General features: G+C 42.3%; 1 protein-coding gene across 1 annotated transcript; it reads right to left on the bottom strand.

Annotated features, from left to right (window-relative positions):
• Positions 1–721: 721 nt before the first annotated feature.
• On the bottom strand, positions 722–27,303 carry polr3e (polymerase (RNA) III (DNA directed) polypeptide E). Its single transcript, XM_080455360.1, has 21 exons — positions 27,170–27,303; positions 25,810–25,913; positions 25,089–25,139; positions 24,838–24,915; positions 23,305–23,420; positions 22,751–22,833; positions 21,721–21,825; positions 21,174–21,223; positions 20,933–21,052; positions 20,053–20,138; positions 19,289–19,333; positions 18,976–19,067; positions 18,514–18,634; positions 17,821–17,902; positions 17,639–17,698; positions 16,718–16,875; positions 15,299–15,363; positions 13,860–14,341; positions 5,627–5,704; positions 4,911–5,036; positions 722–3,313 (listed from the first exon to the last, which is right to left on the bottom strand). The coding sequence occupies exons 2-21, from the start codon at positions 25,846–25,848 to the stop codon at positions 3,257–3,259; spliced, it is 2,094 nt and encodes a 697-aa protein (XP_080311486.1). The 5' UTR covers positions 25,849–25,913; positions 27,170–27,303; the 3' UTR covers positions 722–3,256.
• Between the last annotated feature and the right edge of the window lie 33,645 nt (positions 27,304–60,948).

Here is a 60,948-nt window from a genome sequence, read left to right as displayed (position 1 = left end):
TTTTTTAATTGTTAGAGATTGTTATAGTAATTAATTAATTATAAGAGACACAAACTAAGCAGTTTTTTTTTTTAAAGTTCCCACTTCCCCGTTTACTGAACCACGAAAATAACAGCTTTTAAGGTTTAATGTAACCTCGTCTGACCAGGCTTTCCACAGTATCTGTGAAAGCTTGTTTTCTTTTCAGAATTAACCAGTTCTGAAATGCACTCAAGACCCAGACCTTATCAGCAATATGCTAAACGAACCCAGTGTATGCTTGCTTAATGTGATCAAGACCTGTAGTTACTCTTTAAAGTACAGAAAAGAGGACATGCTGGGACAGTGACAAGATATCATCAAAATGACGTCTTCCAGAAGTCCTGTGCCCAATCGACTCGATAGGACCAAAATGTTATGATTTCATCGTTTTTTGCGATTGTACTCTTTATCAATTAAATACATATCAAAATCGTCATACTATTTAGTACACGCACTGTATAGTATGATGTTAAGTGCTGACCACACTGAAACACTAGACAACCACCAGTAGTCTCCAAGGCTGTCCTTCTCAATATTCAATATTCACCCAAACGATGAGCTACAGAGTCCTTCTGCACCCCCCCCCCGGACAGTTTTCTTGGCTGTACCGTTTTGAATGTGTAAAAATATGACAATAGTCTCTCTTCAGCATTAAAGATTGTATGGATTACATTATAGACGCATTTGTTTTTTTTTTATTTCAAATAGGTTTTTATTGACCGTCAATGAATCTGTCAATCACATTCAGACACAGCAAGCAATCCTACAAAGATTACCCAATATAATTCACATTGTCATGTTTCACCCAGGTATTATCAAACATTACACATCCAACTGAATGTGATCCATCTCCACATTTGGTTAACAGTTACAGGGATGTTTGGAATCAGCAGCGAGATAGAGGGATACTTTTATGATTGCCATCAACTTTAGTTCACTCAGCTATTAAAATACATCAACTGCATTTCCATAAATTGTCAGTCAGAGAAGCGCTTAGAAAATTGGCATCAATAACATTATAACCAAGTGGGTTTCAATCATGTTCAGTTATGTGCCATGAAGCTCTCTCTCTGTTTTCAGGTTTTATTTCCAAATCCGGTGCAGTATTGAGTTGGAATGAAAACTAGGGATGCAACTATGGATTATTCCATCGATTACAAATAATCAAATAATGACATTTTTTTAAAAATATATAATGTTATACATCAATGAATTGATTTTTTTCTTTTAAAGAAATCCAATAGATAAAAGAAAATAAATAATAATAGACTCAATTTATATATCTGATTAACCACTTAATCCCCATTTTATAATTTGTGCTACAGCAGTGTTGCGCGAAAATATAATCTGTTAAATTGATTAATTTGTTTAATTGTTGCATCCCTAAAGAAAACCTTAAACCTGAGCACATGCAGCCCTCCATGGCACATCACTGAATAACCTTTTCCTCATACTTCAGCAGCATAATCAGACATTTAACAATATCTGTCTTTCCTACATGGAACCAAATATATTTTCTTTTCAACACACAACTTAACAGGCTTGTTAAGCCTTTTATATATCTCAAATATATGGCCATTGTGTAAATGCATTCAACCTTATGAACCGGCAATTTCTTTGCGTGGTGACGAGGGGTGGTGTAGACATACAGTATCATAACCTTATTTAACCCTTTTAGACCTGGAACGCATCTGTGTCATTTTAGATGTCTTTGGCTATTCAAAAATAGCAGATATACAAGCTCATAGCGCGGCACTCGGTGCCGCGCTATGAGCTTGTATATCTGCTATTTTTAAATAGCCAAAGATCTGCTATTTTTGAAAAATCTTGAACATTTGAGCAAATCATTGAATACTTGTTTTTTTAACGAGAATTTTTTTTACTCAAATCTTTGCTTTTGGGGGTCCCTGGAACAACATATTTTGAGATGGGCATCCGCGGCCAAATACATTTAATTTTGGGGGTCCTTGACATGAACACGTTTGAGACCCGAAGGAAAAAAAACTGTTAGGATTTAGAAGATATTTGTAGAACCCCCCAGAAGAAAAGATTTTAGTTAAAAATGTTTGCTTTAAAAATATATATATTCAAAGATTTGCACAAATTTTCACGATTTTTCAAAAACAGCAGATCTGCAGATCTTGTAGATCTGCTTGTAGATCTGCTCTGATTCTTAGCCAAATAAATCAAAAATTGACACAGACGCGTTCCCGGTCTTAATGGGTTAAATGAAAACTTTACCACCCCCAAAAAAGTAAATTAAGTTGGCTTCTTTTGTAACGTGCTTTATCCGTAAGGCCTCGATCGATGTGACATATGGATGACAGAATGCATTCAAATGAAATGTATGCGTTATTCGTTCAAAAGGCCACAAATTAGGCAAAAAAATCTAATTACTCTTAACCTTGAATACTGAACACTGGCGTCAGTTTAACGAAATTTTGTAAAAAAGAAAAAAGAAAACACGGTATTTGAGGTCACAGATTCAAACGCAAACCATTTACATAAGTGGTTCTCAAAGTGGGGTCCAGGGACCCTCAGGGTTCCTTGAGGGGGTTCCAAATGGACCCTTACAGGTCTGTAACTCTGAGAGTGTACAAATAACTCTGAGAGTGTACAAACGGAACCAAATGGACCCGTGTAAGGGTGCAGTCACACCGAACTTAGATTCTGCTTGTGTGGCGGATTCTGCCAATGCTTTTCAATGGGAATGGAGCGGTTGGCAACAAATCTTATATAATAATATATAAATCGAAAATAATCGGAAATAATCGGAAATACTATTAATGTTTATTTTTAAGTATTCCCATTGAAAAGCATTGGCAGAATCCACCACATAGGCAGAATCAAAGTTCGGTGTGTGACCGTACCCTAAGGGTCCATTTAGTTCCATTTGTACACTCTCACAGCTATGGGGGTCCTTGAAATTAAATAAATTGAGAAAAAAACTAAACAAAACTGTGTTTTCTCAGGGGTTTTCGTCCCCATCCACCATGCTCCACGTCAGAACACGTGTCTTCTGTGCACAGCAGATGGCTGACATCTTTGTCCTCCAAGTCCGTCCCCGAGAGAGCTGGGGGGGAGAGGCTGTGATTGGCTCGTCTCCGGCCGCATTGTCCCTGCCACGCAGAGCCCTCCCGCTTCGACTGGAAGGAAAAGTGTTTTGGATCGGGTCGACGATGTGCGACCGCAGAGATGGGGTAGGTTGGGGTGGGAGGAGCGTGGTCTCTCAGTGTCAGGACTGCATCGTTCCTTTCAGGTACCACATTCCTCCAGTAACAGTGCAGCACTCCTGGGAGGAAAACAGGACCGCATGGTTAGAAGGTGCAGAAACAGGACCGCAAGGCATGTTAGAATGGTGCAGAAACAGGACCGCATGGCATGGTTAGAATGGTGCAGAAACAGGACTGCATGGCATGGTTAGAATGGTGCAGAAACAGGACTGCATGGCATGGTTAGAATGGTGAAACAAACTGGTCGCCTATTGTGAAGACTAAGTTGCATATTGTTGCTGTCCGGCAGGAACCAGCTAACTCCATTTTGATGCTTTTGCATTTTTTTCCATAAATCAGGGCCATAGAACACCCTTTACGTCTGTGTGTTGGTAAAAAAAATATTGAACCAATGAAAATCATTAAAAAGTGCTTCTAACAAAACCAGCTAACTCCATTGGATCCTCAAATTTTCTGCTAAACCAGCGAAGTCCACCGGAGTTAGCTGGTTTTGCTGACTCCAGGCTCCACCCCCTTTTGACCTCCAACCTCCTTGTGAGCTTGGAGGTCCATTCAGCTGTTCTTATCAATGATGAACAAAACCTCCTAACTCCACTTTTTGGGATTTAGCTGGTTCCTGCCGGACAGCAGAGATATACAGTATGTCAGTGGTTCTCAAACCTTTTACTTTCAAGGACCCCCAAGTTTGCCCCAGCATTAGGCCACGGACCCCTATAACTCAGAGTTATAGACCTGCAAGGGTCCATTTGGTTCCCAAGTACCAATCATTTCACTGGGGGTCCCGGGAGCCCACTTTTGAGAACCACTGCCGTACATGATTGTTTGGTTGCCAATAAATACAGCAAAGACAGTGTTATGGAATTAATCATATACTATGCGGTGATATGCAAGATACATATTTTACACTGTATGTATTTGAGTAAATAAACACATGTTTTAGTTGTCAGACTAGTAGATTATATTAAGAGTGATGAAACATGACACATATGATATCTGGACAAGTCACAATGACCAGCCAATGACCCTTGTGTCTAAAGGTCTGTGATTCAAATAGAGATGAGAGAACAGACACATGCACATATTAGGTCTGCAGCATCAATTTTGATGATGGATGCAAGATGCTAATATTGAAACACCTTGTGATAAGAATAGATTTCACTGTCTGCCTGTGAGTATAAAAGCACCGAGCAGGAACTACATGGGATTGATTGATGCTACCTGCTTCTTCTTCTGCGTGCTAGATTAAACCTAGGATGTTGTAATGTATACTTCGTGCTGAATAAATCGTGAACATGCAGACTGGTCTGTCATCCTTGCTTGGGGTGCCTTGCTCCTCGTGATATTCCACTTCAACATATATCAAATATCTACTTTTAGCTGGTTAATCTTCCTTGCTTTACAATTGTTCGAACAAATCACCTACACATCAGTGGGTCCCAACTCAGGGCCTAGTGGACTAAATGGTGCCGGATGTCTACGCTAGTTACTAGCATTCACCTGCAGTCCCAGGTCTATCTAGTCCCTTACTAGACCTTTAAAAAGGCAAGAATGCATTGCCATATGAATCAACTCCCTGGTAAGATAGAAATCCAGCATGACCCATGGACATTTGAATTCAGGCATAGTCCATCTGTGACGGTGCTCGTCTTGTCTCACCTTGAGCAATCGGTCTATGTCTGCCTTTGTGACATCTTCTCCAAACTCCTGGGACAGTCTGTTTTGGACCACGTTCCTCCTGACCCGGTGGGTTTTGGAGAACAGTTCGTAGAGCAGCCGCCGGTGCTGAAGAAGGAAACAAAACTTTTTGAAGACGACAGAACAGATATTCATGCATTTTGGTGCCTAATAATTCTATATAATGTTTTTTAAGGTTTAAAGACAAAATACCATTAGAAGAAATACATTGTTTTATGTTATATTATAATTAGTGTTTAGCCAGTTATTTGGGGGCCCACTTGCAATATCCTCACGGCCCACCGGTGGGCCCCGGCCCACAGTTTGAGAATCACTGTTATAGGTGACAGCTTTCACTGTGTGCATAACTAACCCATTCAATCTGGGAACTGTGTCATTTTAGATTAGTTTTAGCTATAACCATTATTTTATACTTTGGGCTATTCAAAAATAGCAGATCTACAAGCTCCAAGTGCCGCGCAATGAGCTTGAAAAATCATGAAAAAAAAGCAGAATTGAGTTACAAATGTTTGCTTTCAAGGATTTGCACAACTTTTCATGATTTTTCAAAAAATAGAAGATCTACAAGCTCATATGAGCTTGTAGATCTGCAATTTTTTAATAGCCCAAATAAATCTTAAAATGACACAGATGCATTCCCGGATTGAACAGGTTATGTATCATTCCGCGGTGCTTACCTTATCGAAGGTCTCTCCACTCTCCCACAGAGCAAACACTTTCTGCTCATCAGGGGCGAGAGATGTCTGAGCAGGAAACTGGAAGGAGAAATAGATTAAAAAAAATAAACAAAAAGGTTAGAACACAAGAACTTGACAGTTAGAACATTTAATCCCTTGACCCACCTGCGGAAATCCACATGGGAAAAGTAATCGGGTTGGGGATTTGGAACCGGATCCAACATTGAGGAATCATCAAATTTTTGGAAACCGTTTAACGAAACCGGTTTTTATCACACTGTCAGAGCTGGTATGTGGACTTCACGTCTGCTATACAATTACAATACCAGTGGTTCTAAAACTTTTTAACTTCAAGGACCACCATAACTCCGAGAGGGTATAAATGGAGCCATTCCATTTGTACACTTTCAGACGTTCCAGATTTGGAACCCCCCCCCCCCATTAACCACTTGAACCCTAAAGCATCCTATTCGGTTGTTCAGACGTGACGTTGCACCCCGCTAGAATAACTTCCGGGTCCCAGTGTGTATTTTCCCAATATGCGCAGTGCTGTGTCCCTCGCTGTTTTAACAGATCTGAGACTAAAATAACGACTAAAGTGTCATTCTACCGCTTTCCTGGCAACGACAAAAAGAAGAGGAAATCGTTTTAAAAATGTACATCTATATATAAATATATATATATATAAATAAATATAAAAAATATATATTATAATGTTAATAATAATAATAAATAAATACAAATATAAATATATATATTAGCCTACTTTTTACTGTCTATGATATTAGCATTAAAACCCTTATTAACCCTCAATGGTTCATTTCTGAAAAAGGAGGTTATTGTAAAAAGATTTATGGGTTCCAACATGTTTGTTTACAATGAAGAGTGGACGGCGCTGGTGCCTTTTGGACCCGGACGTGACGTCGGACTACAAAATGACGTCAGCCGAATTTCTGAGGAGAACTTTAGCCAAAAATAGCAGATCTACAAGCTCACAACGCCTCGCAGCTTGTAGATCGGCTATTTTTGGCAAAGAGGTTTAGGTATAGAGGGAAAAAAGAGCAGACAAGTAAAAAAAGAATAGTTTAATCTGAACCACAATTTTATACAATATGTAGTGGGGAACCTTGCTTCATCTCTCTCTCAGCTAGGGGGTCCTTAGCCTGAAAAACGTTGAAGACCCCTGTCCTAGGGACAAGTGAATGACTTATTTTGTTCTACTCGCAATAAGTAGCGTAGCAAACCCTAACAGGGAGCTTAACGCAGTATAGTCTACATTAGAAGAAACAGGTTGTACTGGGCCAGTGATTGACTAATACATTAATATGAAACAGGAGGTAGGTATAAAAGAGAAGGCTCTCATTCTCACAAGGCTAAAAACACTATTATCTCTATTATCAAATTACAGCGTATTAGACTGGCTATCCTGGGCAGCTTTCACTTAACTCAGTCAATCTGGGAACGCGTGTCATTTTAGATCTTTTTTTACAAGCTGTGCCACGCTACAAGCTTGTAGATCTGCTATTTAAAAAAAATCTTGAACATTATTTAGTGCAAATCTTTGAATTCATATATTCTTTTGAAAAAAAATTAACTCAAATCTTTGCTTCTGGGGGGTCCCTGGAACAACATATTTTGATGGGGATCGACGGACAAAAACATAATAAATGTTTGTGTCTGTTTACACATTATCCTTTCTATTATTAGGTCAGATTCATGTTAAAGTGTATTTTCAGATATTTAACCACATAAACCCTCAATACTTTTGTCTCTGTACTTTGATTGCTCTTTTTTCACTCTACATCTCACACAGAACAGTTGAAGACCCATGCACTACACTGACTCCACACCAGCCTTACACGTTACAGAGACATACACAGTGGATAGACACTGATCTATGGACAGATGGGCATCATCACCCTTCACATAGATAGTAAGTGTTAAGCTTAAGTCGTGGTACTACTGGGTAGTACCTAAGCTGATTCGACAACCGTTTATAAACCTCCTCAAGCGTAACATTTTGTCTGCTCAGCCAATAAGTTAAGGTGCTGCATAATGGCATCAGGTCAAACCCCCCCCCCCTTGGCCTTTTAACATCCTATAGCTTCCAGGACACAGACAGACGGTGGTAAGAGCTAATAAGACACATGACTAAGACTTGAAGCTCCGCACTGCAGCAGACCTGCTTGCTTTAGGAAAACAGGAGGGTGTGTTCACACAGAGCACAGTGTAACCCAGGCCCACACACACACACTACTGCATGTACAGCAGTGGTTACTTAAGTTGGTATAATAATGTACTTAAAAGTAGCGAAAGTAGAAAGTACTCATTATGCAGAATGTGTCATTTCACAAGTTTTCAAATGTATAAATTCTATGAAAGATATTTGGAAAATAGCAGATCTACAAGCTCACAATGCGTTGCATTGTGAGCTTGTAGATTTTCAAAGGGCCGAAATGTATATAGGGTTGAAGTGGTTAATGTGTGTTTCGTAATAATAAAAAAAAAAACTACAAAGTAACTAGTAACTAAAGTTTTCAAATAATTGTAGTGGAGTGAAAGTACAATATTTGCCTCTGAGATGTAGTGGAGTAGAAAGTCAAAGTACTGAAAACGTGAAATACTCCAGTAAAGTTAAAATATCTCAAAATTGTACTCAAGCATAGCACTTGAGTAAATGTACTTAGTAACTTTACACCACTGATGTACAGTACACACCGTTGTCCCTAAAACATCTTCCAGGACTGGTTGCAAACCATGCCTTTCATCAAGTTTTATTTCACTTCACTTCTGCCTGCATCCGGCAACACTGCGTTTTGCATCCCTGCTCAGAAATGCACCAGCACAGGCACCACCTGTGAGTTTCTTGTGGTTTGGCAATCTAGTGCAGAGTTTGCACACAGTGATGGTTGTGAAAGTACCGCGGTAATTTCAGGGAGAATATTACTGTTCCATATAAAGACAAATATGCTGTCGAGTTTGACCACACTGTCGTGTTTCCTGTTTTTTAAAGAGCGCTTGAAAAGCCTTATCGACGACCCCCTCACAGCGTGGTAAATGTCTCAACGCTAAAGCTATCGGCGAGGTTGTGCTATGCATGACTAGAAATAACACCTCTCCTTTAGCCCATTAAATCTGGGAACGCTTCTGTGTCATTTTAAGATTTCTTTGGCTATTCAAAAATAGCAGATATACAAGCTCATATCGGATCTGCTATTTTTGTGTACATTTGGGCAAATCTTTGAATATATATATATATATTTTAAAGCGAACATTTGTAACTCTTTTTTTCTATAATATATATATATATAAATATATATTCAAAGATTTGCACACATTTCCATGATTTTTCTAAAGAAATAGCAGATCTACAAGCCCATATCGCAGCACTCGGTGCCGTGCTATGAGCTTGTATATCTGCTATTTTTTTAATAGCCAAAGAAATCTTAAAATGACACATATGTGTTCCCGGTCTAAATGGGTTAACACTGCACCACTGTTAACTGATTCACTGCCAATCACGTAGATCTACGCGAACCGATTTAAAGCCGCCACGTGCCAATCGCGTAGATCTACGTAAAGTTACAAAAATATATATATATATATATATATATATATATATATATATTTTATTTTTTTTCCAATTTGACCCAAAGACCAAGGAGATATGATTGTTCAAAGATCTAGACTCCTATCCACTTCCTTGTTAACTTAAAAATTATTTATCTCGGCTCCTGAGTACTTTTTTTTTTCAATGAAAAATCTCTGGCACTGGCTAAAAAAATATGAAAATACCTCTGGCAGTTAATGGGTTAAAGGAGGAGTTCACCCAAAACATTACATATTTTCTATCAATTACCGGTACACCCCACGAAGCCTTGATTTCATGGATTTATTTTAGTTTTTGTGGCATTCCTAAGACAATAATTTGATGACCGTGTGTATTTCCGGTAGGAGACACAAATAATCTACTTTGTGTCTCCTACCGGATATATTAGCCGGTAGGAGACGGGAATCAAATTATTAGCTTAGGAATGCGACAAAAACAAAAAATAATCCATGGATTCAAGGCTTCATAGGGTGTGCAATTGATAGAAAATAAGTCATTTTTTGGGTGAACCTTTCATGTGTCCCGAGGAAATAAACACAGGTTTGAAAATTTTCCACGCAGAGAACACGTGTCTGGAATCAAGGAAAACATGCACCTGACAAAGCTAGGTGCAGACTGATGGCAGACTAAGACCCTGCCATCCAATCAAGAGAGCACAACCAGGTACGCCGCCGCCCACACGGTCTGACATAATACATTAACCCATTAAGACTTGGAACGCATCTGTGTCACTTTAGATTTCTTTGGCTATTCAAAAATAGCAGATATACAAGCTCATAGTGCCGCGCTATGAGCTTGTAAGAGCTGCTATTTTTGAAAAATCGTGAAAAAATGTTTTAAATATTTTTTTCAAAAAACTGTTAGGATTTGGCATTGCCTGGCAAAAAAAAAAAAAAAAAAAAAAAAAAAAAAATTATATATATATATATATATATATATATAAAATTATTCTGTATTTTTGGGGGTTTTCCATTTTTCCGTTCGTCACAAAGAACCAGGAGTTTTTCCAAAAAGTTGCTTCTCCATTCACTTCAATGTTAAAAAATAAACAGACAAAAAAATTTACATTTTCCTACGTACTCACAGACTGCCAGCAGTCTGTGAGTACTATTTTTGAAAAACCCTGGCAGTTTAAGAGTTAAGAATCGCCTCAGGTCTTAATGGGTTAACACAGCAGGCAGCGCCGGATTCGAAACCCGAGAATACCATGTCTGGTCTGCACTGCCTCGTTGCACCTGAAGCCTGGGTTTCACTTAAGTTTCGTGCAGGTGTCGCGTCACCAAGAACTGCCGTGGAATTCCGGATCAATCGAGAGGAGATCGAGACAATATTCTAGGTGGTGATGATGATGGTGGTTATGTTTTAATGTACAATAACACTCATGTCGGTGGTACTGTAGTTCTGCCAACGAGCACAGGGATCAGACCATAGTTATACTGGCTGTCTGCTATAAGGACACGCTGAACCTAGCCCTGTCACAATGATTACATAATCGTCTAATGAATCGCAATTATTTGAGATAGTCGCAATTATTTTGCATTATTTTTTGCATAATCGTCATGATCGTTCCCATGTTGAAAGATTTCCACACATTTTCAAATATTTAAAAAAAACAGAATATTTCTGCTTTTTTTACATGTATAAAAATGATCAAATATGTCAATTTTATGTCCAAATTTATTTTTATATTTCAGTTTGTCAAATCTGCCCCAAGTGCAATTTTTTTATTAGGAAGGCTAAAAGGCTTCATATGTCCCAATGTTCAATGCCGAACACACAATTAAATTAAGATAATCGCATTTCTTTTAGTGACAATTAATCGTCAACTTAAATTTGTAAGCGTGACAGCCCTAGCTGAACCAAAACAAGACATGCTGTACCAAAACAATAGCTATCAGGCCTAAATTCTTCCTCAGTGCGACACCAGTGCGCAACTAAGTGTAACTCGGGCTTTACTGCTTGCCAAGGAGTATAGCCATCACAAAGCCAAGAGACCGTTAATGTCGTTATTCTGTTTGTGAAAGCCGATAGTTAGGGACGGGTTCAAGGCTGGCTTGCCCCGCAGCAGAGAGAGAGAGAGATAACATCCCCCCGTCGTTGAAGGTAATTTCAGCTGGACGGGAGACGACCAGGGTCCTCGAATTCAAACAAAAGGCCACTGTTATCAATACCACTCTCATTCACTGAAACAGAAGAACATTCCATTCAATGTGTTTCCAAAGAGAAGGCCCGTTTATCTGAATCTATATTAACCCGTTGAGACCCGAGGCCGTCCTAAACCTAAATCCTAATAGTTTTCTGAAAAACGTATGTTGCTATATCGGTGGTGCTCAAACTTTATCATATCAAGGAACCCCAAAATGATATGCATTTGGCCGCGGACCCCCATCTCAAAATATTTTGTTCCAGGGACCCCCAGAAGCAAAGATTTTAGTTAAAACAAATATATATTCAAAGATTTGTACACATTTTCACGATAAAAAAAGAAAAGTAGCAGATCTACATGCTTGTAGCGCCGCACAACAAGCTTGTATATCTCACTACGAGCTTTGAATGGCCAAAGAATAAAATAATGGTTAAAGCGGTTACACAGACGCTTTCCCGGTTTGAATGGGTTAAGTGAAGGTCCAAGATAAAGTTACTACTGTATCGTACCATGAGGCCCGGATATCTAATTACAGCTGAAGCATGTGAAGTGCCACAATAGTATTACATGCCAACAGGTGATATGTCCTATCATAAAACAGCAGGAGCCCTCCGGACACCACGCCACAATCAATGGCTTTTCACAAGTTCTTCCATTACAAGGGAAAGCACAAATTGCACAACACTTAAATAAAACAGCGGCCACCAGAACAGGGAGGAGTGTGGGATCTAGGCCGGTCACAAATATTACATAATCGCCTAATCGCAATTATTTGAGACTAGACCATACCCGTAGGGGGATATGAGCACCCAAGCCCGGCGAAGGGCGCAGGCGAAAGTACAGACCTTGCTGCCTGTTTCTCGCGCGAAACCTGGCAACGTTATCTCCCATTGTTTGACACATAATGGCTAATAAAAAGCTGAGAAACGGGCTTCGCAGTTAAGTTCAGATGGTAATGGGCAATGGCTGTGTGCAAAATCAGAGCAATTGCTTCAGCCAGTGAGGAGAACCGGGCAGCTTCACCGACGACTACAGACGCGACTACAGAGGTTTGTCAAATTATAGGAGGATAATTGCAATTATTTAGCATAATCATCATAATCGTTTCCATGTTGAAAAATGTTCAGTGTAAAATTATTAAATATCTGCCCTGTGCAATATTTGATTACAAAGCCTAAAAGACAAGATAATGTTCAATGTCAAAACACAATTAAATCGCAATTATTTGTGTGACTTTAATTAATAGTCAATTTTTAATCGTGACATCCCTAAGAGAATCCACTGCAACCTTAACATGTTATGTACAAAAGAAAAAAACTAGAGTTTGGTGAACCCTGGTGAATTTGCCAGCTAAAGTCTCAAACACATGACATCTGCAGATTAAACTCCCAGTTTGGGACCAATTTAGGGCATTTACAATTTAAGACATTTAGAGGAAGCTCTAATGACAGACGCATGAACCTGAGTCACTCAGCCAACATCTGGGGAAGTGGTCAAGTAAACAAGAGTGCTAAGAAAACAAGTATGTGCTAGGAAGGTAAACATCATGATCATACCTAGCTTGTGTCGCACACAAGTAGTGAAAATACAAGCTACAAACTCACCACACGGCGCGGCAATGCAACACGTCGTGAGCTTGTACATCTGCTATTTTCACTATAAAAGGAACGGTTTTGGACATGCAAGTTTCCACCCGACAGCGTGACTAAGTGAACATAAATCTATCTGAACCACATAAATGCCATCCACCTAAATAGGTAAATAAGTACAGACACAATGAAACAAGGAGTGCTGGTGGGACGAGGTGGAGAGACTTAATCCTCTAAAGTCGGCCGGGACGCCCATGACCCAGGACACATTCAAATTGCATTATAAAACAAAATGTGAGACGCCAGAGGGGTTTGAGGTGGTTGAGTTTTCAGACTGCAGTGCGAGATGGGGCGAGACTTTTGTCATTTCTCCCAGTCATGCATTGTCATCTCTCCACTGGTTGACAACAGCCTGAAGATTATAAGTACAATATATACCCATGACAAGTGGGGATTGACACCTGAATGAGCGGTAGAAAATGATTTGTGGGTCAGACATAAAGAATTTGCAGCTAAGCCCATCTGTTTTTTTTTTGTACTTTTATACTTCATACTACTGTCATGCGGCAAAGATAGCACAACGCATCGCATCGCTATTTTTGGAAATGTTGGCCCATAATGACATGCCCAAAATAGGGACGCCAGGTTGAAAGTGTGCCAGCACAGTCTCATATGTCCAAAACTGTTTCTTTTCAGGATTCAAATTGAAAAGAAGCAGATCTACAACCAGATCTGCAAGCTCAAAACGTGTCGCTTCGCGGCGCGTTTCGAGCTTGCAGATGTGCTACTTTTGATACTTTAGCGTGACACTGTAGTATCAAGTAGGGCATCAATTTACGAAAGAACACAAAAATATGATATGATGTTATATATGTTATATACACTCACAGGCACCAGGATCTGTCGGCACTGGCTGAGCAGCACGGTGTCCTGCAGCAGCCGGTCGGAGACGGAGTGGAACTGGCTGTGTCCCGGCTGCATGGAGGCCAGGTGCAGGTTGAACAGCCTCTTCAGCTCGCACAGCGTCAGCACCACGTGCTTCCTAAAAGTCTTGGACACAAAGTCCAGCAGTTCGGGGGGCGGGGAGGTGATGGGGCTCCCCCCGTTCCCGTTAGTGCGGTCGAAGGAGGCGGGCGAGATGGAGCTGGGGTAACCGTTGAGCGCTCCTCCGTTGAGGAAGGAGGAGGAGGAGGCGGAGGAAGGGGAGGGGGAGGTGTCCATGCGTTCGCCCTCGCCGTCACTGACCGGTTCCTGTTTGACGTGGACTTCGCCTCTTTTGGCGTTTAGGTCCTTTTGGAGGGACGGCTGGTTTTCCCGTGCACGCTCGTGGGCCGCCTTCAGACGCTGCTCCCCACTGATGTATAAAGGATCTGTGAGGGGGGATACAAAACAGACGTAGGCTTCAGAGTTCCTGCAAGGTCAATATTTTTGTTAAAAGGGATAATTCACCCCGAAAATTACTTTTTTTCCTATCGATTAGTCACCCCATGGAGACTTGAATTCATGGATATTTTTTTAGTTTTTGTCGCATTCCTAAGCCAATAATTTGATGACCTATCACTCTACTCTGAATGCTATCACTCTACTTGGAGGAGAATCTGAACTCTGCAAAATGAGTTCCAGTTCCGGCCTCAAGTGGGTGACAGCTTAATGATCAAGCTCCCTGACAGCTTTGTAAAATAGCCCCTAAAACTTGTTCAGTCTGTCCTATTGACTATCTCTCTTAATAATGGAGAAAGGAGTTACTACTAGAAGTAAGACAAAGCACGGGCGTGATAGAAAATAATTCTGAATAAAGGGCAGGCAGACAAAAGCAACTGTCCGAGCACACGACCACATGGTGAAGATGGCGACGTTAGCCTGCAAAAGTATTGTCAAGAAACAACAGGGTATATAATAGCTCTACGACATTAAGAAAGAACTTAAGAGAGCATATGACAGATTAGACGTGGCAGAGGGGAGAGTTGATGAAATGGGAGATTGCATTCTAATCAACATCAACTATAGTCAAGCAGCTAACGCAGCACTAAGCTAATCTGGAAGCCAGGTTAATAAGACCAAGAGAGTCGAGCACAAAGATTAAGGATTTACAGAATACAAGAAGACAAAGTGGGAACTGATATGGTAGGTTTCCTGAATAACTTGTTGAAAAGTGTGCTCGACTATCCTAGTGACATGGAGCTCAGAATTGAGCGGGCACATTATAGAGCACTGGCAGCAAAGCCTAACAGCCTGAAGGCAAAACCCTGTTCAATAGAGGTTTTTACAGAATTTCTGGCAGCCTACATTAAAAATGCACCGGTCACAAGTTATGGCTCAATTTATACCTGGCTGTGGTGCAGCATGCTTTGGCATGAAGTCCTCTTTAGAGATATTGAAGACCTTTTCCAACCTGAGGAGAGAGAAAATAATTAACATTAGAGATTAATGTTGCTCGTTCCCCACGTACAAATTTGACATTTACTGTAGCAGACTAGAGCGACTTACAAGAGCAAGATCAGAGTAAATGGCATGAATCCTAGTCAACAAGGGACAGGGTAAAGTCACAAGTCAAGTAGAGTGCAAAGAAAAACGATTTAGTGCTTCGAAGAAACTCGGATACCAGATAAACATTAAAGGTTTAATGACATTCACTTTTACACCACATTCAAAGTCTTTGTCCTGGTCCTTCAAAAGTGTACAAAAAGTTTTAGGTGAAAATTCCATTCCAGTGATCCATGGCAGGTGTTTTTCTCTCACATTTCTAAAGCCTTTTCAACTGCAATGAAAAAAGAAATCTTTGCCTGCGGGTGTCGCTGGTGAGGGATTTTGCCTGTCAATCATCGCCTCTGCTCCGCCCCCCCAAAGGAAAGGATAGGGGAGGGGAGGGGCGAGGAGGAGAGTGGGCGGGATTAATCGACTGTGACCTCACTGTCGAAGGGCCAAGCTCAGATTACTTTTCAGCCTAATTATTCAGAAAACCCCAGACCACAGAAAATCCACTGAATGTTCTAAGTTCAGTTTTTTTGGGTGTAATTGAGGTCATAAAACCCCAAATAAAACATTGAAAATAAAAAAAGTGAAAATGAATGTCATGACACCTTTAAATCCATTCTCCACAGATAGAATAGCTCTCTACCATGATGCTTCCTAACATATAAACACACATGCTGGTCTCTGCCAGGGTCAGTCTTATTAGGTCACACTACTCCAGGGGTTCCCAAACTGTTCCACTCGAGGCCCAAACAAAAATAAAATCTTGACCATCAGGTCAAAATTTGTGTCAGATCCTGTGTCTTGGTGAGACATGACAAGAGCAGAGAGACTAAATACAACCACCCCAATTGTATAAGTCATTGCTTCTCAAAATGGGGTCCGGGGACCCCCAGGGGTCCTTGAGGGGGTTTCAGGGGGTCCCCAGCAGAAGTAGTTATGTAGTATCACAATAATTTCAACCCACTTTATCCATTTATACGTTGGCTAATGGCTATTCAAAAATAGCAGATCTACAAGCTCGAGCTTGTATATCTGCTATTTTTGGGGAAATATTTTTGAAGTGTTTGAATATCTGGGGGTCTCTGGCACTGGCACGAAACATTTTCAGATGGTGGTCCGCGGCCATATATATATCAATTTGGGGGTCCTTGACACGAAAACGTTTGAGAACCACTGGTATAAGTATAGCATACTCTACCATACAGATTGGACAAAACAACATTTTATTCATTGATAAATTACATGCATTACATAGTGCCGCTTTAACCTACTTGCTCTGGATTCCCAGCCACAGCATGTGCTGCCTGTGGGCCACATCCGGGTGCTTCTTGATGAACTCCACGTCGCTAGACAACAGGAACTCCCATCCCCGGTTGACGCGAGGCACCGCCATGTGCTCCAGGAACTCCTTCACGTCCTCGGGAGGAAGCTGAGAGAGACACACAGCGGAAGGAAAGAGTTGTGGTCACTGTAACATACGTATATCTGAGTGACACAATGGGGGCGGTGCAGACGTCTCGTGTTTATATGGAAGTCAGCCTGAGGTTAAGCGTTTCAAGTAAGTTATTTGTTATACCTGCCCTGTGCACCTTTTGTTTACGAAGCCTAAAAGCCAAACAGAAATGTAAATTTTAATCATAATGTTCCAACGCTCAACGACAGAAACGCAATTAAATCGTTAATCGCAATTATTTTAGTAAAATGGCATAATCGTGACAGGCCTAAGCCTCATTGGAGCTGCCAGCGCTACAAGGCTGTGTCAGGTACTGAGCATCTCCCCGCTAAGGGTGATGCATCTCAATATACCTGATGCACTACTTTCAGTGTTATCACAGTACTGTTATCACAAATGTTAACCAAGGGTTTCACAGCTGCAACCCACAACTTTTTTGTGTGTGACTAAAATATTATTTTAACCAAACTATATGGTAGAGTAGGTTAATACAATATAACTAGTACAGCTTTCCATTTCAGCTCTGCAGTACAACTTTCAGCGCTTGCGAGAAGTTTTAGATGGCAGTTTTAAAAGGAAGGCAAGGGTATTTATTCACATCTGCCCAATTAATTGCATGTCATTTAGGTATAAGAATAGACAATAGGGCAATTGGACTGGAAACATAAACCAGTGGCTCGTCAGGTTGAACAACCTTTCAAGAGACCATTGTGTGGAGTTTCTTTTAATCCATTCTTACTTTGATAACGGCAGCGATCTCCTTCCTCATTACAGATCGTTCCAGAGTGAACCTCCACATCTAAGGACAGGAAAGAGACACACAGTCACTTAACACGGGCTACTCCGTCAAATGGGTTAATTTAACTCTGAGAATGTCTTAATGGAATCAAATGCACCCGTGGTTTTATATGTCAGGCTCACCACAAAATCCCGGCCTCGACACAGAACTTCAGCAGGCACCCCGCTGTGTGGACTGCAGGTATTTTTAGGATATAGCACATCACTGAGGACAAAAACATAAACGAGCTTACTAAGCCATCATTTATGAAAATAGTGTTCAACTACAAACATCCTAACAGTTGTGTAGTTATTTGTCGTTTCCCTTTTATGTTTCATCCTCTGTGTGCACGCCGTGCAACAACCTTTTTGAACAGGAGCACACATATGCATAGATTTAAAACAACTTTAAATTCACACCTCAACAAAGTTAACAAAGGCTGCCGACCGCCAGTTGTCACACCAGCATGAATTAACATAGGATTAACATAGGAATGAGCCTAGATGCATATAAAATGTTCATTGTGTGACCTGCAGTGTAGGTGTTAAGCGACGTGCGCGTTACGTCATAAAAATAGAGTGCAATCACTTTCCAATTCACCAATGCAACACTGTGGGAGATACCACAGATCTGTGATCTGCTTTTTCTCAGCTTCTACATATGAGGTTAAATAACATTCAAAATTGGTATAACTTCAACAGTTTTCTTATAATCCGCACAGTCGTAATCTGTAAAAGAATTAATAAAAAAAAAGACGCGGTCAAATTCATGTTCTTTTTGTGAATGTGAGAAGACGCTCTGTCACTGTGTTGGACTGTGTGTGTGCTTGGTCTCACCTCTTCACCACCCAGTTTCCCTGGACCAGCAGTGCCACCTGCTGGATGCAGCGCAGTACTGAGGTGGAGTCGGTGCCCGAGGCCAGCAGACCCATGAGGTTGGCGAACGGCATCACTTTGACTAGACACCAGAAAACATGACAACGTAATTAGCAAATGACTAGGGCTGCCAACTATCCATTATTTTCTTAGCGATTATTCTATCCATTACTTTTTTGATTGTTTTTAGCATGCATTAATCAACAAATTCAGGGATTCCGCCAGACTAATCCAGTCTAGGCACACCACCGAGATTGCATTGGTCAGCATCGAGCCTAAATGTCAAACTATTATGTTTAAGAATGTAATTAACCTTTGACACTACACTTAAAATATAAAATAAGTGTTTGTAAATTAACTGCTACGGATGCTGTTCTATTGGCATTTCCATGTAATTTACAGTACATCACATCGATGCCATACCATTCTTCATGAGCCTCTTGACTTGGTCTGCCAGAGGTAGTGTTCGGAGCTGAGCCATGGAGAAGACGTTGCTGGGTCCAACAGGCACCACCCTGAAACACCAAGTAAATAAGGAACATCAGGGATAAAGGCTCCATTCATCTCATATCTCGCCCTTGTTCATACGGTGGTGCCCCAAGGTGAAAATAGCTGATCTGCAAGCTCACAACACGCCGTGATGTGACGCCTTGTGAGCTTGTAGACCCGCTAGTTTGAAAGGGAACGCTAGGCTGAAAATGTTTATACAATCCTAACTGGAATAAGGAATACTTACACTTTCTCCTCTGCCACGGGAGGCATAAGAGCTGCCAGATACTCCCTGTGGAAAGCCAAGAGAAATGGATCAGAAATGGAGAGGGAGGGAGAGAGAGAGAGAAGCACAATTTGGTGTGTTAATAGTCATACCATTTTGCAGAAGGTGGCATAGGGACAGTCAGACTGGACAGACTGATTAGGCGGGCTGGCGAGGTGATAGGGACTGAGCTAGACTGTGGTGCCAATGGCAGGGAAGGACTTTGGCTAAGGCATTATCCATTATGGATGATGTCAGCCACCCACAGCACTTTACACACAGATTCGGGAACACCTTCATCCCAAGGGCCATTAGACTGTACAATGAAGCACACTACTTATATTGTATTTATATCAGTGTTTTTCTTTAACTGCGTTGTTTTTTTTACCTAGGATTTTTAACTTAGTTTTTTACTGCATTCTATTTCCATTGGTGTAATGCATTTTATATGTTCATCATGCTTCTTTTTATTGCAACTGGAGGTGTTGAACTGAACAAATTTCCTTCGGGATTAATAAAGTATCTATCTATCTATCTATAAACATTTCATTGCTATAGTGTTCAGTAACTGGGGTCTCTCTGTCTTTCCAGCTCAACAGAAAAACACATTTTCTCACAGTGAACATGTTTGAACAATTTCACCTCTAATCAATGCCCACTGAACTCATGCCCGAAATAGGGAATACCAGGTTGAATGTGGTTAAAGCCTGGCATGTGACATTCAGAATGACTGTCTTTGTACTTACTTTGGCGTTTGGACCAGCTCAGAGTTCTCTGCGGCGTCCATGGACTGGCAGAACAGATACTGTCTCTCATGCTCCGACCGCCCGTCCTGAAACACAACCATGGACAGCTGAGATAGGATAGATAGGACCACCCCATACTAAAATACCACTCCTAACAACCATGTACACAATTGATCCAATCATCAATTTGACAGAAAATGAATACAATTTTAGCCTAATTTAATATTCGGTTTAGTGAGGTATGAATCGATGTAAACATCTTAATATGAGCTATTAGCAACTATGAATACTTTTCTTTCTTCCATATTATAAAATGTAAAGGACTTTTTTTTTGGACTGCTGGATAAACTAAAATGGGATAGTTCACCCCCCCCCCCCCCCCCAAAAAAAAATCAATCAATTATTCACCCCATAGAGACTTGAATTCATGGATTTCTTTTTGTTTTTGTCACATTCCGAAGCCAATAATTTGACCAGCAGACCGGTAGGCAGCGGTTCCGGTAGGAGACACAAAGGAGACTCTTTGTGTCTCCTACCGGAACCGCTGCCGGTCATCAAATTATTGGCTTAGGAATGCGACAAACAATAAAATATTCATGAATTCAAGTCTCCATGGGGTGACTAATCGATAGGAAAAAAAGTCATTTTAGGGGTGAACTATAAGCAATTTCGAGGTGTCAAACTAGATTCAGAAAGAAATTGTTTTTATCTTTGTACTTTACCTCATTTTACCATCATTCAATCACATACATAATCTATTATGACTTTAGTATGGAAATTCAGCAAAGTGAGTACATTCCCTAAAAGGTCCCTTTATGAATGTCCTATATATGTACATACAATCCAGTTGTGAACAGGAGTATAACTAGGTCTAAGTTACCCTGACACCATGGTAGCGCAGGTGAGCCCAGGGTTCCTCTGCTTGCTTCTTCTGGAGGAAATCGTAGGACTGGGTCCTCCTCTGTCTGGCTTGCTCCGACTCGGGACGAGAGAACCTCACCTGGAGAGAGAACGGAGGGAGAAGAAGGATGAGGGACCAAGGCAGACGTGTATAGTCAATGTATAGAGGCTTAAATACTGTGTGTAAATGTATGTGTGGATGTATGAGTTTAAAATCCTACAGTAATGGCTTTGACTTCATCCTCGGCCTCATCCTGAGACGAGTCTCCACCTAGAGAAGGGGTCAAAACAAAGAATAAACATGTCTATGTTGAAATGCTGGCTTGGGAAATCTATGATCCACAAATCCATCTATCTACGACAGTGGTTTTCAAACTTTTTCATATCAAGGTCCATTATTTATTTGGCATTTGAGCCACGGACCACCATTTGATGAGATTTAGACTCTCAGACCAAAAACGTATTGAATATTTTGTTGTCGTTGGATAAGATTTTGTCCACAATTCCATGCCGTATTGATGTGGTATCATAGGGGAGATAACAGGCAAACGTTGATCAAAATAACTATTATTATACATTCTCTAATTGTGTAGACTCCATTTGGTTTCATTTTACGCTCTCAAGAGTTAAAGATCTATAAGGGTCCATATGGTTGCCAACTCTCCATCATTTAGCTGGACACCACCTGGACACCCCTCAAGGACCACTGTTTGAGAACCACTGATCTACGATGTTCTCAACAGACAGTGATGACGTGAACAAACCCACCTTTGGCGGCCTCCCTCTCCCTGTGCTTGCTGTCAGCCTTGTCCAGGTAGGAGAAGCTGGGTCTCATCTGAAGGATTCCCTGCAGAGGTGTGATGTGGAGCTCCCCTGTTCACATCAGCATGGAATAGAGCAAAACTAAATCTCATGACCGAAACATTTTTAAATCCTAATCTGTGATTTGTGAAACAGCATGAAAGGAAAGGAGCCAACCCACACTTTCCGCTTTCCGTTTCATAAACAATTAGCACAATATGTAGAATTATGATGTTTCAAAGTATTGTCATTCTAAACCTATGTTCTTTGAGGCAGATTGAGGCTTTAACCTTAGCTTTTTATGAAATATCCGAGACCATTAGGGTTCATGGAAGATGCTTCTGAACATGTATTCTACTGTTAGTTTGACCACTTCAATCTTAAAATAACTAATAACTGAAAATAGCCAATCTACAAGCTCACATGCTCAACAAGCTTACAAATGACTGAAATCAGTTGTGGCGACTGAGTACTTTAGTCCATGCATCAGGGACAAAAAACCACACCACACTAGCTTGTTATATCCCATAACCACTTAAGTCTGACACCACCATACTACGATAAGAGCAGATCTACAAGCTCACAACGTGTTGCAGTGCGACACGCTGTGAGCTTGTAGATCAGCTCTTTTCGCTGCGCAAGAACGCTGCACGATGTATAAATTAAGCATATATAAGGCCTAGGCCATTTTTGAGAATTTTCGACTATGAATACAAGCCCAAAATATGGACCCCAGAGTTAAAGTGGTTAAATCAATATTTTCACAATGTTTAATATAGGGCTTGATAGCCAGTTACCAATGTATCCAATAATATAGAAATTCACTCGCCAAGATTCCATGCCTCGGAGAGGAACAGAAGGCTATCAAGCCCTATATGTAAAGTTAAGGAAATATCACTTCAAAATGCATCGATAACAAACAGGACAGATACATGAATGATGTATAACTGTATGTTATGGCTATTTCTTGTCCTCGTTTCCTACAGATGTACTGTACCTTTGCGGAAGACTGCAGCTGCATATCTGGAGGTGTTGGTGGTGGCCTGAATGGAGCAGAACGTCTGTTTGTCCATCATCTTCCTGCAGGAAACAAATATTCAGTACTTTACATCACCGTTTCCCAAACAGTGGGTCGGGACCCATTTGTGGGTCAGAGAAAAAAATGTAAGGGTCGCAGGTAAACAGCCCATTTATTATTATTGGATTTTATGGGGATTTTCAAAAGAAATCCCCAAAGAATTCCTACATTTTCATGAATGAAAAATAAATTCAAACATGATTAAAAAGAATTCCATTAAAAAAAGAAAACAAGATCAAAGAAATTCCATTAACAAAATTATAAAGTTTTAAGAACTAGTGAAAATAGCAGATCGACTATTTTTCAGTAGTTTGGGTCCCGGGGAGGCATCACATTTCTCTTTTGGGTCTTTTGGAGCTAAAACCTTTGGGAACCACTGCTTTACAACATTGTAAATCCAGCCAGCTGAACGGTGGCACGGATGCATTTCTTAGCAGTGTGAGTGCAGCGTGTCTCTCTCACAGCAAACGTACACAGAGTAGGTGTTGGACTCATCGTAGGTGGTACCGTCCACATTGAGAGAGATCTGTTCTCCTTTGCTGCGGCAGTAGTTGGGGCTCGATGTGTTGATGGCCATCTCCAATTCAACCTGCACAAATGGTACATGACGACAGTCACACATAAGAAAATAAAAGGACAGAAATGCTTACTAATTCAAAAAAAAAAGTTGATATTTTTTATTTAAAGAAATGCAGAACCGGGTTCTGCATTTGTTATATATTGTCAGAATCCACTTTTTTGTGTTCATTTATGTGCTAAAAGAGTAAGAGTAATTTTGAGTCTATTTTGGATGATGAAATTCTAAATCAACTATTTAAGATACCTCGCCAATATGTGGAGTTAAAACATGGTAAGGTAACTACACAACCCAAACCTCTAGCACAGTCTCATTCTGCTTCAACAACCAATCAGTAGCAGAGATTGTGTGGATGGACATGTGTGAAAGGGGAGGCCTGCTCAGGGGTAAAGCCTAAAATAGTCCAAAATAACCATCAGACAACATCAGCAGGGCTCACAGTGGCAAGGGTCGACAGTGATCCCTCCAAAAACAATTCACAAAATTGTCCAGCTGAGCACCCTCACTTCACTGATGGGTTTCACCATCTTTCGCATTACATTATCATCAAATTGTGATTTAACCATATGAACTACAGCATCCCTATTCTGGGCACGTCATAATAGGCAAATTTTGGACTAAAATGGATAAACATTTCTGCGACCCATCTGCTTTATTGCGGTACTATAATACTACGAAATACTACATAGTGGTATTCTTCCCTCAGTCAAACACACCAGTATCTTAATTTTCATCATAATCACTACACACAACCGGATGATAGGTTCTCTGAGAGGATAATATGCAACCCCAAGCCCCCTTTCCCTCTCAACCCCCGCATGCTCATTGGCTAAAAATGAATGGACTACAATGTTTTATTTATATTTATTTATTTTTGCATTTTAAGCACTTTCATGCGAGATTTGCAAGTCTGAGAAGTTCTGTGTGAAACTAACACTAAAGTGATGTGAAACGCAAACTGAGCAACAATGCACACACATTTGAAGCAGTCCATTACTAGCTTCAGTGATATTCAAAGAAAATCTTCAAGTGTATTTTTCTAATTTGATTTTGATCAGTCATGCACGTCCCTACTCCCAACATCTCCTGTGAGGTCCAACTACAGCCAAACAAAACACGCTCACAGTAAGAGGGCTACCCCCAATTTGACCCCCGCTGTTTTCTGGCCAACCTTGAATACATAGGACCACAATGGAAACAAGTCCCCAGGACTTTTTTTGGGTCATCCTTTTAGCCCAAATGTATGACTGTACCTCGTTCTGTTTACATTTCTGACTAATAAAGTATTCAATCAATCAAACCTTTCAGCCTTGTGTATTTTGGGATTAATTGGTAATGTGTGTTTTGGGATTAAGGGGAGGCAGGTGGGGTTGAGGACTCTTGTCAATCGACAGTGATGTGGTGTAGGTGGTGGGGAATCCATTGTTACCTTTTGTTGCTTGGGTTTGATCTTGGCAGATAGGTGATTGACATCGTCATAGGTCATAGTTGATGGTCTGACTGGGTACTGTGAGGAGAACACAAATACAGGATTAATGACCCTTAGAAACTTTGCTCTCTCTGTAGAACATCACACGACAAATCCATCCGGATCAACACCGGCCTCAGATGCTGTCTATGCACTGAATGTTGTCATGTTTATAAATTGTTAATTTATAAACTTTAAAAATATAAACGTACCTGGAAGAGATAGAGCTTTTCTGCAAGGCTTTTGGCTAAATATACATCAATCTGAAGACAGAGACAAGGTTGACTCAAGGTTAGTTTTTCACATCCAAAGCTAAAAGGAGCGTTTATGTGATGACCACACACTTGACCAGTCTTAAAGGAGTAGTTCACCCAAAAAAGGACTTATTTTCTATCAATTGCACTCCCCATGAAGCCTTGAATCCATGGAATTATTTTTGTTTTTGTGGCATTCCTAAGCCAATAATTTGATTCACGTCTCCTACCGGCTAATGTATCCGGTAGGAGACACAAAGTAGATTTGTTTGTGTCTCCTACCGGATACACACCCGCTCATCAAATTATTGGCTTAGGAATGGCACAAAAACAAAAATAAATCCATGAATTCAAGGCTTCATGGGGAGTGCAATTGATAGAAAATATGTCATTTTTTGGGTGAACTCCTCCTTTAACACTGAGCATCTGAATATAATAATTTAGCAGTCAAAAGTTGTTGACCAGAAGTCGATTAACTGTGCCAGTTGGTCGTTACAACCACAGCCAAAATGAAGCTGCGTCTGCAGTAACTGATTAGATAAGGTTTGATTTATACTTAGTTGTGTGTGGTCGTGTCGTGCGCCAAAAATAGCCAATTTACAAGCTCACAGCTTGCATGACAACCCCACTCAATCAAGTATAATTCAGGCGTAAGATACATGTCAAACTGTGGTTCTACCTCTTCTACAATGGGGTCATCATCCTCCCCGCTTGCCATACTGGAGGGACACAGAGTGAGGGGAGGGAAGAGATGTCGATGGCAATCAGCCGCAGAGGCCCAACCTAGACTCAAGATAAAACATAGAATACATACATATTATAGGTTAACCACTAGAGGCTCAAGGGCACAAATAAGGTTGGGATCCGGAACCGGAGGAACCACAGGAACCGGATCCAACATTGATCAGCCATCCATCACATTTGGAACCGTTTCCCAAACCGGTTTTATCACACTGTCAGAGCTGGTATGTGGACTTCACGTCTGCTATACAATTACAATACCAGCAGTTCTCAAACTTTTACATTTCAAGGACCACCATAACGGGTACATTTGGTTCCATTTGTACACTCTCAAGAGTTACAGACCTGTAAAGGACAATTTGGAACCCCCTATAAGAATCGTTAAAGGGAATCGTTAAGGAATCAGAATGGTAAAATCCTAAAAGGATCCCAACCCTATAGGCGCACACACCCAAGTCCAACACAAAAGGTTGAACCAGTTAAAATCCTGAGTCAGTAAAGTCCATCCTCCTTATGACACCTAAGACCTTGTTAGTTGAGATTAAGGAAGGGAAACGTTTAGTAGACCAATATACTAGACATGATCCTGTGGTAAAGGATCTGAACATAAATGTACACTAACAACAGACACCAATATAGCCAGAGAGATTACAATCTGACAGGCACAGACAGGTGTGATGCAAGAGCCTTGGGAATAGCTTTGATTTTACACTAACTACTGACAATGTTACAGTAACTACAGACACCAAATTATAACCAGAGACTACAATCTGACAGGTAGGTATATGATGCAAGAGCATGGAAATATAGCTTGGACATCGAGTTAATTTCACATGTCAGCCCGCAGCATACGATGCTTGACAATCATTTGGCGCATTATAAAAAAGCCCAAGCATACATTGACACAACAAAACCTCTTTAGGTTTACCTACAGCACATTACAGCTGACACTGGGTGGGTAGGTAACGTTACTGTGTTAGCTTCCACGCTAGCCCACGAAGCTCTCATCAGGCCCTAACCATGTCCCACAACAAGTCCTCAAAAATTCCTTTAAAACGTCCAGAAAGATAAAGCAGATAAAGATAAAGCAGTACCAGATCTGTGGCTAATAACGTTAAGATGTAAACACAGTGTACGTTAGTGGCAGCTAGCTAAGCCACCCGGCCAAGCTAGCTAAACATTAGCTTCTGATATGGACGTGCCAGTCATAATAATAGAAGTCATTCTAAGCAGGAGGAGGCCGTGGGTTTCCAGCTTGTGTTCGCAGACAGACAGCATTGTTTTGACGTGGTTCTCACCTGCAACACTTCACAGCGGGACGTCTTTGGCTATCTCATTCGTGTTGCGCAGGCTGCTGTAGTTACTGCAGTACTGTAGTGTACTACTGGCTCTAAAGTACTGCTGGTGTTGGTGGTACCATGTTGACTCTCACAGACACACACGTGGGGAGGAGCTGCTAGTGCTGCTGCCCCACACACAACCAGTGTTGCCAGGTTTTGTGAGAGAAACAAGCAACCCAGTCTATGAAAACAAGCCCATAAGAAGCAACAAAATATCAGTGGTGGAAAAAGTACTCAAATTCTTTACTTAAGTAAAAGTATCAATACTGCAATGTAGAAGTACTCTGTTACAAGTAAAAGTCCTGAATGCAAAATTTACTTGAGTAAAAGTACAAAAGTATTAGTATCAAAATGTACTTAAAGTACTAAAAGTAAAAGTACTAAATGTTTGAAAATAGCAGATCTACAAGCTCACAACGCGTCGCGATGCGACGCGTTGTGAGCTTGTAGATCGGCTATTTTCAAATAGCCTAGGTAAAAAATAGGGCTAAAGTAGTTTAATGTATGTTTCATAATATCATAATTTATATCTGAAAAGTAACTAGTAACTAAAGTTTTCAAGTCATTGTAGTGGAGTAAAAGTACAATATTTGCCTCTGAGATGTAGTGGAGTAGAAGTAAAAGTATTGGAAATTGGAAATACTCAAGTAAAGTACAAATACCTCAAAATTGTACTTAAGTACAGTACTTAAGTAAATGTACTTAGTTACTTTCCACCACTGCAAAATATAGGCTAGCTTTTTGCAATGATTGATTGATTGAATACTTTATTAAGAAGTTTGCAGAGAAAAAGCAATACAAGGTCAACTAAGTAGGATTGATAAAGCCCAGAAAAGCCGCAATGGCTTGTTTCAAATGGGGTCCTCAAGTACTCAATTCCTTTTCCTCCGAGGTGGAAAGACTGGTGATGCGAGGTTACTCAATTCCTGGAGACATTAAATGACAGACAGATAAACACTATCATATATCATATAAACAGTTTAAATGTAAGAAAAACAGGACCCTGGCACGAACCACTGGTTTAAATAATACATTTAAAAAAATGGAACTACCCATTTTTACAAGCAACTTTACAGAAAAGGAATCCCAAAGTCGCTTATAATAAGCCGACATGGCAACACTGCCCACAATGCACCGCGAATATATATCGCTTTCTGCCTGCATAATAATGTAGAAACTTACTTAAAATTACAAAGGATTATTTTCTCTTGTTTTATATTTATTTGTTGCGATTGATTGTGAATGGAAATAGGTTGGAGAATCAGTGTGTTATATGAATCGGGTAGTAATGCGCAAAATCATATGGCAGCGGCGGGATTCGAACCCGCGCCTCCGGAGAGACTGGAGCCTTAATCCAGCGCCTTAGACCGCTCGGCCACGCTACCTACACACTCCCCATTGCTTTAAGATAACAGCAATAAATTATCCAACGTGTTGTAGGCTTGTAGGTCTGCTATTTTTACAATTTGGGCTAGTTTTGGCCTTTGGGCAAGCTGAAATGCTGATGTAAAACGCTGATATTTCCGCATCACCACGGTTTAAAATTCACTGAGGGCTTTCTTTACAGTTTCACATTAAACGACGTCATGTTGATGACTTCAACATGATTCTGGTTCTGACTTCACATGGACTCTGACAGTGACGTCATATCTGAATCTGAGTTGACGACACAACTTACTTTTAGCGTTAGATCATGTGCGCACACAAGGAAAAATTGGTCAAATGAATGCACAAGTGAAAGTCTGCACTGGATGTGCTGCTACTCTGAAACCAGCAGGTGAAACTGATCATCTAATTTGGCCCAATTTAGATGTAGATTTCTATATCTACTGAAATCTCTCAGCTCTTAAATTCCGCAATACCAATAATATGCCTGAGTGAAAATTAGAAAAGATAGAAAAGATTTCCATTCCAAGCAGGCTCGTGATCCCCTTACTACAACGGTCATAGCAAGATCCCATGGGAAGATTATGTTACAGCACCCCCTATTGTGTGGTTGTAGAAAGTACACCCACGGCATCATTTTTGTAAACCTATTTCATCCCGCGGGGGGATCTCAGTTTCCAGCTTCACCCAGCTGAGTGCTGCCCACAGAGGAGTTAGGGGTTACGTGTCTTGCTCAGGGACACTTCCGACACATAGTTGTGGTCTGGAATCGAACCTGCGACCACCACGCAGCTATTGGCCGCTCCACAAAGCCAAAAGTCAGCCCTTGTGCCGTGACATTGTATTCGCAATGCCGTGACCCGGATTCGAACCGGGGTTGCTGCGGCCACAACGCAGAGTACTAACCACTATACGATCACGGCGCGCTACCGGGGCTGGTGACTCACATGCTGCTAATTGTGGATTAACTAATTTGAGCTGTAATCAACCATGATTGATTTTTATGAATACCTGCTCTATTCAGAAAATGCCTTTTTGGTACTTTCATTTTTTGGGTTTTAATCTTCTTTTCATTGTTTAAATATGCTTTGATGAGTTCTATCATGTATTTTCCACTAGATGCTCCTTTGACGGTATCGGTATGTGTTAGTGTTGATCACAATTTTCACATATCATCTAAAGATGATATATATATATATATATATATATATATATATATATATATATATATATATATATATATATATATATATATATATATATATATATATATATATATATATAGGCCTACCATGGTTTCCAGGGTTTATTTTTACATTGTCATGGCAAACTCTAATAGTGACTGTCTGTCATAAAAATAGCAAGATAACTGCTAACAACTTAATCATTCCAAACATGCACATTCTCTTTTCCCCAACCATTTCAGAAGGTAAAATCTTCTGTGGTTGATGGAATTAGAAATATTCTGAAAATGCAAACCGTCCTCTCCTCTGCTGCTTGTTACAATCTTACAACAATAATCCTCAGAATTATGACTGAAATATATCATAAATATTGTTTTGTCAATAAATATTAGGAAACGATTAATTGATCATATTGGCATCAGCAATATCGACCTTAAAAATACAACATCAGTATGAACCGAAATCAATATATTGGTTTTAGCTGATATTTTATGTTTTAATTATGTTTGAATGTGAGGCTGAAAAAGGCTGCAGATCAGTGACTGAATGATTGAATACTTTACAGTTTGTAAATAAAATAGTACAGTGGCACGATTATTCAATGATATGGTGCTAATCGGTCGAATTGACCACGCAATTAACCGATAATCGAATATGTTGGCCCATCTCTGTTCAAATCCAGTGGTGTAAAGTAACTAAGTACATTTACTCAAGTACTGTACTTAGGTTTTGAGGTGTTTTTACTTTACTGGAGTATTTTCAATTTTCAGTACTTTTACTTCTACTCCACTACAGAGGCAAATATTATACTTTTACTCCACTATGATTATTTGAAAACTTTAGTTACTATTTACAATTTACTTTGTATATTTTGATTATTATTACATTATACTTCAGCCCTATATACATTTCAGCCTATTTTCAATAGATTCTTTATACATTTTGAACTTGTGAAATGGGACATTCTAATGAGTACTTTTACTTTTGGTACTTTAAGTATGTTTTGATGCCGATACTTTTGTACTTTTACTCAAGCACATTTTAAATACGGGACTTCTAACAGAGTATATCTACAATGCAGTATTGATGCTTTTATTTAAGTAAAACATGTGAGTAGCTGACTTCTTCCATCTCTGTTCAAATCCCAGGCTCATCTAATCCTCCTACAGCAACAGTCAGAACAAGATGCCGTGGGAAGATTATGCTACAGCACCTCCTAGTGTGTGGTTGTAGTAAGTACACCCAAACTATTATTTTTGGATACCGTACCTCATGCAGTATCAGTTTTCAGCTTCACCCAGCTGAGTGCTGCCCACAGAGGAGTGCGGGGAGCAGTTAGGGGTTACGTGTCTTGATCAGGGACACTTCTTCATCGCATTGCTCGAGGTCTGGAATCGAACATTCCACTACCATGCAGCTATGGCACTGAATGGCAGACCCACAAAGCCAAAAGTCAGCCCTTGTGCCGTGACATTGTATTCGCAATGCCGTGACCCGGATTCGAACCGGGGTTGCTGCGGCCACAACGCAGAGTACTAACCACTATACGATCACGGCGATCTACCGAGGCTGGTGACATACGCAGGGCTAAAAGCATAGAGGTAGGCTAAAAGGCTATAAGTCCATCAGCCATATTGTCAAGAAATTGGGCCACTTCCTTACTTCACAGGTGTTACCAATGATACTAATGAAGGCTCTGTTCCATTCTAGTCAATTGTGTTGTGCGCGTTGGCTCACTGGAAAGACTCTGCTACACCAGTGGGTCTCAAATTGGGGTCCAGGGACCCTCATGGTTCCTTGATGGGGTTCCAAATGGCCTCTACGGGTGCAGAAGTCTGAAAGTTTACAAATGGTCCATTTGTCCATTTGGTTATGGAGGTCCTTGAAATTAAAAAGCAATATGAGCTTGTATAGCTATCTGCTATTTTTGAATAGCTAACGTATATGGTTAAAGTGGTTAAAATGATTGAAATCATCAAAAATTATAAATACTCCAAAAGCAAAGATTTAGGTTAAAAAAATTATAATATTTTTCTTCAGTTTTCAGCTTCACCCAGCTGAGTGCTAACCACAGAGGAGTGCGGTGAGCAGTTAGGGGTTACGTGTCTTGCTCAGGGACACTTCTGACAAATTGTAGTGGTCTGGACTCGAACCTGCAACCACCATGCAGCTATGACCGTTGCACAAAGCCAAAAGTCAACCCTTGTGCCGTGCGTGAGCAGCGTGACCATACATATAGAAACCTAGATACCTCATTGGCCTCTGCAGTTCGTTGGAGCAACTCGTATCGCGGCCGCCATTTTCGCGTAGGCAAACGGACACTCAAAGTGACTACTGGCCAATCACAGCGCTCACAGCGCGTTGACTACTGGCCAATCACAGTGCGTCTTTTCTAAGACTTTTCAGAATCTAGTTGTCCCGCCCCCACCTGCCTCTGATTGGTCTACCGAACGCCCCCTTCTGTGAAACACGCGGAAACTTGCCTATAGCTTGCCAAAGTGAAAATGGTGCCCGAGATACCAATGCCTCAGAGCCGAAGGAGGCGTCTACCTTTATATGTCTATGTGCGTGACATTGTATTCGCAATGACCCAGATTCTAACCTGGGTTGCTGCAGCCACAACGCAGAGTACTAACCACTATACGATCACAGCGAGTTACCGGGGCTGGTTCTTCACTCGCTGCTGATTGTGTTATAACACATTTTTGCTGTAATCAACCATGATTGATTCATATGAATACCTGCTCTATCCGGAAAATGCATTTTTTGGTTTTTAACTTTTCACATTCTTTAAATATGCTTTAATAAGGTCTGGAATGGGCATATGACCACCATGCAAATATGTTCTTCCAACAAAGCCAAATGAGAGCCCCTTTGCCGTGACATTGTATTCGCAATGCCGTGACCCGGATTCGAACCGGGGTTGCTGCGGCCACAACGCAGAGTACTAACCACTATACGATCACGGCGAGTTACCGGGGCTGGTTCTTTACTCGCTGCTGATTGTGTTATAACACATTTTTGCTGTATTCAACCATGTTTGATTCTTACCTGCTCTATCCGGAAAATGCATTTTTTGGTTTTTTACTTTTTACATTCTTTAAATATGCTTTGCTGAGGTCTGGAATGGGCATGCGACCACCATGCAAATATGGCCGCCCAACAAAGCCAAATGAGAGCCCTTGTGCCGTGACATTGTATTCGCAATGCCGTGACCCGGATTCGAACCGGGGTTGCCGGGGCCAGAACGCAGAGTACTAACCACTATACGATGACGGCGAGCTACCGAGGCTTGTTCCTCATTCACTGCTAATTGTGAAATAACACATATTTGCTGTAATCAACCATGATTGATTTTTATGAATACCTGCTCTATCCAGAAAATATATTTTTGGGTTTTTAACTTTTCACATTCTTTGCTGAGGTCTGGAATGGGCATGCGACCACCATGCAAATATGGCCACACGTCAAAGCCAAATGAGAGCCCTTGTGCCGTGACATTGTATTCGCAATGCCGTGACCCGGATTCGAACCTGGGTTGCTGCGGCCACAACGCAGAGTACTAGCCACTATACGATCACGGCAAGTTACCGGGGCTGGTTCTTCACTTGCTACTGATTGTGTTATAACACATTTTTGCTGTAATTAACCATGTTTGATTCTTACCTGCTCTATCCGGAAATTGCATTTTTTGTTTTTTTACTTTTTACATTCTTTAAATATGCTTTGCTGAGGTCTGGAATGGGCATGCGAATACCCTTATGAATACCTGCGCTATCAAGAAAATATATTTTTGGGTTTTTAACTTTTCACATTCTTTGCTGAGGTCTGGAATGGGCATGCGACCACCATGCAAATATGGCCACACAACAAAGCCAAATGAGAGCCCTTGTGCCGTGACATTGTATTCGCAATGCCGTGACCCGGATTCGAACCGGGGTTGCTGCGGCCACAACGCAGAGTACTAACCACTATACGATCACGGCGAGTTACCGGGGCTGGTTCTTCACTTGCTGCTGATTGTGAAATAACACATTTTTGCTGGAATCAACCATGATTGATTCTTATGAATACCTGCTCTATCCAGAAAATAATTTTTTTTGTACTTTAGATGTTTTTGTTTTTAACTTTTTACATTCTTTAAATATGCTTTGCTGAGGTCTGGAATGGGCATGCGACCACCATGCAAATATGGCCGCCCAACAAAGCCAAATGAGAGCCCTTGTGCCGTGACATTGTATTCGCAATGCCGTGACCCGGATTAGAACCGGGGTTGCTGCGGCCACAACGCAGAGTACTAACCACTACACGATCACGGCGAGGTACCTGGGCTTGTTCCTCATTCACTGCTAATTGTGAAATAACACATATTTGCTGTAATCAACCATGATTGATTCTTATGAATACCTGCTCTATCCAGAAAATATATTTTTGGGTATTTAACTTTTCACATTCTTTGCTGAGGTCTGGAATGGGCATGCGACTACCATGCAAATATGTTCTTCCAACAAAGCCAAATGAGAGCCCTTTTGCCGTGACATTGTATTCGCAATGCCGTGACCCGGATTCGAACCGGGGTTGCTGCGGCCACAACGCAGAGTACTAACCACTATACGATCACGGCGAGTTACCGGGGCTTGTTCTTCACTTGCTACTGATTGTGTTATAACACATTTTTGCTGTAATCAACCATGATTGATTCTTATGAATACCTGCTCTATCCGGAAAATGCATTTTTTGGTTTTTAACTTTTCACATTCTTTAAATATGCTTTAATAAGGTCTGGAATGGGCATACGACCACCATGCAAATATGGCCGCCCAACAAAGCCAAATGAGAGCCCTTGTGCCGTGACATTGTATTCGCAATGCCGTGACCCGGATTCGAACCGGGGTTGCTGCGGCCACAACGCAGAGTACTAACCACTATACGATCATGGCGAGTTACCGGGGCTTGTTCTTCACTTGCTACTGATTGTGTTATAACACATTTTTGCTGTAATCAACCATGATTGATTCTTATGAATACCTGCTCTATCCGGAAAATGCATTTTTTGGTTTTTAACTTTTCATATTCTTTAAATATGCTTTAATAAGGTCTGGAATGGGCATGCGACCACCATGCAAATATGGCCACACAACAAAGCCAAATGAGAGCCCTTGTGCCGTGACATTGTATTCGCAATGCCGTGACCCGGATTCAAACCGGGGTTGCTGCGGCCACAACGCAGAGTACTAACCACTATACGATCATGGCGAGTTACCGGGGCTTGTTCTTCACTTGCTACTGATTGTGTTATAACACATTTTTGCTGTAATCAACCATGATTGATTCTTATGAATACCTGCTCTATCCGGAAAATGCATTTTTTGGTTTTTAACTTTTCACATTCTTTAAATATGCTTTAATAAGGTCTGGAATGGGCATGCGACCACCATGCAAATATGGCCGCCCAACAAAGCCAAATGAGAGCCCTTGTGCCGTGACATTGTATTCGCAATGCCGTGACCCGGATTCGAACCGGGGTTGCTGCGGCCACAACGCAGAGTACTAACCACTATACGATCACGGCGAGCTACCGGGGCTTGTTCCTCATTCACTGCTAATTGTGAAATAACACATATTTGCTGTGATCAACCATGATTGATTCTTATGAATACCTGCTCTATCCAGAAAATATATTTTTGGGTTTTTCACTTTTCACATTCTTTGCTGAGGTCTGGAATGGGCATGCGACCACCATGCAAATATGGCCACACAACAAAGCCAAATGAGAGCCCTTGTGCCGTGACATTGTATTCGCAATGCCGTGACCCGGATTCGAACCGGGGTTGCTGCGGCCACAACGCAGAGTACTAACCACTATACGATCACGGCGAGTTACCGGGGCTTGTTCTTCACTTGCTACTGATTGTGTTATAACACATTTTTGCTGTAATCAACCATGATTGATTCTTATGAATACCTGCTCTATCCGGAAAATGCATTTTTTGGTTTTTAACTTTTCACATTCTTTAAATATGCTTTAATAAGGTCTGGAATGGGCATGCGACCACCATGCAAATATGGCCGCCCAACAAAGCCAAATGAGAGCCCTTGTGCCGTGACATTGTATTCGCAATGCCGTGACCTGGATTCGAACCGGGGTTGCTGTGGCCACAACGCAGAGTACTAACCACTATACGATCACGGCGAGCTACCGGGGCTTGTTCCTCATTCACTGCTAATTGTGAAATAACACATATTTGCTATAATCAACCATGATTGATTCTTATGAATACCTGCTCTATCCAGAAAATATATTTTGGGGTTTTTAACTTTTCAAATTCTTTGCCGAGGTCTGGAATGGGCATGCGACCACCATGCAAATATGGCCACACAACAAAGCCAAATGAGAGCCCTTGTGCCGTGACATTGTATTCGCAATGCCGTGACCCGGATTCGAACCGGGGTTGCTGCGGCCACAACGCAGAGTACTAACCACTATACGATCATGGCGAGTTACCGGGGCTTGTTCTTCACTTGCTACTGATTGTGTTATAACACATTTTTGCTGTAATCAACCATGATTGATTCTTATGAATACCTGCTCTATCCGGAAAATGCATTTTTTGGTTTTTAACTTTTCACATTCTTTAAATATGCTTTAATAAGGTCTGGAATGGGCATGCGACCACCATGCAAATATGGCCGCCCAACAAAGCCAAATGAGAGCCCTTGTGCCGTGACATTGTATTCGCAATGCCGTGACCCGGATTCGAACCGGGGTTGCTGCGGCCACAACGCAGAGTACTAACCACTATACGATCACGGCGAGCTACCGGGGCTTGCTCCTCATTCACTGCTAATTGTGAAATAACACATATTTGCTATAATCAACCATGATTGATTCTTATGAATACCTGCTCTATCCAGAAAATATATTTTGGGGTTTTTAACTTTTCACATTCTTTGCTGAGGTCTGGAATGGGCATGCGACCACCATGCAAATATGGCCACACAACAAAGCCAAATGAGAGCCCTTGTGCCGTGACATTGTATTCGCAATGCCGTGACCCGGATTCGAACCGGGGTTGCTGCGGCCACAACGCAGAGTACTAACCACTATACGATCATGGCGAGTTACCGGGGCTTGTTCTTCACTTGCTACTGATTGTGTTATAACACATTTTTGCTCTAATCAACCATGATTGATTCTTATGAATACCTGCTCTATCCGGAAAATGCATTTTTTGGTTTTTAACTTTTCACATTCTTTAAATATGCTTTAATAAGGTCTGGAATGGGCATGCGACCACCATGCAAATATGGCCGCCCAACAAAGCCAAATGAGAGCCCTTGTGCCGTGACATTGTATTCGCAATGCCGTGACCCGGATTCGAACCGGGGTTGCTGCGGCCACAACGCAGAGTACTAACCACTATACGATCACGGCGAGCTACCGGGGCTTGCTCCTCATTCACTGCTAATTGTGAAATAACACATATTTGCTATAATCAACCATGATTGATTCTTATGAATACCTGCTCTATCCAGAAAATATATTTTGGGGTTTTTAACTTTTCACATTCTTTGCTGAGGTCTGGAATGGGCATGCGACCACCATGCAAATATGGCCACACAACAAAGCCAAATGAGAGCCCTTGTGCCGTGACATTGTATTCGCAATGCCGTGACCCGGATTCGAACCGGGGTTGCTGCGGCCACAACGCAGAGTACTAACCACTATACGATCATGGCGAGTTACCGGGGCTTGTTCTTCACTTGCTACTGATTGTGTTATAACACATTTTTGCTGTAATCAACCATGATTGATTCTTATGAATACCTGCACTATCCGGAAAATGCATTTTTTGGTTTTTAACTTTTCATATTCTTTAAATATGCTTTAATAAGGTCTGGAATGGGCATGCGACCACCATGCAAATATGGCCACACAACAAAGCCAAATGAGAGCCCTTGTGCCGTGACATTGTATTTGCAATGCCGTGACCCGGATTCGAACCGGGGTTGCTGCGGCCACAACGCAGAGTACTAACCACTATACGATCATGGCGAGTTACCGGGGCTTGTTCTTCACTTGCTACTGATTGTGTTATAACACATTTTTGCTCTAATCAACCATGATTGATTCTTATGAATACCTGCTCTATCCGGAAAATGCATTTTTTGGTTTTTAACTTTTCACATTCTTTAAATATGCTTTAATAAGGTCTGGAATGGGCATGCAACCACCATGCAAATATGGCCGCCCAACAAAGCCAAATGAGAGCCCTTGTGCCGTGACATTGTATTCGCAATGCCGTGACCCGGATTCGAACCGGGGTTGCTGCGGCCACAACGCAGAGTACTAACCACTATACGATCACGGCGAGCTACCGGGGCTTGTTCCTCATTCACTGCTAATTGTGAAATAACACATATTTGCTGTAATCAACCATGATTGATTCTTATGAATACCTGCTCTATCCAGAAAATATATTTTTGGGTTTTTCACTTTTCACATTCTTTGCTGAGGTCTGGAATGGGCATGCGACCACCATGCAAATATGGCCACACAACAAAGCCAAATGAGAGCCCTTGTGCCGTGACATTGTATTCGCAATGCCGTGACCCGGATTCGAACCGGGGTTCCTGCGGCCACAACGCAGAGTACTAACCACTATACGATCACGGCGAGTTACCGGGGCTTGTTCTTCACTTGCTACTGATTGTGTTATAACACATTTTTGCTGTAATCAACCATGATTGATTCTTATGAATACCTGCTCTATCCGGAAAATGCATTTTTTGGTTTTTAACTTTTCACATTCTTTAAATATGCTTTAATAAGGTCTGGAATGGGCATGCGACCACCATGCAAATATGGCCGCCCAACAAAGCCAAATGAGAGCCCTTGTGCCGTGACATTGTATTCGCAATGCCGTGACCCGGATTCGAACCGGGGTTGCTGTGGCCACAACGCAGAGTACTAACCACTATACGATCACGGCGAGCTACCGGGGCTTGTTCCTCATTCACTGCTAATTGTGAAATAACACATATTTGCTATAATCAACCATGATTGATTCTTATGAATACCTGCTCTATCCAGAAAATATATTTTGGGGTTTTTAACTTTTCAAATTCTTTGCCGAGGTCTGGAATGGGCATGCGACCACCATGCAAATATGGCCACACAACAAAGCCAAATGAGAGCCCTTGTGCCGTGACATTGTATTCGCAATGCCGTGACCCGGATTCGAACCGGGGTTGCTGCGGCCACAACGCAGAGTACTAACCACTATACGATCATGGCGAGTTACCGGGGCTTGTTCTTCACTTGCTACTGATTGTGTTATAACACATTTTTGCTGTAATCAACCATGATTGATTCTTATGAATACCTGCTCTATCCGGAAAATGCATTTTTTGGTTTTTAACTTTTCACATTCTTTAAATATGCTTTAATAAGGTCTGGAATGGGCATGCGACCACCATGCAAATATGGCCGCCCAACAAAGCCAAATGAGAGCCCTTGTGCCGTGACATTGTATTCGCAATGCCGTGACCCGGATTCGAACCGGGGTTGCTGCGGCCACAACGCAGAGTACTAACCACTATACGATCACGGCGAGCTACCGGGGCTTGCTCCTCATTCACTGCTAATTGTGAAATAACACATATTTGCTATAATCAACCATGATTGATTCTTATGAATACCTGCTCTATCCAGAAAATATATTTTGGGGTTTTTAACTTTTCACATTCTTTGCTGAGGTCTGGAATGGGCATGCGACCACCATGCAAATATGGCCACACAACAAAGCCAAATGAGAGCCCTTGTGCCATGACATTGTATTCGCAATGCCGTGACCCGGATTCGAACCGGGGTTGCTGCGGCCACAACGCAGAGTACTAACCACTATACGATCATGGCGAGTTACCGGGGCTTGTTCTTCACTTGCTACTGATTGTGTTATAACACATTTTTGCTCTAATCAACCATGATTGATTCTTATGAATACCTGCTCTATCCGGAAAATGCATTTTTTGGTTTTTAACTTTTCACATTCTTTAAATATGCTTTAATAAGGTCTGGAATGGGCATGCGACCACCATGCAAATATGGCCGCCCAACAAAGCCAAATGAGAGCCCTTGTGCCGTGACATTGTATTCGCAATGCCGTAAATGGATTCGAACCGGGGTTGCTGCGGCCACAACGCAGAGTACTAACCACTATACGATCACGGTGAGCTACCGGGGCTTGCTCCTCATTCACTGCTAATTGTGAAATAACACATATTTGCTATAATCAACCATGATTGATTCTTATGAATACCTGCTCTATCCAGAAAATATATTTTGGGGTTTTTAACTTTTCACATTCTTTGCTGAGGTCTGGAATGGGCATGCGACCACCATGCAAATATGGCCACACAACAAAGCCAAATGAGAGCCCTTGTGCCGTGACATTGTATTCGCAATGCCGTGACCCGGATTCGAACCGGGGTTGCTGCGGCCACAACGCAGAGTACTAACCACTATACGATCATGGCGAGTTACCGGGGCTTGTTCTTCACTTGCTACTGATTGTGTTATAACACATTTTTGCTGTAATCAACCATGATTGATTCTTATGAATACCTGCACTATCCGGAAAATGCATTTTTTGGTTTTTAACTTTTCATATTCTTTAAATATGCTTTAATAAGGTCTGGAATGGGCATGCGACCACCATGCAAATATGGCCACACAACAAAGCCAAATGAGAGCCCTTGTGCCGTGACATTGTATTTGCAATGGCGTGACCCGGATTCGAACCGGGGTTGCTGCGGCCACAACGCAGAGTACTAACCACTATACGATCATGGCGAGTTACCGGGGCTTGTTCTTCACTTGCTACTGATTGTGTTATAACACATTTTTGCTCTAATCAACCATGATTGATTCTTATGAATACCTGCTCTATCCGGAAAATGCATTTTTTGGTTTTTAACTTTTCACATTCTTTAAATATGCTTTAATAAGGTCTGGAATGGGCATGCAACCACCATGCAAATATGGCCGCCCAACAAAGCCAAATGAGAGCCCTTGTGCCGTGACATTGTATTCGCAATGCCGTGACCCGGATTCGAACCGGGGTTGCTGCGGCCACAACGCAGAGTACTAACCACTATACGATCACGGCGAGCTACCGGGGCTCGTTCCTCATTCACTGCTAATTGTGAAATAACACATATTTGCTGTAATCAACCATGATTGATTCTTATGAATACCTGCTCTATCCAGAAAATGTATTTTGGGGTTTTTAACTTTTCACATTCTTAGCTGAGGTCTGGAATGGGCATGCGACCACCATGCAAATATGGCCACACAACAAAGCCAAATGAGAGCCCTTGTGCCGTGACATTGTATTCGCAATGCCGTGACCCGGATTCGAACCGGGGTTGCTGCGGCCACAACGCAGAGTACTAACCACTATACGATCACGGCGAGTTACCGGGGCTGGTTCTTCACTTGCTGCTGATTGTGAAATAACACATTTTTGCTGGAATCAACCATGATCGATTCTTATGAATACCTGCTCTATCCAGAATTTTTTTTTTTTTGTACTTTAGATGTTTTTGTTTTTAACTTTTTACATTCTTTAAATATGCTTTGCTGAGGTCTGGAATGGGCATGGACCACCATGCAAATATGGCCGCCCAACAGAGCCAAATGACAGCCCTTGTGCCGTGACATTGTATTCGCAATGCCGTGACCCGGATTCGAACCGGGGTTGCTGCGGCCACAACGCAGAGTACTAACCACTATACGATCACGGCGAGTTACCGGGGCTGGTTCTTCACTCGCTGCTGATTGTGTTATAACACATATTTCGTGTAATCAACCATGTTTGATTCTTACCTGCTCTATCCGGAAAATGCATTTTTTGTTTTTTTACTTTTTACATTCTTTAAATATGCTTTGCTGAGGTCTGGAATGGGCATGCGACTACCATGCAAATATGTTCTTCCAACAAAGCCAAATGAGAGCCCTTGTGCCGTGACATTGTATTCGCAATGCCGTGACCCGGATTCGAACCGGGGTTGCTGCGGCCACAACGCAGAGTACTAACCACTATACGATCATGGCGAGTTACCGGGGCTTGTTCTTCACTTGCTACTGATTGTGTTATAACACATTTTTGCTGTAATCAACCATGATTGATTCTTATGAATACCTGCTCTATCCGGAAAATGCATTTTTTGGTTTTTAACTTTTCATATTCTTTAAATATGCTTTAATAAGGTCTGGAATGGGCATGCGACCACCATGCAAATATGGCCACACAACAAAGCCAAATGAGAGCCCTTGTGCCGTGACATTGTATTCGCAATGCCGTGACCCGGATTCGAACCGGGGTTGCTGCGGCCACAACGCAGAGTACTAACCACTATACGATCATGGCGAGTTACCGGGGCTTGTTCTTCACTTGCTACTGATTGTGTTATAACACATTTTTGCTGTAATCAACCATACAACCGTGACATTGTATTCGCAATGCCGTGACCCGGATTCGAACCGGGGTTGCTGCGGCCACAACGCAGAGTACTAACCACTATACGATCATGGCGAGTTACCGGGGCTTGTTCTTCACTTGCTACTGATTGTGTTATAACACATTTTTGCTGTAATCAACCATGATTGATTCTTATGAATACCTGCACTATCCGGAAAATGCATTTTTTGGTTTTTAACTTTTCATATTCTTTAAATATGCTTTAATAAGGTCTGGAATGGGCATGCGACCACCATGCAAATATGGCCACACAACAAAGCCAAATGAGAGCCCTTGTGCCGTGACATTGTATTTGCAATGCCGTGACCCGGATTCGAACCGGGGTTGCTGCGGCCACAACGCAGAGTACTAACCACTATATGATCATGGCGAGTTACCGGGGCTTGTTCTTCACTTGCTACTGATTGTGTTATAACACATTTTTGCTCTAATCAACCATGATTGATTCTTATGAATACCTGCTCTATCCGGAAAATGCATTTTTTGGTTTTTAACTTTTCACATTCTTTAAATATGCTTTAATAAGGTCTGGAATGGGCATGCAACCACCATGCAAATATGGCCGCCCAACAAAGCCAAATGAGAGCCCTTGTGCCGTGACATTGTATTCGCAATGCCGTGACCCGGATTCGAACCGGGGTTGCTGCGGCCACAACGCAGAGTACTAACCACTATACGATCACGGCGAGCTACCGGGGCTTGTTCCTCATTCACTGCTAATTGTGAAATAACACATATTTGCTGTAATCAACCATGATTGATTCTTATGAATACCTGCTCTATCCAGAAAATGTATTTTGGGGTTTTTAACTTTTCACATTCTTAGCTGAGGTCTGGAATGGGCATAGGACCACCATGCAAATATGGCCACACAACAAAGCCAAATGAGAGCCCTTGTGCCGTGACATTGTATTCGCAATGCCGTGACCCGGATTCGAACCGGGGTTGCTGCGGCCACAACGCAGAGTACTAACCACTATACGATCACGGCGAGTTACCGGGGCTGGTTCTTCACTTGCTGCTGATTGTGAAATAACACATTTTTGCTGGAATCAACCATGATCGATTCTTATGAATACCTGCTCTATCCAGATTTTTTTTTTTTTTTTGTACTTTAGATGTTTTTGTTTTTAACTTTTTACATTCTTTAAATATGCTTTGCTGAGGTCTGGAATGGGCATGGACCACCATGCAAATATGAACGCCCAACAGAGCCAAATGACAGCCCTTGTGCCGTGACATTGTATTCGCAATGCCGTGACCCGGATTCGAACCGGGGTTGCTGCGGCCACAACGCAGAGTACTAACCACTATACGATCACGGCGAGTTACCGGGGCTGGTTCTTCACTCGCTGCTGATTGTGTTATAACACATATTTCGTGTAATCAACCATGTTTGATTCTTACCTGCTCTATCCGGAAAATGCATTTTTTGTTTTTTTACTTTTTACATTCTTTAAATATGCTTTGCTGAGGTCTGGAATGGGCATGCGACTACCATGCAAATATGTTCTTCCAACAAAGCCAAATGAGAGCCCTTGTGCCGTGACATTGTATTCGCAATGCCGTGACCCGGATTCGAACCGGGGTTGCTGCGGCCACAACGCAGAGTACTAACCACTATACGATCATGGCGAGTTACCGGGGCTTGTTCTTCACTTGCTACTGATTGTGTTATAACACATTTTTGCTGTAATCAACCATGATTGATTCTTATGAATACCTGCTCTATCCGGAAAATGCATTTTTTGGTTTTTAACTTTTCATATTCTTTAAATATGCTTTAATAAGGTCTGGAATGGGCATGCGACCACCATGCAAATATGGCCACACAACAAAGCCAAATGAGAGCCCTTGTGCCGTGACATTGTATTCGCAATGCCGTGACCCGGATTCGAACCGGGGTTGCTGCGGCCACAACGCAGAGTACTAACCACTATACGATCATGGCGAGTTACCGGGGCTTGTTCTTCACTTGCTACTGATTGTGTTATAACACATTTTTGCTGTAATCAACCATACAACCGTGACATTGTATTCGCAATGCCGTGACCCGGATTCGAACCGGGGTTGCTGCGGCCACAACGCAGAGTACTAACCACTATACGATCATGGCGAGTTACCGGGGCTTGTTCTTCACTTGCTACTGATTGTGTTATAACACATTTTTGCTGTAATCAACCATGATTGATTCTTATGAATACCTGCACTATCCGGAAAATGCATTTTTTGGTTTTTAACTTTTCATATTCTTTAAATATGCTTTAATAAGGTCTGGAATGGGCATGCAACCACCATGCAAATATGGCCGCCCAACAAAGCCAAATGAGAGCCCTTGTGCCGTGACATTGTATTCGCAATGCCGTGACCCGGATTCGAACCGGGGTTGCTGCGGCCACAACGCAGAGTACTAACCACTATACGATCACGGCGAGCTACCGGGGCTTGTTCCTCATTCACTGCTAATTGTGAAATAACACATATTTGCTGTAATCAACCATGATTGATTCTTATGAATACCTGCTCTATCCAGAAAATGTATTTTGGGGTTTTTAACTTTTCACATTCTTAGCTGAGGTCTGGAATGGGCATGCGACCACCATGCAAATATGGCCACACAACAAAGCCAAATGAGAGCCCTTGTGCCGTGACATTGTATTCGCAATGCCGTGACCCGGATTCGAACCGGGGTTGCTGCGGCCACAACGCAGAGTACTAACCACTATACGATCACGGCGAGTTACCGGGGCTGGTTCTTCACTTGCTGCTGATTGTGAAATAACACATTTTTGCTGGAATCAACCATGATCGATTCTTATGAATACCTGCTCTATCCAGAATTTTTTTTTTTTTGTACTTTAGATGTTTTTGTTTTTAACTTTTTACATTCTTTAAATATGCTTTGCTGAGGTCTGGAATGGGCATGGACCACCATGCAAATATGGCCGCCCAACAGAGCCAAATGACAGCCCTTGTGCCGTGACATTGTATTCGCAATGCCGTGACCCGGATTCGAACCGGGGTTGCTGCGGCCACAACGCAGAGTACTAACCACTATACGATCACGGCGAGTTACCGGGGCTGGTTCTTCACTCGCTGCTGATTGTGTTATAACACATATTTCGTGTAATCAACCATGTTTGATTCTTACCTGCTCTATCCGGAAAATGCATTTTTTGTTTTTTTACTTTTTACATTCTTTAAATATGCTTTGCTGAGGTCTGGAATGGGCATGCGACTACCATGCAAATATGTTCTTCCAACAAAGCCAAATGAGAGCCCTTGTGCCGTGACATTGTATTCGCAATGCCGTGACCCGGATTCGAACCGGGGTTGCTGCGGCCACAACGCAGAGTACTAACCACTATACGATCATGGCGAGTTACCGGGGCTTGTTCTTCACTTGCTACTGATTGTGTTATAACACATTTTTGCTGTAATCAACCATGATTGATTCTTATGAATACCTGCTCTATCCGGAAAATGCATTTTTTGGTTTTTAACTTTTCATATTCTTTAAATATGCTTTAATAAGGTCTGGAATGGGCATGCGACCACCATGCAAATATGGCCACACAACAAAGCCAAATGAGAGCCCTTGTGCCGTGACATTGTATTCGCAATGCCGTGACCCGGATTCGAACCGGGGTTGCTGCGGCCACAACGCAGAGTACTAACCACTATACGATCATGGCGAGTTACCGGGGCTTGTTCTTCACTTGCTACTGATTGTGTTATAACACATTTTTGCTGTAATCAACCATGATTGATTCTTATGAATACCTGCTCTATCCGGAAAATGCATTTTTTTGTTTTTAACTTTTCACATTCTTTAAATATGCTTTAATAAGGTCTGGAATGGGCATGCGACCACCATGCAAATATGGCCGCCCAACAAAGCCAAATGAGAGCCCTTGTGCCGTGACATTGTATTCGCAATGCCGTGACCCGGATTCGAACCGGGGTTGCTGCGGCCACAACGCAGAGTACTAACCACTATACGATCACGGCGAGCTACCGGGTCTTGTTCCTCATTCACTGCTAATTGTGAAATAACACATATTTGCTGTAATCAACCATGATTGATTCTTATGAATACCTGCTCTATCCAGAAAATATATTTTTGGGTTTTTCACTTTTCACATTCTTTGCTGAGGTCTGGAATGGGCATGCGACCACCATGCAAATATGGTCACACAACAAAGCCAAATGAGAGCCCTTGTGCCGTGACATTGTATTCGCAATGCCGTGACCCGGATTCGAACCGGGGTTGCTGCGGCCACAACGCAGAGTACTAACCACTATACGATCATGGCGAGTTACCGGGGCTTGTTCTTCACTTGCTACTGATTGTGTTATAACACATTTTTGCTCTAATCAACCATGATTGATTCTTATGAATACCTGCTCTATCCGGAAAATGCATTTTTTGGTTTTTAACTTTTCACATTCTTTAAATATGCTTTAATAAGGTCTGGAATGGGCATGCAACCACCATGCAAATATGGCCGCCCAACAAAGCCAAATGAGAGCCCTTGTGCCGTGACATTGTATTCGCAATGCCGTGACCCGGATTCGAACCGGGGTTGCTGCGGCCACAACGCAGAGTACTAACCACTATACGATCACGGCGAGCTACCGGGGCTTGTTCCTCATTCACTGCTAATTGTGAAATAACACATATTTGCTGTAATCAACCATGATTGATTCTTATGAATACCTGCTCTATCCAGAAAATGTATTTTGGGGTTTTTAACTTTTCACATTCTTAGCTGAGGTCTGGAATGGGCATGCGACCACCATGCAAATATGGCCACACAACAAAGCCAAATGAGAGCCCTTGTGCCGTGACATTGTATTCGCAATGCCGTGACCCGGATTCGAACCGGGGTTGCTGCGGCCACAACGCAGAGTACTAACCACTATACGATCACGGCGAGTTACCGGGGCTGGTTCTTCACTTGCTGCTGATTGTGAAATAACACATTTTTGCTGGAATCAACCATGATCGATTCTTATGAATACCTGCTCTATCCAGAAATTTTTTTTTCTTTGTACTTTAGATGTTTTTGTTTTTAACTTTTTACATTCTTTAAATATGCTTTGCTGAGGTCTGGAATGGGCATGGACCACCATGCAAATATGGCCGCCCAACAGAGCCAAATGACAGCCCTTGTGCCGTGACATTGTATTCGCAATGCCGTGACCCGGATTCGAACCGGGGTTGCTGCGGCCACAACGCAGAGTACTAACCACTATACAATCACGGCGAGTTACCGGGGCTGGTTCTTCACTCGCTGCTGATTGTGTTATAACACATATTTCGTGTAATCAACCATGTTTGATTCTTACCTGCTCTATCCGGAAAATGCATTTTTTGTTTTTTTACTTTTTACATTCTTTAAATATGCTTTGCTGAGGTCTGGAATGGGCATGTGACTACCATGCAAATATGTTCTTCCAACAAAGCCAAATGAGAGCCCTTGTGCCGTGACATTGTATTCGCAATGCCGTGACCCTGATTCGAACCGGGGTTGCTGCGGCCACAACGCAGAGTACTAACCACTATACGATCATGGCGAGTTACCGGGGCTTGTTCTTCACTTGCTACTGATTGTGTTATAACACATTTTTGCTGTAATCAACCATGATTGATTCTTATGAATACCTGCTCTATCCGGAAAATGCATTTTTTGGTTTTTAACTTTTCATATTCTTTAAATATGCTTTAATAAGGTCTGGAATGGGCATGCGACCACCATGCAAATATGGCCACACAACAAAGCCAAATGAGAGCCCTTGTGCCGTGACATTGTATTCGCAATGCCGTGACCCGGATTCGAACCGGGGTTGCTGCGGCCACAACGCAGAGTACTAACCACTATACGATCATGGCGAGTTACCGGGGCTTGTTCTTCACTTGCTACTGATTGTGTTATAACACATTTTTGCTGTAATCAACCATGATTGATTCTTATGAATACCTGCTCTATCCGGAAAATGCATTTTTTTGTTTTTAACTTTTCACATTCTTTAAATATGCTTTAATAAGGTCTGGAATGGGCATGCGACCACCATGCAAATATGGCCGCCCAACAAAGCCAAATGAGAGCCCTTGTGCCGTGACATTGTATTCGCAATGCCGTGACCCGGATTCGAACCGGGGTTGCTGCGGCCACAACGCAGAGTACTAACCACTATACGATCACGGCGAGCTACCGGGTCTTGTTCCTCATTCACTGCTAATTGTGAAATAACACATATTTGCTGTAATCAACCATGATTGATTCTTATGAATACCTGCTCTATCCAGAAAATATATTTTTGGGTTTTTCACTTTTCACATTCTTTGCTGAGGTCTGGAATGGGCATGCGACCACCATGCAAATATGGCCACACAACAAAGCCAAATGAGAGCCCTTGTGCCGTGACATTGTATTCGCAATGCCGTGACCCGGATTCGAACCGGGGTTGCTGCGGCCACAACGCAGAGTACTAACCACTATACGATCATGGCGAGTTACCGGGGCTTGTTCTTCACTTGCTACTGATTGTGTTATAACACATTTTTGCTCTAATCAACCATGATTGATTCTTATGAATACCTGCTCTATCCGGAAAATGCATTTTTTGGTTTTTAACTTTTCACATTCTTTAAATATGCTTTAATAAGGTCTGGAATGGGCATGCAACCACCATGCAAATATGGCCGCCCAACAAAGCCAAATGAGAGCCCTTGTGCCGTGACATTGTATTCGCAATGCCGTGACCCGGATTCGAACCGGGGTTGCTGCGGCCACAACGCAGAGTACTAACCACTATACGATCACGGCGAGCTACCGGGGCTTGTTCCTCATTCACTGCTAATTGTGAAATAACACATATTTGCTGTAATCAACCATGATTGATTCTTATGAATACCTGCTCTATCCAGAAAATGTATTTTGGGGTTTTTAACTTTTCACATTCTTAGCTGAGGTCTGGAATGGGCATGCGACCACCATGCAAATATGGCCACACAACAAAGCCAAATGAGAGCCCTTGTGCCGTGACATTGTATTCGCAATGCCGTGACCCGGATTCGAACCGGGGTTGCTGCGGCCACAACGCAGAGTACTAACCACTATACGATCACGGCGAGTTACCGGGGCTGGTTCTTCACTTGCTGCTGATTGTGAAATAACACATTTTTGCTGGAATCAACCATGATCGATTCTTATGAATACCTGCTCTATCCAGAATATTTTTTTTTTTGTACTTTAGATGTTTTTGTTTTTAACTTTTTACATTCTTTAAATATGCTTTGCTGAGGTCTGGAATGGGCATGGACCACCATGCAAATATGGCCGCCCAACAGAGCCAAATGACAGCCCTTGTGCCGTGACATTGTATTCGCAATGCCGTGACCCGGATTCGAACCGGGGTTGCTGCGGCCACAACGCAGAGTACTAACCACTATACGATCACGGCGAGTTACCGGGGCTGGTTCTTCACTCGCTGCTGATTGTGTTATAACACATATTTCGTGTAATCAACCATGTTTGATTCTTACCTGCTCTATCCGGAAAATGCATTTTTTGTTTTTTTACTTTTTACATTCTTTAAATATGCTTTGCTGAGGTCTGGAATGGGCATGCGACTACCATGCAAATATGCTCTTCCAACAAAGCCAAATGAGAGCCCTTGTGCCGTGACATTGTATTCGCAATGCCGTGACCCGGATTCGAACCGGGGTTGCTGCGGCCACAACGCAGAGTACTAACCACTATACGATCATGGCGAGTTACCGGGGCTTGTTCTTCACTTGCTACTGATTGTGTTATAACACATTTTTGCTGTAATCAACCATGATTGATTCTTATGAATACCTGCTCTATCCGGAAAATGCATTTTTTGGTTTTTAACTTTTCATATTCTTTAAATATGCTTTAATAAGGTCTGGAATGGGCATGCGACCACCATGCAAATATGGCCACACAACAAAGCCAAATGAGAGCCCTTGTGCCGTGACATTGTATTCGCAATGCCGTGACCCGGATTCGAACCGGGGTTGCTGCGGCCACAATGCAGAGTACTAACCACTATACGATCATGGCGAGTTACCGGGGCTTGTTCTTCACTTGCTACTGATTGTGTTATAACACATTTTTGCTGTAATCAACCATGATTGATTCTTATGAATACCTGCACTATCCGGAAAATGCATTTTTTGGTTTTTAACTTTTCATATTCTTTAAATATGCTTTAATAAGGTCTGGAATGGGCATGCGACCACCATGCAAATATGGCCACACAACAAAGCCAAATGAGAGCCCTTGTGCCGTGACATTGTATTTGCAATGCCGTGACCCGGATTCGAACCGGGGTTGCTGCGGCCACAACGCAGAGTACTAACCACTATACGATCATGGCGAGTTACCGGGGCTTGTTCTTCACTTGCTACTGATTGTGTTATAACACATTTTTGCTCTAATCAACCATGATTGATTCTTATGAATACCTGCTCTATCCGGAAAATGCATTTTTTGGTTTTTAACTTTTCACATTCTTTAAATATGCTTTAATAAGGTCTGGAATGGGCATGCAACCACCATGCAAATATGGCCGCCCAACAAAGCCAAATGAGAGCCCTTGTGCCGTGACATTGTATTCGCAATGCCGTGACCCGGATTCGAACCGGGGTTGCTGCGGCCACAACGCAGAGTACTAACCACTATACGATCACGGCGAGCTACCGGGGCTTGTTCCTCATTCACTGCTAATTGTGAAATAACACATATTTGCTGTAATCAACCATGATTGATTCTTATGAATACCTGCTCTATCCAGAAAATGTATTTTGGGGTTTTTAACTTTTCACATTCTTAGCTGAGGTCTGGAATGGGCATGCGACCACCATGCAAATATGGCCGCCCAACAGAGCCAAATGACAGCCCTTGTGCCGTGACATTGTATTCGCAATGCCGTGACCCGGATTCGAACCGGGGTTGCTGCGGCCACAACGCAGAGTACTAACCACTATACGATCACGGCGAGTTACCGGGGCTGGTTCTTCGCTCGCTGCTGATTGTGTTATAACACATATTTCGTGTAATCAACCATGTTTGATTCTTACCTGCTCTATCCGGAAAATGCATTTTTTGTTTTTTTACTTTTTACATTCTTTAAATATGCTTTGCTGAGGTCTGGAATGGGCATGCGACTACCATGCAAATATGTTCTTCCAACAAAGCCAAATGAGAGCCCTTGTGCCGTGACATTGTATTCGCAATGCCGTGACCCGGATTCGAACCGGGGTTGCTGCGGCCACAACGCAGAGTACTAACCACTATACGATCATGGCGAGTTACCGGGGCTTGTTCTTCACTTGCTACTGATTGTGTTATAACACATTTTTGCTGTAATCAACCATGATTGATTCTTATGAATACCTGCTCTATCCGGAAAATGCATTTTTTGGTTTTTAACTTTTCATATTCTTTAAATATGCTTTAATAAGGTCTGGAATGGGCATGCGACCACCATGCAAATATGGCCACACAACAAAGCCAAATGAGAGCCCTTGTGCCGTGACATTGTATTCGCAATGCCGTGACCCGGATTCGAACCGGGGTTGCTGCGGCCACAACGCAGAGTACTAACCACTATACGATCATGGCGAGTTACCGGGGCTTGTTCTTCACTTGCTACTGATTGTGTTATAACACATTTTTGCTGTAATCAACCATGATTGATTCTTATGAATACCTGCTCTATCCGGAAAATGCATTTTTTTGTTTTTAACTTTTCACATTCTTTAAATATGCTTTAATAAGGTCTGGAATGGGCATGCGACCACCATGCAAATATGGCCGCCCAACAAAGCCAAATGAGAGCCCTTGTGCCGTGACATTGTATTCGCAATGCCGTGACCCGGATTCGAACCGGGGTTGCTGCGGCCACAACGCAGAGTACTAACCACTATACGATCACGGCGAGCTACCGGGGCTTGTTCCTCATTCACTGCTAATTGTGAAATAACACATATTTGCTGTAATCAACCATGATTGATTCTTATGAATACCTGCTCTATCCAGAAAATATATTTTTGGGTTTTTCACTTTTCACATTCTTTGCTGAGGTCTGGAATGGGCATGCGACCACCATGCAAATATGGCCACACAACAAAGCCAAATGAGAGCCCTTGTGCCGTGACATTGTATTCGCAATGCCGTGACCCGGATTCGAACCGGGGTTGCTGCGGCCACAACGCAGAGTACTAACCACTATACGATCACGGCGAGTTACCGGGGCTGGTTCTTCACTTGCTGCTGATTGTGAAATAACAAATTTTTGCTGGAATCAACCATGATCGATTCTTATGAATACCTGCTCTATCCAGAAATTTTTTTTTTTTGTACTTTAGATGTTTTTGTTTTGAACTTTTTACATTCTTTAAATATGCTTTGCTGAGGTCTGGAATGGGCATGGACCACCATGCAAATATGGCCGCCCAACAGAGCCAAATGACAGCCCTTGTGCCGTGACATTGTATTCGCAATGCCGTGACCCGGATTTGAACCGGGGTTGCTGCGGCCACAACGCAGAGTACTAACCACTATACGATCACGGCGAGTTACCGGGGCTGGTTCTTCACTCGCTGCTGATTGTGTTATAACACATATTTTGTGTAATCAACCATGTTTGATTCTTACCTGCTCTATCCGGAAAATGCATTTTTTTTTTTTTTACTTTTTACATTCTTTAAATATGCTTTCCTGAGGTCTGGAATGGGCATGCGACTACCATGCAAATATGTTCTTCCAACAAAGCCAAATGAGAGCCCTTGTGCCGTGACATTGTATTCGCAATGCCGTGACCCGGATTCGAACCGGGGTTGCTGCGGCCACAACGCAGAGTACTAACCACTATACGATCACGGCGAGTTACCGGGGCTTGTTCTTCACTTGCTACTGATTGTGTTATAACACATTTTTGCTGTAATCAACCATGATTGATTCTTATGAATACCTGCTCTATCCGGAATATGCATTTTTTGGTTTTTAACTTTTCACATTCTTTAAATATGCTTTAATAAGGTCTGGAATGGGCATGCGACCACCATGCAAATATGGCCGCCCAACAAAGCCAAATGAGAGCCCTTGTGCCGTGACATTGTATTCGCAATGCCGTGACCCGGATTCGAACCGGGGTTGCTGCGGCCACAACGCAGAGTACTAACCACTATACGATCACGGCGAGCTACCGGGGCTTGTTCCTCATTCACTGCTAATTGTGAAATAACACATATTTGCTGTAATCAACCATGATTGATTCTTATGAATACCTGCTCTATCCAGAAAATATATTTTTGGGTTTTTCACTTTTCACATTCTTTGCTGAGGTCTGGAATGGGCATGCGACCACCATGCAAATATGGCCACACAACAAAGCCAAATGAGAGCCCTTGTGCCGTGACATTGTATTCGCAATGCCGTGACCCGGATTCGAACCGGGGTTGCTGCGGCCACAACGCAGAGTACTAACCACTATACGATCACGGCGAGTTACCGGGGCTGGTTCTGCACTTGCTGCTGATTGTGAAATAACACATTTTTGCTGGAATCAACCATGATCGATTCTTATGAATACCTGCTCTATCCAGAAAATTATTTTTTTTGTACTTTAGATGTTTTTGTTTTTAACTTTTTACATTCTTTAAATATGCTTTGCTGAGGTCTGGAATGGGCATGGACCACCATGCAAATATGGCCGCCCAACAGAGCCAAATGACAGCCCTTGTGCCGTGACATTGTATTCGCAATGCCGTGACCCGGATTCGAACCGGGGTTGCTGCGGCCACAACGCAGAGTACTAACCACTATACGATCACGGCGAGTTACCGGGGCTGGTTCTTCACTCGCTGCTGATTGTGTTATAACACATATTTTGTGTAATCAACCATGTTTGATTCTTACCTGCTCTATCCGGAAAATGCATTATTTTTTTTTTTACTTTTTACATTCTTTAAATATGCTTTCCTGAGGTCTGGAATGGGCATGCGACTACCATGCAAATATGTTCTTCCAACAAAGCCAAATGAGAGCCCTTGTGCCGTGACATTGTATTCGCAATGCCGTGACCCGGATTCGAACCGGGGTTGCTGCGGCCACAACGCAGAGTACTAACCACTATACGATCACGGCGAGTTACCGGGGCTGGTTCTTCACTTGCTGCTGATTGTGAAATAACACATTTTTGCTGGAATCAACCATGATCGATTCTTATGAATACCTGCTCTATCCAGAAAATTATTTTTTTTGTACTTTAGATGTTTTTGTTTTTAACTTTTTACATTCTTTAAATATGCTTTGCTGAGGTCTGGAATGGGCATGGACCACCATGCAAATATGGCCGCCCAACAGAGCCAAATGACAGCCCTTGTGCCGTGACATTGTATTCGCAATGCCGTGACCCGGATTCGAACCGGGGTTGCTGCGGCCACAACGCAGAGTACTAACCACTATACGATCACGGCGAGTTACCGGGGCTGGTTCTTCACTCGCTGCTGATTGTGTTATAACACATATTTTGTGTAATCAACCATGTTTGATTCTTACCTGCTCTATCCGGAAAATGCATTTTTTTTTTTTTAACTTTTTACATTCTTTAAATATGCTTTCCTGAGGTCTGGAATGGGCATGCGACTACCATGCAAATATGTTCTTCCAACAAAGCCAAATGAGAGCCCTTGTGCCGTGACATTGTATTCGCAATGCCGTGACCCGGATTCGAACCGGGGTTGCTGCGGCCACAACGCAGAGTACTAACCACTATACGATCACGGCGAGTTACCGGGGCTTGTTCTTCACTTGCTACTGATTGTGTTATAACACATTTTTGCTGTAATCAACCATGATTGATTCTTATGAATACCTGCTCTATCCGGAATATGCATTTTTTGGTTTTTAACTTTTCACATTCTTTAAATATGCTCTAATAAGGTCTGGAATGGGCATGCGACCACCATGCAAATATGGCCGCCCAACAAAGCCAAATGAGAGCCCTTGTGCCGTGACATTGTATTCGCAATGCCGTGACCCGGATTCGAACCGGGGTTGCTGCGGCCACAACGCAGAGTACTAACCACTATACGATCACGGCGAGCTACCGGGGCTTGTTCCTCATTCACTGCTAATTGTGAAATAACACATATTTGCTGTAATCAACCATGATTGATTCTTATGAATACCTGCTCTATCCAGAAAATATGTTTTTGGGTTTTTCACTTTTCACATTCTTTGCTGAGGTCTGGAATGGGCATGCGACCACCATGCAAATATGGCCACACAACAAAGCCAAATGAGAGCCCTTGTGCCGTGACATTGTATTCGCAATGCCGTGACCCGGATTCGAACCGGGGTTGCTGCGGCCACAACGCAGAGTACTAACCACTATACGATCACGGCGAGTTACCGGGGCTGGTTCTTCACTTGCTGCTGATTGTGAAATAACACATTTTTGCTGGAATCAACCATGATCGATTCTTATGAATACCTGCTCTATCCAGAAAATTATTTTTTTTGTACTTTAGATGTTTTTGTTTTTAACTTTTTACATTCTTTAAATATGCTTTGCTGAGGTCTGGAATGGGCATGGACCACCATGCAAATATGGCCGCCCAACAGAGCCAAATGACAGCCCTTGTGCCGTGACATTGTATTCGCAATGCCGTGACCCGGATTCGAACCGGGGTTGCTGCGGCCACAACGCAGAGTACTAACCACTATACGATCACGGCGAGTTACCGGGGCTGGTTCTTCACTCGCTGCTGATTGTGTTATAACACATATTTTGTGTAATCAACCATGTTTGATTCTTACCTGCTCTATCCGGAAAATGCATTTTTTTTTTTTTTACTTTTTACATTCTTTAAATATGCTTTCCTGAGGTCTGGAATGGGCATGCGACTACCATGCAAATATGTTCTTCCAACAAAGCCAAATGAGAGCCCTTGTGCCGTGACATTGTATTCGCAATGCCGTGACCCGGATTCGAACCGGGGTTGCTGCGGCCACAACGCAGAGTACTAACCACTATACGATCACGGCGAGTTACCGGGGCTTGTTCTTCACTTGCTACTGATTGTGTTATAACACATTTTTGCTGTAATCAACCATGATTGATTCTTATGAATACCTGCTCTATCCGGAATATGCATTTTTTGGTTTTTAACTTTTCACATTCTTTAAATATGCTTTAATAAGGTCTGGAATGGGCATGCGACCACCATGCAAATATGGCCGCCCAACAAAGCCAAATGAGAGCCCTTGTGCCGTGACATTGTATTCGCAATGCCGTGACCCGGATTCGAACCGGGGTTGCTGCGGCCACAACGCAGAGTACTAACCACTATACGATCACGGCGAGCTACCGGGGCTTGTTCCTCATTCACTGCTAATTGTGAAATAACACATATTTGCTATAATCAACCATGATTGATTCTTATGAATACCTGCTCTATCCAGAAAATATATTTTGGGGTTTTTAACTTTTCACATTCTTTGCTGAGGTCTGGAATGGGCATGCGACCACCATGCAAATATGGCCACACAACAAAGCCAAATGAGAGCCCTTGTGCCGTGACATTGTATTCGCAATGCCGTGACCCGGATTCGAACCGGGGGTTGCTGCGGCCACAACGCAGAGTACTAACCACTATACGATCACGGCGAGTTACCAGGGCTGGTTCTTCACTTGCTGCTGATTGTGAAATAACAAATTTTTGCTGGAATCAACCATGATCGATTCTTATGAATACCTGCTCTATCCAGAAAATTATTTTTTTTGTACTTTAGATGTTTTTGTTTTTAACTTTTTACATTCTTTAAATATGCTTTGCTGAGGTCTGGAATGGGCATGGACCACCATGCAAATATGGCCGCCCAACAGAGCCAAATGACAGCCCTTGTGCCGTGACATTGTATTCGCAATGCCGTGACCCGGATTCGAACCGGGGTTGCTGCGGCCACAACGCAGAGTACTAACCACTATACGATCACGGCGAGTTACCGGGGCTGGTTCTTCACTCGCTGCTGATTGTGTTATAACACATATTTTGTGTAATCAACCATGTTTGATTCTTACCTGCTCTATCCGGAAAATGCATTTTTTGTTTTTTTACTTTTTACATTCTTTAAATATGCTTTCCTGAGGTCTGGAATGGGCATGCGACTACCATGCAAATATGTTCTTCCAACAAAGCCAAATGAGAGCCCTTGTGCCGTGACATTGTATTCGCAATGCCGTGACCCGGATTCGAACCGGGGTTGCTGCGGCCACAACGCAGAGTACTAACCACTATACGATCACGGCGAGTTACCGGGGCTTGTTCTTCACTTGCTACTGATTGTGTTATAACACATTTTTGCTGTAATCAACCATGATTGATTCTTATGAATACCTGCTCTATCCGGAAAATATATTTTGGGGTTTTTAACTTTTCAAATTCTTTGCTGAGGTCTGGAATGGGCATGCGACCACCATGCAAATATGGCCACACAACAAAGCCAAATGAGAGCCCTTGTGCCGTGACATTGTATTCGCAATGCCGTGACCCGGATTCGAACCGGGGTTGCTGCGGCCACAACGCAGAGTACTAACCACTATACGATCATGGCGAGTTACCGGGGCTTGTTCTTCACTTGCTACTGATTGTATTATAACACATTTTTGCTGTAATCAACCATGATTGATTCTTATGAATACCTGCTCTATCCGGAAAATGCATTTTTTGGTTTTTAACTTTTCACATTCTTTAAATATGCTTTAATAAGGTCTGGAATGGGCATGCGACCACCATGCAAATATGGCCGCCCAACAAAGCCAAATGAGAGCCCTTGTGCCGTGACATTGTATTCGCAATGCCGTGACCCGGATTCGAACCGGGGTTGCTGCGGCCACAACGCAGAGTACTAACCACTATACGATCACGGCGAGCTACCGGGGCCTGCTCCTCATTCACTGCTAATTGTGAAATAACACATATTTGCTATAATCAACCATGATTGATTCTTATGAATACCTGCTCTATCCAGAAAATATATTTTGGGGTTTTTAACTTTTCACATTCTTTGCTGAGGTCTGGAATGGGCATGCGACCACCATGCAAATATGGCCACACAACAAAGCCAAATGAGAGCCCTTGTGCCGTGACATTGTATTCGCAATGCCGTGACCCGGATTCGAACCGGGGTTGCTGCGGCCACAACGCAGAGTACTAACCACTATACGATCATGGCGAGTTACCGGGGCTTGTTCTTCACTTGCTACTGATTGTGTTATAACACATTTTTGCTGTAATCAACCATGATTGATTCTTATGAATACCTGCACTATCCGGAAAATGAATTTTTTGGTTTTTAACTTTTCATATTCTTTAAATATGCTTTAATAAGGTCTGGAATGGGCATGCGACCACCATGCAAATATGGCCACACAACAAAGCCAAATGAGAGCCCTTGTGCCGTGACATTGTATTCGCAATGCCGTGACCCGGATTCAAACCGGGGTTGCTGCGGCCACAACGCAGAGTACTAACCACTATACGATCATGGCGAGTTACCGGGGCTTGTTCTTCACTTGCTACTGATTGTGTTATAACACATTTTTGCTGTAATCAACCATGATTGATTCTTATGAATACCTGCTCTATCCGGAAAATGCATTTTTTGGTCTTTAACTTTTCACATTCTTTAAATATGCTTTAATAAGGTCTGGAATGGGCATGCGACCACCATGCAAATATGGCCGCCCAACAAAGCCAAATGAGAGCCCTTGTGCCGTGACATTGTATTCGCAATGCCGTGACCCGGATTCGAACCGGGGTTGCTGCGGCCACAACGCAGAGTACTAACCACTATACGATCACGGCGAGCTACCGGGGCTTGTTCCTCATTCACTGCTAATTGTGAAATAACACATATTTGCTGTAATCAACCATGATTGATTCTTATGAATACCTGCTCTATCCAGAAAATGTATTTTGGGGTTTTTAACTTTTCACATTCTTAGCTGAGGTCTGGAATGGGCATGCGACCACCATGCAAATATGGCCACACAACAAAGCCAAATGAGAGCCCTTGTGCCGTGACATTGTATTCGCAATGCCGTGACCCGGATTCGAACCGGGGTTGCTGCGGACACAACGCAGAGTACTAACCACTATACGATCACGGCGAGTTACCGGGGCTGGTTCTTCACTTGCTGCTGATTGTGAAATAACACATTTTTGCTGGAATCAACCATGATCGATTCTTATGAATACCTGCTCTATCCAGAATTTTTTTTTTTTAGTACTTTAGATGTTTTTGTTTTTAACTTTTTACATTCTTTAAATATGCTTTGCTGAGGTCTGGAATGGGCATGGACCACCATGCAAATATGGCCGCCCAACAGAGCCAAATGACAGCCCTTGTGCCGTGACATTGTATTCGCAATGCCGTGACCCGGATTCGAACCGGGGTTGCTGCGGCCACAACGCAGAGTACTAACCACTATACGATCACGGCGAGTTACCGGGGCTGGTTCTTCACTCGCTGCTGATTGTGTTATAACACATATTTCGTGTAATCAACCATGTTTGATTCTTACCTGCTCTATCCGGAAAATGCATTTTTTGTTTTTTTACTTTTTACATTCTTTAAATATGCTTTGCTGAGGTCTGGAATGGGCATGCGACTACCATGCAAATATGTTCATCCAACAAAGCCAAATGAGAGCCCTTGTGCCGTGACATTGTATTCGCAATGCCGTGACCCGGATTCGAACCGGGGTTGCTGCGGCCACAACGCAGAGTACTAACCACTATACGATCATGGCAAGTTACCGGGGCTAGTTCTTCACTTGCTACTGATTGTGTTATAACACATTTTTGCTGTAATCAACCATGATTGATTCTTATGAATACCTGCTCTATCCGGAAAATGCATTTTTTTGTTTTTAACTTTTCACATTCTTTAAATATGCTTTAGTAAGGTCTGGAATGGGTATGCGACCACCATGCAAATATGGCCGCCCAACAAAGCCAAATGAGAGCCCTTGTGCCGTGACATTGTATTCGCAATGCCGTGACCCGGATTCGAACCGGGGTTGCTGCGGCCACAACGCAGAGTACTAGCCACTATACGATCACGGCGAGCTACCGGGGCTTGTTCCTCATTCACTGCTAATTGTGAAATAACACATATTTGCTATAATCAACCATGATTGATTCTTATGAATACCTGCTCTATCCAGAAAATATATTTTGGGGTTTTTAACTTTTCACATTCTTTGCTGAGGTCTGGAATGGGCATGCGACCACCATGCAAATATGGCCACACAACAAAGCCAAATGAGAGCCCTTGTGCCGTGACATTGTATTCACAATGCCGTGACCCGGATTCGAACCGGGGTTGGTGCGGCCACAACGCAGAGTACTAACCACTATACGATCATGGCGAGTTACCGGGGCTTGTTCTTCACTTGCTACTGATTGTGTTATAACACATTTTTGCTGTAATCAACCATGATTGATTCTTATGAATACCTGCTCTATCCGGAAAATGCATTTTTTTGTTTTTAACTTTTCACATTCTTTAAA

Source organism: Gymnoscopelus braueri, assembly GCF_963280865.1.
Source record: "Gymnoscopelus braueri genome assembly, chromosome: 17".
Taxonomy (NCBI): Eukaryota; Metazoa; Chordata; class Actinopteri; order Myctophiformes; family Myctophidae; genus Gymnoscopelus; species Gymnoscopelus braueri.
Note: the sequence above shows the minus strand (reverse complement) of the source record. Positions and strands in the feature narration are given on the sequence as shown.

What these genes read in the sequence shown, in the direction of transcription:
- polr3e (XM_080455360.1), bottom strand. Translation starts at nt 25,848, where the DNA reads ATGGCAAGCGGGGAGGATGATGACCCCATTGTAGAAGAG. An exon ending in TGCGCTACCATGGTGTCAGG is followed by an intron (nt 20,139 to 20,932) that starts GTAACTTAGACC and finishes GTTGTGTTTCAG; the next exon opens with GACGGGCGGTCGGAGCATGA. An exon ending in GCCGACAGATCCTGGTGCCT is followed by an intron (nt 5,705 to 13,859) that starts GTGAGTGTATAT and finishes TTCTCCTTCCAG; the next exon opens with TTTCCTGCTCAGACATCTCT.